This window comes from Carassius auratus, unplaced genomic scaffold (genome assembly GCF_003368295.1).
Source record: "Carassius auratus strain Wakin unplaced genomic scaffold, ASM336829v1 scaf_tig00217546, whole genome shotgun sequence".
NCBI lineage: Eukaryota > Metazoa > Chordata > Actinopteri > Cypriniformes > Cyprinidae > Carassius > Carassius auratus.
In genome coordinates, this window is record NW_020529118.1 from 1 (window position 1) to 72,089 (window position 72,089).

Consider the following 72,089-nt stretch of genomic DNA (forward strand, 5'->3'; position numbering starts at 1 on the left):
CAATGTAAAATGATTATAAGTCTGAAATACATTGTCATTATTAACTGTTCTCAAACGGAATATATTAATGAAATAGGTCTGTTTGTGAAGGGAGGAGCTACTGGAGGAGTTATTCACACTCACTGCAGAGTTTCTCTACAGAACAACAGCTGCATTCAATATTTCAAGAGTGTCAGGACCTGATCATTGTAATATTTCTGCTGTGTAACTGTTAGGAGATCTGCTGAAAAAAATGTTATTTTCTACTTTTTGTTCTCATGGAGTCTGGCTGGTAAATATGGCATCAGTTCTCCTTATATTATCTTTCGTCTACATACAGATCATTTTGTTCTTTATAGTTGCCATCATTCATTTTGCCTTTAATATTTTAATGTATTTTATCAGACTAAACATACTTAAATACTTCTGTGAAGAATGAAGATAGTTTTAAAATGACAAAAACTACAAATCTTGTACATAATCTCAAATACTGAGTAATTCTGTTTTTTCATCAGGTGTGTTTGGAGTTGATTCAGTGAAGTCCGTGTCAGTGATGGAGGAGAATCAGTGAGTCTAAATCTTACTGAAATACAGAGAGACGAGGAGTTGCTTTACTAACATGTCATCAATATAAAATCAGAAACTCATAAATTCAAAAAGGACTGAAATAACAGATTAGATCAATTTAAGAAAGGAGCCCCAACTAAACAAAATAATGTAAAATTATTATTTTATTTTTATTTTTTAAGAAACCCAATGTAAAATGATTATAAGTCTGAAATACATTGTCATTATTAACTGTTCTCAACGGAAATAATTAATGAAATAGGTCTGTTTGTGAAGGGAGGAGCTACTGGAGGAGTTTATTCACACTCACTGCAGAGTTTCTCTACAGAACAACAGCTGCATTCAATATTTCAAGAGTGTCAGGACCTGATCATTGTAATATTTCTGCTGTGTAACTGTTAGGAGATCTGCTGAAAAAAATGTTTATTTTCTACTTTTTGTTCTCATGGAGTCTGGCTGGTAAATATGGCATCAGTTCTCCTTATATTATCTTTCGTCTACATACAGATCATTTTGTTCTTTATAGTTGCCATCATTCATTTTGCCTTTAATATTTTAATGTATTTTATCAGACTAAACATACTTAAATACTTCTGTGAAGAATGAAGATAGTTTTAAAATGACAAAAACTACAAATCTTGTACATAATCTCAAAATACTGAGTAATTCTGTTTTTTTCATCAGGTGTGTTTGGAGTTGATTCAGTGAAGTCCGTGTCAGTGGACGGAGGAGAATCAGTGAGTCTAAAATCTTACTGAAATACAGAGAGACAAAGGAGATAACGTGGAAATTTAACACCATTATGATAGCTAAAACCTACGGGAAGGACAGTAAGAGCAGGTTTTATGAAGGTAGTGCTGATGGGAGATTCAGAGACAGACTGAAGCTGGATCAGACTGGATCTCTGCATCATCACAAACACCAGAACCACAGACTCTGGAGAATATACAGTATTCAACAGAACATCAGAGACTCCATTCAACATCTTCAGTCTCGCTGTCTACGGTGAGTAGGATATATTCTGTTTGTTGCTATGAGTGTTTCTGCAAGAAAATAAGTATTTTAATCAATTTTTAATCTGTATGACTTGTCTTATTAAGGCTAATTACATAAGCTAGCATTTATGCAACCCCTCTCTTTATGTTTGGATTTAGCTACATACTCAATAGTTACAGTTGTCTCCTTCTTAAACAAGTATAGGGGAGAACCGGGGCGAAAGTAACACGGGACGAAAGTAACAAAGCGATTTTCTCCGAGCCTCTTTCTGCATTTGCATTCCCAGCTATGACAGCATGTTCAGCATGCAATCCTTGATGGAGCTGAGAAATATCATGTGATTTCCTCATCGTTTCCGGAAGTTAGGTCCGTAAAACTGTTTTCGAGTACAAAAGTAAATTGTTGAAGCGGTAATTTTTTTTATTAGTCGTGTTGTTTTTCTTGTTTCATGTGTCAAAGTAATGATCAATCTATACTAATATATATACTAGGTTTAAACGTCAGGAGTTCCTGTTGCGACGAAAGTAACAGTTGTTACTTTTGTCCCGCTACAGTCACAGAAAGTGTTTATTTTGTTCCGGTACATGCTATTCTGTAATTTCTGTGTCTTGCATCATTTCTTACAAATGTTAATGTCATATTATACCAAAAGAATATGTTTTAGTGAGGGTCAGAAAGACAGACAGAGGTCTGGTTTTATCCAGATGTTTTTGAGAGGGTGTTTCAGGACATACAGGAACATCTCTCTCTGGGCAGCTGCTACATCACATTTATATTTAGGTTTTAGCCATATCTTAGCCTTTACACCTCCACCTGTGAATTTGCAGTGTTTCCAGATGTTTTAATGCACATTTTCAATTCATGCATAAAAACAACTGGATGGAAACATAAATAGGCCTAGTTACATTATGTTTAGAGGTTTTTTTATTATGCTACTGTAATTACAATTTTATATTGTGCATTCTGTAGAATTTTTTTATTATTATATAAAAATACATTGAAATTTACAATAAAAAAATACAGTCAAGTTTTTAGACATCTGATGAAACTTAAACTTAAATTTAAAATGAAAATATGAAAATGTAATTTAATAATTTTTTTGCAAAGATAAAGGACAAAATCTGTTTGCAGTTATTTATTAACAAGGTCACAATCATGTATACTTAAGAAAAATAAGACTAACAGAAAAAAATCTAGCTTATATTGTTGTGTTACTTTTGACCCACCTGTGTGTTACTTTTGTACCAACCGATGGGGTTGAAAGTAACAATGTGCAACTTGTGTTCAAAGTGAAATTATACTGAAGTCTTTCTGCATTTCTACAAAATACCACCTGGTATTGTTAGACCACACTTCTGAGTTACTGACCACAGCAGAAATATATCTCTGTATACAACATTATCTTTTAAAATTATGTTTTTCTGAAAAATGGTACTTTCGCCCCTGCTCTCCCTACAATACTTTCAATATCAGATTTTCAAATGCTCTATTTTTGATCAGTCCTGGTCCCTCATATGTCATACCCATTATCTATATTCTCTCATGTTTTCCAGCTAATCTGCCTGTTACCGTCATCAGCAGAGACTGTTCATCCTCATCATCATCTTCATCACAGCAGAATTGTTTACTGTTGTGTTCAGTGGTGAATGTGAGTGATGTGACTCTCTCCTGGTACAAAGGAAACAGTTTATTGTCCAGCATCAGTGAGTCTAATATCAGTATCAGTCTCTCTCTACCTCTGGAGGTGGAATATCAGGAGAAAAACAACTACAGCTGTGTGATCAACAATCCCATCAGAAACCAGACCACACATCTCAACATCACTCAACTCTGTCAACCATGTTTAGGTTTGTCAGCGGCATTACATTTTTCTACATAGTATATTAATCAAATGTCTTTGTTTTATGACGGTAATTTTTCCTCTTATAAGATTGTTTCCACTGTGGTTCTACTGAAGCTGTGATCCGATTGGCTGTCTCTGCTCTGGTGGGCGTGGCTGCTGTTGCTGTGCTGGTTTATGACATCAGATCCAGAAGTCTTCAACAGAAGAGAGAACAGACTTCACCATCAGACGATTGATCAGATTCTCAGAAAAAGTAGAGATGATTTGAACCAATGGAGATATTATTTCACAATCCTTTGGGTAAAAATAATTTATGAGAAAATATGCTTTAATTAATTATTCTTTAATTTTATCAAATTAAAATGCTTTTAATTAAATAAAGTATACATTTTAGTTTTCCTCTTTTTTTTCTTTTTACTTCTGTTGTGTTTGTATATACATTTTTTTACAGTGCAAATCATTCTGCTTTACAAATATTATGTATTGCAAACCTACTGTAATGAATCAGGTAATATAATGCTTTTTTTTATTCTATTAGGCTATTGTAAAGTGATTGCAGATTCCTGCTCACTGAGAAAATGATTTCTACACCTGTAAATTTTGGGATAAACTTGTTTCTTAAGTTTACTTCACTATATTACAATTAAATCCTGATGTAATCATGACAAACTAGATATCATTGGAAAGGTATCAGACTCCTAAATAGATTTATGACATGAGTGCATCAATATGAAAATGTACATCATAACAGGAGTTCTGACCTTTGTCACAAAAAGTCTTTATTGCATTGCCTTTTTCATGTCATGTTTTAGTCATCATCATAAGTTATATACCATTTGAAAGCTTAAAATATCAAAATGTATTCAGTGAAAAACCATTTTGTAATTGGAACACTGACACAAAACTTCAAAATCAAAAAGACAGACTAACGTCTCAAATTATTGCCCAACCATGTCTTTTGAATGTAAATGCCTCAAAATGTGCTCTTAGCTCTTGCAATTCTTGAGAGCGTGCTTTTTCAATTTCTTTGATGCTTGTTATTGTGCATTTGTTTTCGGCTGTCTCGAGGTCATTTTTTACGAAGAAGGTAGATGATGGCAGTCAGGATTTTTATATATTTTGATTTAGATGCCAATTTTTTTCCCTCTGCCAAAAACTAGGCTATAATATTGTTGTTTTTCCATTTAATATTGAATCCTTTATTGTTTAAACTAAGAAGTGTGTCTTTTATTTGTAATGCTTGAATTTCCATGATCTCCTGATCTACACTGTCACCGTATTGTCCCTGAAAAGCCATGTTTCCCGGTTAATTCTCCCCCCACCAGATTTCTACGGTCTCCGGTCTAACAATGGGTGTGTCGACCCTTTCTAAAAAATGGGTCTATATGTGAAATGCAAAAAGCTTTCCCTCAACACTTCTAATAAGAAAAAGGATTGAACTTGTAAGGTCCAGGAACTCGGCCCAAGGAAGGTATCCGGTGCTGGATGAAGGTTTCCTGCGTGTTCTGTCTTTCAGCGCGTAAAGTTATTCAGTTTAGGTTAAACTGAAATCTGACTCCATTTTATAATTTAATCTGACTCCATTTTCTTAGGACCTCGAATTTAGGTTGAAATGCAAATTGGTTGTATGCCTGTTCAATTAATATTCTTCTGACATTTGATTATTCTAGTTAACTCTTTATTTTTATATTAACTTGTTCAGTCGGGTGCTCATGTTGCTAACAAGGATACAACATAATCTACTAGTCAATAATTACAGAGTAAGACAGAATAGAATCAAAAATGTAACAATTTATTAACAGTCAGGTAGATATGTATTTTGCCAATTACGTATCCAATTGAAACACATCAAATCATATCTGTAACAGACTTTCTGTGAGTTTAAATGGGTTTAAGAAATGCATTATCTGTCTTACTAAAGAGGGACTTTTATTTTGACGGGTGTTGTAGTCTACAGGGAAGGAAAGGGAGAGCACGCAGTTCAAGTTCATCAGAGTTGTGTCGCAGATAACGTTTGCAACTTTAAGCACCCCCCGAAAATGCATAAGGTCTGTATATATTTGATAACTGTTTGTTGTAATGACTGTTTTGTGTAATTCACTGTATGCTAATGATAGAGGTTTGAACTAGTCTGTAATTCGCGCTTCTTGTACTTTGTTGGTTTAGCTCTTACGGTGATTCTTGGAGTCTTACGGTGATTTTTGAGTGAAAACGGACTCAATAAACTTCATTAACATCAGTAAAGCTTGGGCCATCATTCGGGCGGGGTCTGCTACAGTAAGAGCTTTACCTTCGCTGGTTAAGATCCTCGATGCACGTGCATGCTCACGATGGCAATGTGACGGATTGCTGCACGTCGGAATCAGCGTGATGGTCTACGGAGCAGAGTCGCTGTAGTCAACGAGTTCACTATGGAAATGGATACGGACGAACCGGATTCTGAAAGCCTGCTTCAGACGGATATTGAAGGTGAAAAGGATAAAAATGAAGCAGTTAAAAATAAGGATAAAGATAAACCTGAATCTCAGTGTCAAAAGCAAGACAGTAAAGAACTCACTCGACGTTCAGAACGTCCGCATATGCCCACGGAGAAAATGCTTGCTTATCAGAAAGATGAATGCTGTAAGAAAGAAAAAAGATTAAACACTTTGTATGAGCAATGGAAGATAGAAGCTCGTAAAGCAAGACAGAGCTTAAAAACTGACATAACTGATAAACAGCTGGCTGAAATGGCTGACTCTATTGAGGACAAAAAAAATAATATTTTGAAACTCTTCAGTGACATAAGGGAACATGTTACACCTACTGCAGATTTAAGACGAAAAATTGATGCATGTGAAGCTGTGACCAATGACATAATCAAAATAGTGCTTGAAAGAATGGCAATTGTAGATGGCGAATTTGATGCAGAAAGAGAAAGGGGCAGGCTGCGTGAACTTTTAGCACATAGTTATGCTCGCTCTATATATGGTTCCAGTGCTTCAAAAACAAGTGTCAGTAGCCATTCCAGATCCTCTAGTGCAACAAGCAAACGTGCAGATGCTGCAGCAGAACTGGCTGCAAAAGAGGCTGAATATAAGATGATGCAAACAGAAAGGCAACAAAAGGAAAAAATAAGAACTTTAGAAGAGCAACTCAGAAGAGAGTTAGAAACTCAAAAGTTTGAACTGGAACGGCTGCAGGTAGAAAAGGATATAGAGGTTGCTCGAGCCAGAATAAAATCCTATGATGAAGAAATAAAACAAGAGACAAGAAGTCAGTCAATACCGAATGATCATCAAGGGCAGAGAAATGAAATGTTACATCATTGCAGTGTTGTTCAGTCAACACCTCTCAGTGAAGTGTCCCATCTTGCTCAGGCAGTTCAGGACAGCATAGCCATCAACAGGTTACCCATACCCGAGCCTTCAGTGTTCAATGGAGACCCAATTCAGTTTGTGGACTGGAAAGCCTCATTTATGTCACTTATAGATAGAAAAGGCATCTCTGCAGCTGATAAACTCTATTATTTGAAAAAGTATGTCAGTGGCTCAGCACACAAATATCTTGAAGGCACCTTTTATCGTAATGATGAAGAAGCGTACAAAGATGCTTGGAACAAGCTTAACCAAAGATACGGGCAGCCATTTGTCATTCAAAGAGCATTCCGTGAAAAGCTGTCAAAGTGGCCAAGAATATCATCCAAAGATGCAGAAGGCCTGAGAACATTTTCAGACTTCTTAAATGCCTGCCTGCAAGCCATACCTCATGTTAAAGGCCTGGAAATATTAAACGACTGTGAAGAGAATCAAAAGCTGGTACAGAAACTTCCTGACTGGGCAGCCTCCAGGTGGAACCGCCAAGTCACAACATCACTTATGGATGGCAAGGAATTTCCAAGCTTTCAAGACTTTGTAAAATTCATGTCAACTGAAGCAGAAATAGTGTGTAATCCTATCACTTCTCTACATGCTCTTCATTCATGCGAGTCACCTCATGAGAGAAGAATCTTAAATGAAACCAAAAGAAACAAGGCGATTGTCTTCAAAACACAAACAACAGAAAACAGTGACAAACAGACAATGGCTAAAGGACAGTTAAAAACACCATGCATGTTGTGTCAAGATGACAGCCATCCACTCTGTAAGTGCCCAGAATTCATGGTAAAGTCTCTGAAAGACAGAAGGTCCTATGTCAAAGACAACAAACTCTGTTTTGGGTGTATGAAACCAGGTCACTGTGCTAAGGATTGTCGGCATCGCCACACATGTGATGTATGCAAACTGCGACATCCCACATGTCTTCATGACTACAACTATGAGAATAACGGAAACAGAAAGCAACCAACGGTTAGCATGGAGCATGCACGTGAGAGTGAGATTACAGATGCCATATCACTTAATAACACAAGACAAGGTCGTTCAGTCATTACATCCATGATTGTACCTGTGTGGGTGTCGTCCATCAAAAATCCATCCAATGAACAGCTTGTCTATGCTTTGTTAGACACTCAGAGTGACACCACTTTCATTGATGAAGAAGTGAGTAATACACTGCAAGTGGATTCTCAGCCAATAAAACTCAAACTTACCACCATGATGGGAGATAGTATGATAATTAAAAGTAAAAGAGTGTCTGATCTTCGTGTGAGAGGGTACAATTCATCAGTACATATCAATTTGCCTCCAGTATACACCAAGGAGTGTATTCCTGTAAATCGTGATCACATACCAACACAGGAAACGGCAAAGAACTGGAGTCACTTGAAGGTAATCACAGACGAAATGTCACCTCTTCTCAGCTGTGAAGTAGGTTTACTTATTGGCTACAACTGCCACAGAGTGCTAGCTCCCAGGCAAGTTATACTAGGAAAAGATGATGAACCTTATGCTATTCTAACTGACTTAGGATGGAGTGTTGTGGGCTGCTCCACACCAGGTATCAACGGATCAACATCAGTCAGTCTGTGTCACAGAATAGCCACAAAGGAGATTCCAGCTTTGACACCTATGGATGCCATCCGTGTACTCGAGTCGGACTTTAAGGATGTCACAGCAGATGAAAAGACAATTTCTCAGGATGATATTGTGTTCCTAGACAAACTCAAAGAAGGTATAAAAAAAAATGCTCAAGGACATTATGAAATGCCTCTTCCGTTCAAACAACGGCCATACTTACCTGATAACAGAGAGCTTGCCAAGGTCAGACTCAATCATTTGAACAAGAAATTCTGTAGAAACTAGAAATATAAGACAGACTACATTGCTTACATGAATGACATCATTGAAAGAGGTGATGTAGAAACAGTGAATGATGATGGAACTGTTGGCGAAAAGTGGTACATACCTCATCATGGCATCTACCATCCAAAAAAGCCAGACAAGCTACGTGTCGTTTTTGATTGTTCCGCAAAATTCAAAGGCACAAGTCTCAACGAACATTTGTTACCAGGACCAGACATGATAAACAATCTCACCGGAGTCCTTGTTAGGTTCAGAAGGCATCCTATAGCTGTAATATGTGACATCGAAAAAATTTTTCACCAGTTTCATGTCCAGGAAAATGACCGAGATTACCTGCGCTTCTTATGGTGGAAAAACGGAGACACAAATTCAGCGCTTCAAGATTATCGGATGAAAGTGCATCTTTTCGGCGCGGTTTCTTCGCCTGGTTGCGCAAACTATGGACTAAGATATCTAGCCAGTGAGCATAGTCAATCATACCCATTAGCCGCTCAGTTCATCTTAAGAGACTTCTATGTTGATGATGGAGTCACAAGTGTAGAGACGGTGGAAAAGGCCATTCAGCTGGCAAAGGAAGCACGGGAGTTGTGCATAAAGGGAAGTCTTCGACTTCACAAGTTTGTGTCAAATGACAACACTGTTCTGCAGAGCATACCAGCATCAGAACGTGCTGTAAACTTTGAAACAAAGGATCTTACCTTCAATGACATGCCACTTGAAAGAGCGCTGGGAATTCATTGGAACATACAGAGTGATAGCTTCCAATTCCATATCCCACTAAAAGGTCAACCTACAACACGTCGTGGCATATTGTCAACGGTTGCCTCCATATATGATCCTTTGCGCTTTGTAGCTCCCTATGTTCTCAATGGTAAGAGGATCCTACAAGAAATGTGTCACCAGGGTACAGGCTGGGATGATCCACTTTCCCTTGCTCTTAGCCCATGGTGGGAGAAATGGCAGAATGACTTTGTCAATCTGGAAAAGGTGGACATATCACGATGCTATGTGCCTGCTGATTTCGGTAAAATTGTAAAAACGGAAATACATCATTTCTCTGATGCAAGTACCTGTGGTTATGGTCAGTGTTCTTATCTGAGAGTAATCAATGAGAAGGATGAGATTCATTGCACTTTCCTCATTGGCAAAGCCCGGGTTACTCCTGTAAAGATTACTACAATTCCAAGGTTAGAGTTGACGGCAGCAGTGGTATCAGTCCAAATGAGCAATATGCTCAGAGAAGAGCTTGACCTCACCAATGTCAATGAATTCTTTTGGACTGACTCAAAGGTGGTCTTGGGTTACATCAATAACGACGCCTGTCGTTTTCATACGTTTGTATCCAACAGAGTCCAAAAAATACGCCAAAGCACAGCACCCAAACAATGGCTATACGTCCCAACAGATGATAACCCAGCAGACAATGCTTCAAGAGGAAGAACAATAAATGAATTGCTCTCGTCCAACTGGTTCTCAGGTCCTTCATTCCTGTGGAAGAAAGAAATAGAGACCTCAAATGTTGTACCGGAGCTTCCAATAGGAGATCCAGAAGTTAAAAAGATCCAGACGTTTCAAACAGAAACCACAGAAAGTAAACATCTTGTAGACCATTTGTCAAAGTTCTCATCTTGGTCTAATGCTGTGAAAGCTATTGCACGCCTTGTGAGACGGATTAAGAAGGATAAAACTAATGCGCCAGCTTCTGTAGGTGAACAGGAACATGCAAAAGGCTTGATTCTAAAAGGAGTTCAAAAACAAGCATATCAGAAAGAAATGGATGTCCTGAGTCAAGGAAAACAACTTCCAGGTTATAATAAACTTCATCACCTGGACGCCTTCATAGACCTTCATGGTATGATCAAGGTGGGAGGAAGACTTATCCACTCATCATGCACTCACTTTTTCAAGCACCCACTGATCCTTCCTAAAGATCATCATGTAACAAAGTTGATTATTGCACACTATCATGAAAGTGTAAAGCATCAAGGAAAGGGTTTCACAATTAATGCAATCAGATCTTCCGGCTATTGGATACCTGGAATAAACAGAGCTGTCACATCTTACATTCGCAACTGTGTACCTTGTAGAAGGTTGAGAAAACCTGTGGAAGGCCAGCGGATGAGTGATCTTCCCACAGAACGTGTAGAGCCTTCCCCACCGTTTGTGTATTGTGGTATGGATTGCTTTGGTCCATTCATGACTAAAGAAGGAAGAAAACAGCACAAAAGGTATGGTCTGCTTCTAACTTGCTTTTGTTCAAGAGCCATTCATATAGAAATGTTAGAAGATATGTCCACAGATGCTTTCATCAACAGTTTGCGATGCTTTATTGCAATTCGAGGCACAGTACGGCAGATCAGATGTGACCAAGGTACCAATTTCGTTGGCGCAAAAAACGAACTGAACTCAGCATTACAGCAGCTTGACCCAGAAAGGCTCACCGCTTTCCTTGCAGATAAACAGTGTGATTTTGTAATGAATCCCCCTCATTCCAGTCATGCAGGTGGTGTATGGGAGCGTCAAATCAAAACTGTACGGAGTGTTCTTAATGCTACAGTTTCCCTCTCATCAGGCAGGCTTAATGATGCTTCACTGCGCACTTTATTTTATGAAGCCATGGCGATAGTCAACAGTCGCCCCCTTACAGTGGATAACCTGAACAACCCCAAGAGCTTAGAACCACTCACACCTAACCATCTGATTACCATGAAAGCCACCACGGTCCTACCACCACCAGGAAAGTTCATAAGAGAAGACATCTACGGGAGAAAGAGATGGAGACAGGTGCAGTACCTTACTGAACAGTTTTGGAGTAGATGGAAAAAAGAGTATCTCCACAACATTACGGCTAGACAATGCTGGCATGCTCCAAAAAGGAATTTGCAGATTGGTGATGTGGTCATGGATACAGATGAGAACCTTCCAAGAAATGAGTGGAGACTAGGACGTGTCATAGACACTGTAACTAGCCAAGATGGACTAGTAAGGAGAGTCACAATAGCACTCGGTGACAAAAAACTAAACAAAAAAGGAGAACGGGTAAACAAGGTCTCAGTCGTAGAGAGACCAGCTCAGAAGTTGGTCTTATTATTGGAAGCGGAGTGAACAAATCTTCAAAAGGACTTTGCTTTACACACATGCACACAAAATGGTTATTATAAGTTAAAATTACTTATGTTTGAAAATTATGCATGTCAAAATAACATTTATAATTTGGTGGGAGTGTAACAGACTTTCTGTGAGTTTAAATGGGTTTAAGAAATGCATTATCTGTCTTACTAAAGAGGGACTTTTATTTTGACGGGTGTTGTAGTCTACAGGGAAGGAAAGGGAGAGCACGCAGTTCAAGTTCATCAGAGTTGTGTCGCAGATAACGTTTGCAACTTTAAGCACCCCCCGAAAATGCATAAGGTCTGTATATATTTGATAACTGTTTGTTGTAATGACTGTTTTGTGTAATTCACTGTATGTTAATGATAGAGGTTTGAACTAGTCTGTAATTCGCGCTTCTTGTACTTTGTTGGTTTAGCTCTTACGGTGATTCTTGGAGTCTTACGGTGATTTTTGAGTGAAAACGGACTCAATAAACTTCATTAACATCAGTAAAGCTTGGGCCATCATTTGGGCGGGGTCTGCTACAATATCAATACAAAACATCAAATTCTCAAGGATGAATCTACAAGTAAAATATGCATACCTGACCTTAGAAAATACATAGTATGAAGTGAAGAGACACACAACACACTACGGGCTTTCTAGTTAATGTACACCTTGAGTGAGTCTTAAGTTTAAAATGGTTCTGACATGTACATATATATTTGTCTTAAATCCCTTAAAAAACAAATAATTTGTAATATCCCACGATTATCAATTGTGTGAGGTGTGACCTCTTGAAATTTGAAAATGCACATTATTCATGTTTACAACAGTAATATTGTGGAAGAGGATCATATTTACTCATCAGAATTCCATCGTCTCTTGAGCACTTTTGTATTTTATTTATTCATTTATTTATTTTTTTGCAAAACAGCACAAACTCAGATGATGGTTTAGATCTTAAAGCACTAATTATATATCAAGAACATATTTCTATAATCTTCAAAAAGGTTTAAGAAAGGGGCCCTCATGAGCAGGATTGCTTTACACTTTCTTCTCTCTCACTTCACAAATAATAAATAAATAAATCAAGTTTTGTTCATATAAAAGCAAGAGAAAGCATGGGGAAGTGACTTTACTGCATGAGGCATGTGTCACAAATGCGGTTTAACAGACATTCAAACATGTTAAAATAGTGGTGATGAGACAGAGATTATAAGAAGAGAGTGGATTACAAACTGACAAATGTTCACGCATCTATTTTTGAAACTGTGCGAGAGTGCTGAATTCATTTTTCTTCTTAGTTTTTAATTTTACACTTAACATTTATTTTCCATTACAGCGATCAAATTTGCAGGAACAGCGTATTTTCAACAGAAGCAGCAAACATGAAGAGATTAATGTTTCTCATTTTTGAAAAATGAGGTTTTATTAACAAGGTTCGGGAGGAGCATGATCAGATAATCATCTAATTTGGCACAGGTGCATCTCGTTTGGTGTGGTGTGGTGTGGTGTGGTGTGGTGTGGGCGCAGTGGATAAGATACATGCCTTTGGTGTGAGAGACCCGGGTTCGAATCCACTGTGAGACGCCAATGTGTCCCTGAGCAAGACACTTATCCCCTAGTTGCTCCAGAGGCGTGTGACCTCTGAAATATATAGCAATTGTAAGTCACTTTGGATAAAAGTGTCAGCTAAATGAACAAATGTTTAGCTAACCATCTTAACTAGCACAAAAAGCGTGTATATATATGCAGTCTTCCTACCTTCTGTCCTACGACAGTTTTTCGGCTTCCCTCCTCCACCTCAACTCCTCACTTCTAATCTGTTTATCCCAAATTAGGGATGGGGAGTTATTTGGGTTTGGGCTATGCTCCGGGCCCAGACCCCTCCCCCAGGACAGCGCGTCAAAATATGCCTACTATTCGCCTTCAGATTGATTGACGGATTCGGTTTGGATATTTATTGGTTAGTCAGTTTTTTCATATAGTTGTATCAAAGTAATATGTGTTTTTCATATGTGTATTTTCGTATATAATCACAATTAATGGCATAGTAGAGTCTAATATTTTCTGGATAAAAGTGTCTATTGTAAGAACAAACAGAATCCAAAACTTTAAATGGTGTATACAGAAAGATACAATTTTTTATTTAGAATTTACTACAAAACATAGCCAAACAAGTACAATAAACTACAACAAGAGGCATAAAGCTCAATACAAAAAAAAATAATAATAATAAATAAAAGATATTTAACAAAACCTTGACCATTTTGAACTATATATTGTATAAGTATATAACACTATATAATATCACAATGAAAGAGAGCTGGTTTATCTGTATACCAACACAGGACTGTCTGTACAAAATTACTACAGTAACATGACTGAATCTGAAACCAATATAAATATACACAAAACAAAGTACAAATCCCCAAAACAAAATCCTTCAATTTCCATTAAATACTACATTAACATTCATAAAATTCTTTAATTTTTTTTTACTTGAGGATTATGTTTATTAAATATTATTTTGTGAATGAACACCATTAGAGATATTCAAGGGTCTGTATGTGACTGTTTGACATAAACTATATCATCAAACACATTAAACACACTAATACAGTGGTGCTAAAATGTTTGCAGCCCTTTAACAGAATCACAGATCGATTAATGTCTCATGGCGACTCCTGCATACACCACATCCTCCTGCACTTGATCTCTCTGAAAGAAAACAAGCACGTCACATCACAGATATAGATAATAAGAGCATTACTGACCATTTATCAGAACTCATACACACAAATACACAGCTAGATCTTACTTACTGCTCAAATAATGCAGAGAAAAAAAGAAAGAAAGAAAGAAAGAAAGAAAGAAAAGAAAAGAAAAGAAAAAAAAAGAAAGAGAACGTTTCTTACGGATTTCTGTGCTTTTCTTTTGCAGAATGTTGGATCAGAATATATTATTTCTTCACCACGCTGAACTGTTCCAACAAAAATGACTATATGAGAATAATTGCATTTTTCTGCAATACTGTCTTTCATTATTTTTATATTATACTACATGGCTGTTAAAGTCTTGATTCTGATTGGTTTGACAAACAATCTGTGCAATTATTTTCCAGTAAACACACAGCTAGTTCCAGGCAGGTCTCATATCACTTTGTCTCTGGAATGCCTTCATTGAAAATTGCATGACAAATTACAATGTTGGTTGGTATGTGTGTGACAACTGATTTCCATCCCATTCAGACCTCATTGTCCTGACGTATACAGCATGAGACTGTTTCTAATGTGCGATGTTGTTACGGCATACACTTTCAATGGTCTACCATATCAGCGGTGCACAGGCTCGGGATTCTAGACTATACCAAGACCTAGGGTGCCGTATAATAATGATAGCCTAATAGAAATAGAAATAATGCACATCTGAGGTCTAAGCAGTCTGTGGCAGCACTGTAACCTCATTACAAGTGTGCATTGTTTTTCTACCTATTCAATGCCCCCAAGTCAATTATTCCTTCCTTAAAAACATGTATTTTTACACATATATCCACAATAAGTAATACTTGCCTATTTGGTCAGTTTTCCTGCAGATGCAGAAGATCCAGACTGCAGCAATAATCAACAGAGATCCAGCAACAGCAACAGCAGCAGAGATCAGCCCAATGTGCAACGACGACAGGTCTTTATTTATAATGGACAAAATTAAGCTTTAATATGAATGAATCTTTCTGATCTGATCAACCACAAATACTATATCAGTACGCAATAACTAGTTTATAGAGATTAGTTTAGTAAACATATATTAGCACTGACATACCTGAACATGTCTGACAGAGTTGAGTGATGTTGAGATGTGTGGTCTGGTTTCTGATGGGATTGTTGATCACACAGCTGTAGCTGTTTTTCTCCTGATATTCCACCTCCAGAGGAAGAGAGAGACTTCTGCTGAGATCAGACTCACTGATGCTGGACAATAAACTGTTTCCTTTGTACCAGGAGAGAGTCACAGCACTCACATTCACCACTGAACACAACAGTAAACAATTCTGCTGTGATGAAGATGATGATGATGATGAACAGTCTCTGCTGATGACGGGAACAGGCAGATTAGCTGGAAAACATGAGAGAATATAGATAATGGGTATGACATATGAGGGACCAGGACTGATCAAAAATAGCGCATTTGAAAATCTGATATTGAAAGTATTGTATACTTGTTTAAGAAGGAGACAACTGTAACTATTGAGTATGTAGCTAAATCCAAACATAAAGAGAGGGGTTGCATAAATGCTAGCTTATGTTATTAGCCTTAATAAGACAAGTCATACAGATTTAAAAATTGATTAAAATACTTATTTTCTTGCAGAAACACTCATAGCAACAAACAGAATAATATCCTACTCACCGTAGACAGTGAGTCTGAAGATGTTGAATGGAGTCTCTGATGTTCTGTTGAATACTGTATATTCTCCAGAGTCTGTGGTTCTGGTGTTTGTGATGATCAGAGATCCAGTCTGATCCAGCTTCAGTCTGTCTCTGAATCTCCCATCAGCACTACCTTCATAAAACCTGCTCTTACTGTCCTTCCCGTAGGTTTTAGCTATCATAATGGTGTTAAATTTCCACGTTATCTCCTCGTCTCTCTGTATTTCAGTAAGATTTAGACTCACTGATTCTCCCTCCGTCACTGACACGGACTTCACTGAATCAACTCCAGACACACCTGATGAAAAAACACAGAATTACTCAGTATTTGGAGATTTACCAGAGTTTTTGTCAGTTTTAAACTATTTCCAAATTGTCAGTGTACAATAATTCTTTACTTCACTAATTTCAGTGTACAGTTCAATATTTTGCAGTAATTTTAACCATTTGATGAGATCAATTTGATGAGATGAAAATAGGCCTATAACAAATATTGTGAATAAATATATTTGTCTATAGTCTAATAAAATGTAATGTATAATAGAGAATGGGTTTATATGTGGACAAACATAAAGTCATAAAGATACTTACCACTCAGACTCCATAAGCACAAACAAGAGATTATAAACATGCCATATATTTTCTTCTGCATTTTGCTTCACGGTTTTAAATAAAAACAGTTCCTAATTTTGAAAATGAAGTCACAACAGAAATCTTATAATAAATATGTGAACACTGAAAGCGACAGAGGAGCTGTAGAGGACAGTGCTGTGAAGAGGTTTGGTGAAACTCTACAGTCAGCGTGAAGAAACTCCTCTAGAGAGCACCTCCCTTCACAGACTGTAGGCTATATGACCTGTTACATATGTTTTTCACATACAATATATCAATTATTTTAGTAATGAATTGTATTATTAACCAGTTCTGCAACAGCTTAAGGTTACCTAGAACACCTCGGGACGTGATAAATCAAAGTCTATTTGTCTGTAGTGTCAGAATTTACACAAGCACTTTGAACATATCTGAAATAAAACAGGGATCAGCTTACTGTCGATAAGTTTTATGTTGCATTGCTTTTTATCTAGTATGTACAAAATTAAAGATCATAATGGGGTATAATGGTCGATGTACATGTTTAATAAGAATTGCTGACTGATCTTCTCACTCCCTCCAGTTCAGTATTTTAAATGGTTGATTTGTAAGATTTTGTGAATGATTTCATATTATGAAATTGTCAAATTATTGACATCCAATTCTAGGCTGATGAGTTGTCCTCATTAACAATATTTCAGTGGTTAGCATTTTAGACTGCTAGATTTACATAGAAAGAATTTGAAAAAATGTATGTTTTGAAAAATGTTTTATTAACAACAAGAAGAAAAGGAGAAAGCAAACTTTCACATTTTATATAATAAAGATAAACTCTAGGGCAGTGGTTCTTAATGGTCAGGGTCTGATTCTAATGATATTTTCTTTAACAACAACAACAACTGTCTTTATCTATGTGATTTTAAAAATAAGCTCAATACATTTACAAAAATATGTTTTATATTTGAACCACACCACACTTTCCATAGGTAAGTTTTATGTGGACTTTATACATGACTTAAAAACCTATAATGTATTAAAGAAAAAAAAAAAGGCACCAGTGTCGGGTTGTGCTTAACTGTCTTGGGCAAAATAACACATAATGAAACTATATATGATGCTGTTTATATTTCTTCTGGGTTCAATTCTTCTATCATCCCTTATTATTTCAAGTAATTGCTAAATTAAAGACACATGCCAATCCCTGAAACACTTTTGAGTTATTTATTGTTTTATTTCATAAGAAGGAAGCACAGTCATCTTTAAAATGTATGCCTGACCCACACTAGAAAATATAAATGTCTACTAACTTAAAACTAAATATTCTAACAAATATAAGCAATACTTTGTCTAGTCAAATTACATGATTTCTATTTAAGCCATGATTAATGTCATGTATATGTAATTTTGTGCTTTTTAGTAAATGTATATTATCGTGAATGTTTTGTCCTGTTGAATTTCTTTTCTCTCTTTTATGCATTGTTTCTCTTTAATTTCCAATGTGGTGATGCTTTTAGTGTGAACAGAAAATACTTTAAACAATAGCATCCCATAATTCTGTTGTCTTAAATATAACAGTGAGTAATAAAATTGAGATATGAATATCATTATATATTTCATACTCTAATAAACTAATAAAAGAGGAAGGAGTTTAAAAACTGTAAGCTACATCTTGTAAAACCCAACAATTTGTCAACAAGCACAAGCTTTTATTCAGAAAACTAGCGATGTACAGATCACTTTCTCACTGAGCGAGAATCTATGAGCCTGCAGTTATCTTACAACAACAACAACAATTATTATTATTGATTATCTTATTAATCACAGTGTATGTTGTAAGGCATATTCTTTGAAAAGCTGTTTTAGAAAGACTTGTATTGTGAAAAGTGATATAGACAACTGACAAAAAAATGGGAGTATAAAATCTAAAAATATATACATTTTTGTGTTAAAATATTTACAGTAAATATAAGTATTCAAGAACATATCCACCTCCCTGATCTTTTTATTTAGTTTGACAGTGATGTCTGCTCTTGTTGAAGACTTTGGGATCTGATGTCATAAACCAGAACAGCGACAGAAGCCACGCCCACCAGAGCAGAGAGAGCCAATCGGATCACAGCTTCAGTAAAACCACAACAGTGGATGAAGTCTTTTGAGAGAAGAAACAGACAGCATTAGAACAACAGAAATATGATTTATTTAGTTTGTTTGTGTGTGCCACTGAAGTACCTGAACATGTCTGACAGAGTTGAGTGTTGAGATGTGTGGTGTGGTTTCTGATGGGATTGTTGATCACACAGCTGTAGAAATCATCCAGACACTCCAGATGTAAAGAAAGACTTCTGCTGAGATCAGACACACTGATGCTGGACAATAAACTGTTTCCTTTGTACCAGGAGAGAGTTACATCACTCACATTCACAGCTGAACACAGAAATGAACAAGATGATGATGAAGATGATGATGATGAAGATGATGATGAATTTTGAGAAGAGTCTCTGCTGATGACAGGAACAGACAGAGGAGCTGAAAACATGAGGGGATAAATACAATTCAGTATAATAAAATAATGGGATAATTGTCAGTCATTTGATATTTCAGATGTAAATAAAGTTAAGATATCTATAAATATATCAAATGCACATGAATATTAATCTATCATCACAGGATTGTCTATTGTTTGACAATATTCGTAATAATTCTGAAAGAGATTATTGTCAGAAGATGTGTCTAAAGTAATTCTGTACTCACCGTAGACAGCGAGACTGAAGATGTTGAATGGAGTCTCTGATGTTCTGTTGAATACTGTATATTCTCCAGAGTCTGTGGTTCTGGTGTTTGTGATGATCAGAGATCCAGTCTGATCCAGCTTCAGTCTGTCTCTGAATCTCCCATCAGCACTACCTTCATAAAACCTGCTCTTACTGTCCTTCCCGTAGGTTTTAGCTATCATAATGTTGTTAAATTTCCACGTCATCTCCTCGTCTCTCTGTATTTCAGTAAGATTTAGACTCACTGATTCTCCCTCCGTCACTGACACGGACTTCACTGAATCAACACCAAACACACCTGATGAAAATAATAATAATAATAATAATAATAATAATAATGATAATAATTACTGAGGATTTTTAGTTTTTAGTTTTAATTGAAAAACGCTTCTTCAAATTTCAATGCATAATTCAATGATATGCCATGAATTACGAACTTTAAAATGGCTGAGAAAAACATTGATATTATTATTATATTATTATATTATTTATTTATATATTAAGTCTTCTAAAACATTAAAATGAATGATGGAAATAATAACTAAATTATAAATGGACCAATGATAATACAAATTGAAAGGAAACCTTAAAGATAGGCTACTTACCACTCAGACTCCATAAACGTAAACAGAAAACAAACATACAATATATATTTTTAGGCATTTTGCTGAACGTTTTCAAAGAAAAGGTTACTATTTTGTAAAGTCTACATTTAATCAAAAAACAAAACGCAAAACAAAGCATATGCTAACTGTCATAATAAACCTTGGACGTTTCGTAATCAAATGCCAGAAGAGCTGGTCTGTTGTGAAGTGGCTTGGTAAAACGCTGCAGTTATGGAACCAGTTGCTGACAGTGCCGAACCCCTGCCAGATTATTCACCTACTAGCATTGGTAGGTTTAGGAGTAGGTGGGGAGGAGTTAGGATTGGGGGGTGGGGTTTGAATTAGGCTACCATAGGCAAATTCAAACTCAAGCCGGTGTGCACTGTATTGCTACGGTTTCCGGTTTGAACGACACGTTTCCTGGAAACGGTGTGCAACGGGGTTAGAGATGCGTTTTCTGGTTTGGTGAGTGTGTCACACATGTCAGCCCAATCAGCAGCAACATATATATATATACATACATACATACATATATATATACATACATACATACATATATATATATAGTATATATTAGTATTAAAGAGACAGCCGCACACTGTTATTAACATCAAAATAAATTCACAAGAGTAAGTATATAGTTTTCATGTTTATTTGAATTAAAGGCAATAGGCTATAACTGAAATAATGAGAGCACAAGTATATATCTGGAACTTCTTTAAGTCTGTCTAAATATAATTTAGTAATTGCAATGTCTTCTGGTCCATATTCTTCTCCTTAGGAAGGTGTGCTTAACACTGATTAATGTAACAAACATACTATACATGTTTATATATTTTGCTATTGTATTGTGGAGGCACTTTCATAGAATTTTCTATAGGGCTACCCCCAATTATATTAAATTCAATTAAATTCAAGTTTATTTGTAGAGCGCTTTTTACAATAAAATCTTTACAAAGCAACTTCTACAATATTTAGTAATAGCTTATAAGTGGTGGCTGTAAGTTTGTGTTTGACAGGATTTTTCAGAAAAATTAATACAAAATGTAGTCAGCCAGACGAACATTATTAACAGCAATTATTATATGATTCAGTCACACTTGTAGCAATATTTGTTAGTTCTGTTTGTTAATTCAGGGTTAGCATCATCTGGGGTCATCTGAGGGTCAGCATCATCTCTTCTCAGGTGTTCTGGATCCAGACTGGAGTTTGTGGAAATCCTAGTCATCCTGTGGCAAAACAGAAACAAATAGACATCATTAGCATAGCTGCTTTTCCAACAAAGTAAAATTAATTAGTTTAACCCAAGCTAAAGAATAAGAATGTGCATTTGATCCAATACAACTGCAGTCACAATTTAAGAGATACATTATTCAAATGCTTGGTGAAAGAGATTTTAATGTAGATTTAAACAAAGAGAGTGTGTCTGAACCATAGACTGTATAAAGGTCTGAACCCCCTCTATATATAATGGTAGGCCTAAATATTACAACAACAGTGATCAACAATAATGATAATACTCACAATTAAAATAATAAGGTAATATAGATCATAACAGTCTCGGAGGTAAGAAGTGAAGAAATCCTTTACCCAGTCTTTTGAAATGTTGGATCACAATCATTAGGAACCACAGTTTCCCCAAACCCTTCATTGGGATTGGGATGTTCTCTTTTATTCTGGAGGGCAAGGGCAAGGGCAGTGACTGTAACATCGAGCGTATTTTGCAGTAGGCTATTAAACGTGTATTTATACTGATTTCATAAGGCTCCGAAAATTCTTCAAAAAGAACACAACGAATAGCTTTTTTTATTATTATTATTTATTTTAAACAGTTAGAACACAACAATAATTTTCAATTAACAAAAATAGAGACAGAGAACACTTCAACAACATAATACAAAAAAAGTGTTTAAAATAAATAAATAAATAACATTACCAAAAAAAAAAAAAAGAAGGATACAGAAAGAGGGCATTACTCACATGAAAGAAAATCTAAACATTTAACAAGGCAAAGAGTCCATAAGTCGTGCAAATTTTACAAGTTCTGATCGCTTTTGGGTTAAGAGATGACAAGATTGTATTTAAATACTGTTTTATCTCATGCAAAAATACCAAATGAATTGGTTTACAGTTTGAGAATTTACATTTATGAATATAAAATCTGCACAGGAAAATAATTAAGTTTATTATAAAGCAGGCATTAGAATCCGCTTCAAAAAATCCAAATATAACAATTTGGGGATTCATAGAAAAATTTTGCCAGATATTTCTTGAGATAAACCAACTAACATCTTTCCAAAGTTTCCGAGTGTAACTGCACGACCAAAACAAGTGAAGAAGTGTTTCAGTGTCATTCTGACAGAAAGAGCAATTAGTTTCAAAACCAGATCTGAATTTTTTCTGAAGGAAATTTTTGACTGGGTAAATATTAAGAACTAATTTAAAAGATATTTCTTTTACTTTGTTTGTCAGGAAAAATTTATGCTGTATGGACCATATATTTTTCCAATTTAGATTATCAAAAAGCCTATTCCAATATGAGATTGCAGGAGGGGCAGAAATAATGTTTTCAAGGAATAAAACTCTTACTTTATAATTTCTTCCTTTTTTCAGTGAAACATATCTTGCCAATAGGTGTATTGACAAGCTCAGGATGAGACAACGGACCCAAAGAGAGAGTATTGTTTTTAAAAAGCATAAGTAACCCAGAAGGAATAGCACCCATTACTGTGGCAAATTCTTTGGGAGTTACCGGTATATTATATTCTGAAAGAAACTCTGCATACCTAAAAAGCAGACCTTCGTTATTAAAGAGCTGTCTAACATGATATATTCCATTATTGAACCAGTTATTATAGAACAAAGATTTATTCTTAAATAAAATATGCCTATTGTTCCATATATAACATCGGTGAGGAGAAAAGTTATGTTTGTAGATGAGATTCCACGGCAGAAGGACTTGTTGGTGAAAGTTAGATAGCTTGACAGGGAGTTTATAAATATCATAATTACACATTAAAGCAAATTTTGCACCACCAAGTTGTGAGAAAGCATGCTGAGGGAAAACATTCCAAAAAGAGGTGGGATTTTTAAGGAATCGATTAAGCCAATTTATTTTTATTATGTTATTTAGTGAACTAAAATCAATGAAGTTTAAGCCGCCCTTTTGTTGAGTATTTAGTATCACTGACTTTTTCAAATAGTGGGGTTTATTTTTCCATAAAAAATTAACTAAGATTCCATCGATAAGTTTACAAGTGTATTTATCAATGAACAGTGACTGAGCAGCATAAGTAAGGCGAGACAGACCCTCCGCTTTGACAAGCAAACCTCTGCCTTTCAAAGAAAGGTCTCTCTGCAGCCAGCAGTTAAACCGTTTCATTGTATTTATAACAATTGGGTCCAAATTAGCAGAACATCTAGAGTTATCTTTGGTTATTTTTATACCCAAGTAACACAGTTTTTAATTGCAATACCATCAAATGAAGAGATCATACTGTCTTTTAACGGAAGTAATTCACATTTATTAATATTGAGACGTAGGCCAGAGGCTTTAGAGAAGAGATGAAGAGTACATAAGGCTGCAGGTATTTGCGTAGAGTCTTCTAAGAACAGAACAGTATCATCCGCTAATTGATTAATAATTAACTCTGTATTGCCAATAATGATGCCTTTTAGATGGCTTGCTTTGATGTGTGAACTAAGAAATTGTGTAGCAATTAAAAAAAGATAAGGACATACTGGACATCCTTGTCTAAATCCACGGTTCAAGAAGAATCTGGGAGAGGTACAAAAGTTGTTACTCAACTTAATGGAGCTGCTACTGTTCATATACAGCATTTTGACCATATTACAGAACGAGTCACCGAAACCAATTCTATTTAGTGCTTGAAACAAAAATCCATGTTCTAATGTGTCAAATGCTTTGTAGTAGTCTAAAAATAAAATAAAACTTTCTTTTGGGAGTAAATATGAATAGTCCAATAGATCTAATATTAAGCGTATGTTGTTTGAAATATGTCTGTTTGGCAGAAATCCTGACTGTTTCATCAATAAAAGAATTTAGGACACATTTTAATCTTTTGGCCAGAACTAGAGCTATTATTTTGTAGTCGTTATTCAATAAAGTAATTGGGCGCCAATTATCAATAAGAAGGGGATCTTTATTTGGCTTCGGAATTAGAGTTATTATTCCTTGACATAGGGTTGGAGGAAGAAATGTTTTCTCTATGCTTTCTCTAAAAACCTGTAATAGAAATGGGGTTATATTTTTACTAAATAATTTATAGAATTCTGAGGTGAGCCCATCAGTGCCAGGAGATTTTCCATTTTTTAATGAATTAATTGCTTCTACAATCTCATTTGTGGTAATAGGAGCATCACAAAAATCTTTATCTACCATATTTAATTGTTGTATGTTCTGATGAGACTCGAAGAAATCAGTTGCATCTTGGTGGCAAAATTTAGATCTGTATAAATCCGTGTAAAATTTAGAACAGAATTTTCCAATTACTTTTTGATCTTCATTTAATACTCCATCAATCATGAGTTTCCTTATTGTATTTGTTTTAGCTTGTTGTTTTTCTAAACGAAAAAAATAAGCAGAGCTTTGCTCGCCTTCCTCTAGCCACTTTCTGCGTGATCGGACGTAAGCTCCTTCAGCTTTATATTTGTATATTTTATCTAATTGTTGTTGCTGTGCGGCAAGTTCAGCTTTATCAAAATCAGTCATATCTTCCACATTTTTGGCCAAAAGACTAGCAATTTTACAGATAACACTACTCTCATTAGACTTCCTCTTTTTAGCCAAGTCACTACTGAATTTTCGAAAATATTTACCAATTTCATATTTAGCTAACTCCCAATTACTGCAGTAGTTATCTTCTAAATTTGCTTTGTTCCAAAAATTTGTAATAATGTCATCAATTTTAATTCTAACTTCATTATAGGTAAGAATTGAGTTATTGAGCTTCCAATAAGAGGGAGTACTATATGAATTAACATTAGATGAAATGAGGATGCGAATAGAAATGCTTTTATGGTCAGATAAAGGTGAAGGAATAATATCAGTTGAAATATTATTCAGCTCTTTAGAAGCAAGCCATAGATCAATGTGAGATTGGTACGAAAAAGATTTATTATTCCATGTGAATACTTTTAAAGATGGATGAGTTTCCCTCCAGCTATCAACCAAAGAAAATCTTTGCATGAACATCTTTAAGTAGAAATTAGAATTATTAGATTTTGGGGGCCATCTATCAATATTATTATCCAGAACCACATTAAAGTCTCCTCCAAAAACCAAATAAGAGTTGGGGTAATTATTTAACAATGAAAGTATACGTTCTCCCATTCTATAAAGGAAATCTTCATTTTCTTTTTGTTGATTAGGCCCATACAGATTGGTAATAATAAACATTATGTCTGAGACTTCAAGTAGGAGGCAAATATACCGACCACCTGGATCACAGTCAGAAAACATAATTTTCCCCTTAAAGCGATGAAGTAAGATGCAGACCCCAGCTGAACTTGATGTTCCATGGGACATCCATAGGTCCAATCCCCATTCTGACCTCCAAAATTTAAAGTCGTCTTTGACTGAATGACATTCTTGTAAAAAATAAAAATCTGAATTAAACTGTCTAAGGTATAGAAATATAGCTTTACGTTTAGTAGAATCTCTTAGCCCTCTCACATTAAGTGAGTGAATAGAACCATAAAGGAAAATAAGGAAATAAAAAAATTAAAATAATAAGCTAATACAATTAACTTGTTGAGATCGGACTAAAGAAATATGCATAAAAATGAGCACAGCAAACAACAGTAAAAACTATATACTGATGTAGTGCAGTAGCCTACAAAATAGGTGTAGAGAGTATTATCTTTAAGACGGTAAGAACCCATAACAAACGTGTATCAAATAAACAAATAGCATTCAAGCGCCTGGTTTTCTATTAAGCTAAACTCAGTGCCACTTTTTAATAAAGTGCAACGTTAAACATTATTATCAGGGTTAGAGCTTAAAAGTAACAAAGTATTTGACTTGAGAACATTAACGTGGATATGCACTCTAACTTATTAACATAGAACTCCACAATCGGCAAAAGTGCATCTCGAAAGAGTGACGCAAATAAGCAATCAGAGGGGACACTCAGGTTGGTGGAAAAATTTCAGTGCCATCCACAAACGCTCTTCCTCCAACAAAGTATGCCCGCTTGTTGTCCCGACGTGCTTTGTCCACAAGAGGCCATAGTTTGTTCCTCTTTTCTCTATCTGTTGGGGAAAGATCCTCAGACAGCTTTAAGTTGTTATTCCTGAGAAAAGGAGAGTCTTTCGCTGCCCGCCAAATGGCATCACGGTAAAAGCGCGAGGTAAACTGAAAGATGATCCCTCTAGGTTTGTCGCTGCTCGTTTGCTTACGCCCAAGTCGATGTACAGTATCTACGGTGTAAGGAAGTTTATCCTTTGCTTCTGGTAAGAGCTGCTGACAGACCTGGATAACCCTGTCCCGAACATCCTCCGTCTCCTTTTTCAGGGATCCCGTAGATTCTCAGATTCCAACGCCGTGTGTATCCTTCGAGATGGGATAAACTTTGTTCATGCTCAGATGATTTCGCCTCGACTTTCTTCACTTTTGTCTCCATCAGACCGATCTGGCTTTTGACGTCATTAACTTCGGCACATACAAACTAAACAGCTGTCTTTACGTCGGCTATCTGTTTGGTGTTTTCGTTAACAGTCTCTTTCATACTCGCGATCGCTCGAGCATTCTCCGCCACCATACGTTCCAGGCCATCAGATCGATTGTTAATTAGAATCGAGTTGTGAAAAGATATTAGCAGCATCAAGGCTCTCTATCTTTCGCTGTTTAATAACAGGAGACTTACATGGGGAGAGGAGGGATAACTACCTCAGGAGGCATAATATCTGCACAATCCATTTCTGACTCGAGGTAATCATGCAGATTGTCACTCAAAAGTTTGTTCGAAACTTGCTGTTTTGTCGAGGCAGCTTTAGCAGAATTGGCATTGGCTTGACACACGTTCTTGTTTTTTCTTTTTTCAGATTTTCCCATTTTCAATCATTATAGTCGTAATGGAAGCCTTTTATGGTTCAAAAGAAAGATTAATCGTTTTTCCTTACCGCACTACAAATCAAGTAGTTTGAGTTTGCGGAGCTCTTTAAAGCGTGTATAGTCAGACCGCCATCTTGGCGGAACCCCCCAACAAATAGCTTTCTCAGCTGCCATAGTTGCAACTCTTGCGTCATCAGAACAGCTGTGTTCGAAATCGCTCACTCGTTCACTCATTCACTAATCTCTGTATAGTGTATGGCAGTTGAGTGCACTATATAAGTTAGGAGTGAACAAATAAGTGAACGGATTGGGACGTATGCACTGCGCGTGAGAATTGGAGCTGGTGCAAAAACATTGTCATATGCTCTTTTATATTACTTGTACCTTATTTTAGAAGATAATATTAATAGCAATAATATTCAAAATGACTTTATATTGCAATTATAGATACCTCCCCGTCAGCTTTGTGGTTTCATATGTGGAATAGTATTAATTTATTTTGTAATGCTTTTATGTTCATAATCATTACATACTTTTAAAATACCGAGAACCAAAATAAACACACGTTAACACGTTTATAATTGTATGTATGTATTATTTTTAGCATCTTGACACTCGCTCAAGCAGCGTTCGGAAGATGGTTGTAGAGCGCCCTCAGGCGACCGTTAATTTTACATCAGAATGAATGCACTAGTGCAGTGGTTCCCAAACTGGGGTGCGTGCACCCCTAGTGGTGCGCAGACTGACCACCAGGGGTGCGCAAGAGAATGTTTGTAATGGCGGGGAAAAAGATCGCTCTTTATTATTTTTATGTATTTAACTGAGGTAAACTTTACATGCAAAGGTTTTATTAAGAAATAAAATTTCACATTTCACATTACACACTACATTACTGTATAAATTACAATTGATTTAATTTCATCTTACAAGCATGTTTGTGTCACAATAGCCCCGCCCTGTTCTTTTAGTCCATATTAGGTGCTAACCATAGACAGTAAAAGAAATCAGTCATCGCTGTCCCTTCAGAAAACTTGTGCACATCTCTAGTCCTCCTATGTATTATATGTAGCTGTTGCTGTAATGTTCAAATATAACAATTAATTTCAAATAACCCAATAAATTAATTAAATAATTATTATTATTTGGATTTAAGAAAAGTCTGGGGCTTTCCTAGAAGATTATCTTCAACAATCTTAAGAAAAGATAAGAATATTCTTAAGATGAATTTTTTTGGGAATACAAAATATCCTTAAGTTTTTTCTAAAATTAAAAAATAAGAAGAAAATGGAAGGTGAGAAGAAATTTCTTCTTAAGAATGTTTCGTGAATCCAGGTTAAAAACGGGCACTTTAAAGAAATTAAATATTTATATGTATATATCATATATATTTAATGTATATGATCTGTGTGCAAACATGCAGGCCCATCCATCTCACAAAAAAGGAAGTGATCTTTTATTATTATTATGTTTTCTAATTTACAGTGAATATTTGTATTTAGTTATTGCAATTAAAAATGTGAAATCTAACCAGAGTAAGGTGTTGGGGGGTGCTTGACAGGTGCCAAACACTAGAAAGGGGTGCATGCTGAAAAAAGTTTGGGAACCACTGCACTAGTGTGATTAACGAACATTTTAAAATTATCATCATTTTTGTAAATTAACAGCGATGTCACCTCAGTAAATTGGTAAAATATTAAACTGAGTTATTGCCTACATAACATATTTCAATATAAATAATGTATGAATAAACGTTAAAACGGAAATGATGTAAACGTCATCTCTCATTCGAACTCTCTCGCTTCCAGCTCGACGCTGCTCTGCGTTGGATTGGGGTTGGCCCACCATGAGACTTGTACTTTTTTTTTTCCTTTTTTTTTTTGATGGGGGTTAGTCTCGCAATACGCTATTTGAATACACAATATATTTGATCATAATATGAATAACTATATACCATTTCATTAAAAAACAGGCGTAAATAAAAGAGCAGGCTTTTGTGTTGATAAAGAATAATCAGTCCAATGTTGTATAACAAAGAGAGTTATGCTATTCTTCTTTTAAATGGCTTACTCCAAGTAATACTGGATTTAGAGGGTGACAAAACAGCAGACCGAAAAGGACAACTATAAAGTAATAAGTAAATTTACTTAATTTTTATTTGGCAAGTTTTTGCACAAGCATTTTTCAAGTAAATTTAACACATTTGGAAAATTAAGTAAATCTACTCAAGTCAACTCATTTATCCATAACAGCTCTCAAGGTGATTTCAGGAAACAGTGGGTGAAGATATGAACCAATGTTGAAAACAGTTGTGAACAAATTTATTTCAGATTTCTTTGAGTAGAAAGTAAAAAAAAAAAAAAAAAAAAAAAATATATATATATATATATATATATATATATATATATATATATATATATATATATATATATATATATATATATATATATCAATGTTGTTGTCAATGAAGCAGCAGAGCAGGTACGAAAGAGTTGATAGTACCAAATAGTCAGAATTAGAAATTATTTGAGCTGACTCAAAAAGTTAATAGGGTTTTCATCATAATTGTGAAATGTAAAGTAAAGCACCAGCTCAAAACTTTTGAAAAGACGTTGATTCCCTAAAGTTTAGACTATGAGTGAATGGTACAGTATATAGAGTGGCAGCAGCCAAGAGTGTGTTGGAAAAACTAGACTGAATACAGAGCTCTTAGGCTTAGTATCGGTGCTATTAAAATAACTACTAATGCGCTACTGGTAGAAACTAAAGAATTACCACTATACTTAAGATGGATAAAGTTGTCACTGACATAATGGGTTAAGTTAAAAAGGATCTGGGTAGCGTTGTCAAAAGACCTTCAGTACCAAGTCAGTACTGTTGTGTTCTTGTATTACTGATTTACCAGAAGAGGGCACTATGGGTTACTAGTTGGTATCTATAAAAGCGTAGAAGAACAATTCAATGGGAGCAACCATGTGGCATGCAGGCTGTGTTTTTGTTTTGTTTTGTTTGTTTGTTTGTTTTTTTATTATTATTTAACAAATTGCACAGGGGATACAGAATCAAACACAAAAAATAAAATAAAAAATAATACAATACACTCAGAGTAAAGCAGGGCAGTAGATAAGGGATAGTCTATGGTAAAAAAAATTAACAAAAGATTCATAGACATTACAAATACAAAAGAAGAATAAAAGTAAATAGAAATAAATAACATTGGAAATACAAAAATAAATAATAAATCTTCAGAAATTCAGGAAGTAACTTATAATGAAACCATAATTTCTTTAAGCAGCAAAGAAGTTTTAGCAGCTTTCTTATTAGCTGATAAACAAAGAGAGTCATAAAATAATTTAAGATCAACACAAAAAAAGATTAAAATTGGGCTTTGAAAAAGTTACTTTACACTTATGAAGATGAAACGCACCACATAAAGTAAGCAATTTTAATCTGTCATCCATCTCCTTTGACCCGGTGTCCCAAATCAAAAACAGCACATTCACAACCTCAAATGTAAAGAGTTTGTAATAAGCAGAAAATATAAGCCAGGCTACTTTTTTCCAGAACTCTTTTGCATAATCGCATTCAAAAAACAGATGTGGTATTGTTTCAAGATTAGAATTACAGAATGTGCAGTGAGAAGATATGTCGAAGCTAAATTTAGAAAGGAGAGAGTTACAGGGATAGTAATTATGTAGAATTTTAAAGTGAAGCTCTTTCCACTTGTTAGGTAACAGAAACTTATTAATGCCAGTCCTTATATTAATTGTAGAAAGAGAAGGATAATTCAATTTCCATTTTAAAAAAGCTTTGGGATGACAACTAGACTTCCTAATAAGACATTTTCTAATCCAAAAGTTATTACATTTGACATTGGAAAGCTCCAAACCTCCAATAGACAATTGGGGCTTTTCACAAACGGATATTCTGTAGCTACAGAATGACCTTACCATATGCAAAAGTTTAGGTGAAATAGAATTATTTATAAATTTTAGGTGATGAATTTACTCCAAAAAGGTTGATAAATTCATTGTAGGAATAAAAGTTACCATCCTTATTCAATACAATATTTGGGGAAGTCGTGGCCTAATGGTTAGAGGGTTGGACTCCCAATCTAAGGGTTGTGGGTTCTAGTCTCGGGCCGGATGGAATTGTGGGTGGGGGTAGTTCTCTCTCCACCTTCAATAACACGACTTAGGTGTCCTTGAGCAAGGCATCGAACCCCCAACTGCTCCCCGGGCGCCACAGCATAAATGGCTGCCCACTGCTCCGGGTGTGTGCTCACAGTGTGTGTGTGTGTGTGTGTTCACTGCTCTGTGTGTGTGTGCATTTTGGATGGGTTAAATGCAGAGCACAAATTCTGAGTATGGGTCACCATACTTGGCTGAATGTCACTTCACTTATCACTTTAATACAAAATAAAAATAACACCTTTGTCAACCCAATCCTTAATAAAGATAGATTTTTTTTCCGCGCAGCACATTCTGATTGTTCCATATAATATGGGGGGGGGGGGGAGAATTGTGGCAAAAGGCAAGCTTACAGGCCTCCAAGGCTTGCTCAGGCTGTGTTTGTTGTTGGCCTATGATGCTAATAAATCTTTTAATATGTAATTTCTAGAATCTGAATCTTCATGCTTAACTGGACTTGAAACAATACAAAATTAGCGACGAGGATTTTACCTTTATGAATGAAACCATTTCTGCAGAGGTGGAGAGTCCAGGGGTCAGAAAGTAAAAGTCCTGCCACATTTTTGCTCCACCCATGAACTCAGCAGCTGATTTCACCAGAGGAGGAACCAAGTCATTCCTTCCAAGTCACAAACTAGTCTCAACTCAAATCCCAAGTCCTCAAAGAGTTAAAGTCAATGAGATAATTAAGAGACTAATTAAATGATGATTGTGCATTGGTGATGAACACCTGCTGTTATTGGGCGTTACAGAGGATCAGATGCTGATGTTTTATTGGTTAAAATTATGCCACCATCATGGAGATCAGTGTTTGCTTCAGTTGGGCTCTTGACCCTTTACATAATTCAAAGTAATTTGCTTTTTAAACACTTGCGGTTGTGTTATGTAGTAAACATTAACACATTGCTGAATTAAAAGCTTGAAGTAGAAAATTTAATTGCCCTTTTTTCATCTAAAACATTTTAATTAACTTCATGAAGGTGTCTCTCTTTGGTTTGTTAAATTATGTTCAGCAATTTCTGAACTACAAGAAAAGTCCTATTAAACAAATATTATTGTAATGCTTAAATATTGGGGGAAAAAATTGTACAGGCTCGGGATTTTAGACATGAGCACTTATCATATGATCCTCAACAGTGGTTACAATAATTATTCATGCTACAGTGCATAATCAGAGTTTTTACTATGGTGTTACCCAGCATGCACTTCAGCTTGAAGCGTTTTGTTGATTGTCACCATTGTTGAGATTCATATGCTGGGTCATGATGTCTGTGCGTCTTATTAGGAAAAGATTTTGAAAAATGTATATTTATTACATACATTAGGAAATGTATTCATTATAGTGATTAAACCAACGGTTCCACAAGATAGGTTATTTAAAAACTGAACATTTGTTAATAATAAATACATAAAATCGTTTTGGAAATAAACAGGCTGATGCCTAATAATTACTTCATCATGTAAAACCGTCTAGTAATGGTTTTCTGCACAGCACTGATCGCACTGTTTTATAACAGCACATGTACTTTTACAGAGAAATATCTAACATAAGAAACCAAAGGTCAAGAGCCCAACTGAAGCAAACACTGATCTCCATGATGGTGGCATAATTTTAACCAATAAAACATCAGCATCTGATCCTCTGTAACGCCCAATAACAGCAGGTGTTCATCACCAATGCACAATCATCATTTAATTAGTCTCTTAATTATCTCATTGACTTTAACTCTTTGAGGACTTGGGATTTGAGTTGAGACTAGTTTGTGACTTGGAAGGAATGACTTGTTTCCTCCTCTGGTGAAATCAGCTGCTGAGTTCATGGGTGGAGCAAAAATGTGGCAGGACTTTTACTTTCTGACCCCTGGACTCTCCACCTCTGCATTTCTGCCATGTCCTGGTGAGCCTTCGATACCCTTTGATGTTTGGCTAAAGATGTTCAGGAATTATTTATTGGTCGTTAATGCATCTGGAGGTGAATGGCCTGTTGCACGAAAGAAAGCTCTGTTTCTTCATTGTTTGGGCTCGGAAAGTCAGAGATTATTTTTACTTTGCCAAATCAAGGAGAGACGATGGAGGAAGCTATTGAGGTTTTACAAGCATACTTTGTTCCTCGACGGAATGTAATTGCAGAACGGCATGCTTTTAGAAAATGAGCTCAAGTACCTGCACAGCAAAATCTCCAGCAGAGGTGGAGAGTCCAGGGGTCAGAAAGTAAAAGTCCTGCCACATTTTTGCTCCACCCATGAACTCAGCAGCTGATTTCACCAGAGGAGGAAACAAGTCATTCCTTCCAAGTCACAAACTAGTCTCAACTCAAATCCCAAGTCCTCAAAGAGTTAAAGTCAATGAGATAATTAAGAGACTAATTAAATGATGATTGTGCATTGGTGATGAACACCTGCTGTTATTGGGCGTTACAGAGGATCAGATGCTGATGTTTTATTGGTTAAAATTATGCCACCATCATAGAGATCAGTGTTTGCTTCAGTTGGGCTCTTGACCTTTGGTTTCTTATGTTAGATATTTCTCTGTAAAAGTACATGTGCTGTTATAAAACAGTGCAATCAGTGCTGTGCAGAAAACCGTTACTAGACGGTTTTACATAGGGGTGCTCCGATCACGATCGGCCGATCGTTAATGCGCATCTCGTCAGTAAAGCCGGTTCTCTAATCAGCTGTTAATTCCATCAGGTGCGTGATTTCACATAGAGCCGCTGTTACTACACAGAGCCGTTGTTAATAGAGAAAATGCGCCAAAAAACCCTGAAAATGAAGTGGATTTGCGCATCTTCTCTATTAACAACGGCTCTGTGTAGTAACAGCTGCTCTATGTGAAATCTAGGGATGTTCCGATACTAGTCTGGACAAATTCCAAATGGAAGTGATCATCCCTATCCCCTTGAAGTGAGGACTTTGGAGTGAGTGGGGCATGTGCGTGCCATTAAGTAGTCGTTAGGAAAGCACTTTGCTAAGGGAGCGACAAAATGTCCTCATTATCTTCAGCTGGGATGTTCCTGTGACAGCGCAGCATGTGTCCGTCAGCAGATGTCGCTGTTTTACTTTTATAAATGTTTATTTTTTTTATTTTATTTTTATTGTTGTTAGCATAACCGTTGCAAATAAGCATACATTTAATATTTAAATACGTTTTAAAAATATGCTACACTGTAAAACCCGACCAGTAAACTTAACTCAAACCGTTGGAGTAAACAGATTGCCTTGATTTAAACCATGTAAGTTTAAAAACTTTGCATTCAAGTAATTAAGTGATTAACTAAGTGCTGATTGAGAATTAGTGATGAACAGCTGCTGTTAACAAACAGAATCACTGAAGAAAAGAGAAACACAAGAACTACTACAACTGACTTCAGACACAGACTTAGATGAAATCAACTGAAATAAAATACATGAAATCTCTCAAGATCTGATTAAACAACCCCACAAACAGCATCACCAGCTCCACTTATTAATAACCAGACTGACTTTATTTCTGTCAGACGTCTACAGAAGATATTATTGAGAATGAACTAAGGTTTAGATGTTGATTTATTGTTTCATTTGAAGTAACCATGTTAGAGATCAGTGTTTGTATTAGTTGGGCTCTTGACCCTTGATTTCTGTCTTTATGTTTCTCCGGCTGTGTAGTGGAGCCTTCCGAACATCATCTATCCCAGCACTGCAAGTAGAAGCAGGGGAGATGCCTTTAAATCTTAGGAGGTGAAAACTTTCCCTAGCATATTGGGTAAACTTACAAGGGCATGAAAATACACATCCTACAAAACTGGTGTTAGAAAAATGCTGGGAATATGGCTGCTTTGTGAACAGTAGTTTTAGATGGAACAACAATTAAGCGGCAGCTGACATGGGAATCAGTATTATACCTTGCAGCAAAACTTTTAAAATGAGCACAATTCCACCTTGGTTTTTCTGCTATCCTGTAGTTAATTTAGACTATAATCAAGACGGGATTGTATCAAAGTGTACAGCAATACATAGAAGTAATGTATGATGACACAGTACAAATATTTACAGATGCATCCAAAGAACCAGCAGGTAAAACAGGTGTGACGGTATACATTCCTAAATATAAAGTTATAATACAAAAAAGAACCTCAAACCACCTCTCAATCTTCTCTGCAGAGATGATGGCCATCATAATGGCACTACAGTGGGTAGAAGAAGTGAAGCCATATAAATCTGTTATTTGCTCAGACTCTATGTCCTCCCTAACTAGCATCCAGACTGAATAGTCATAGTTGATACACTGCAGATTCAGACTGGGAAATCTGCATGCAGACAGGATCTTTTAGATGAAGTTCATCAGATGATGTTCGGGATAACTCAACAGAAGCTAATATTACAGTTCACTTGGGTTCCAGCGCACACAGGTATTGAGGGCAAATGAGAGGGCAGACAAGTTGGCAAAAGAAGCACTTAAAGCAGAACAAGTAGAAGGACAGGTTCCACTCAGCAAAACAGAATTAAAAACAATAATTAAAGATAGTATTCATAAACTCTGGCAAGATAAATGGGATAAGGGGGAAAAAGGTAGGCATTTATATAGTATTGAACAGAATGTAACAGTTAAAATGATCAGCTAATTTTCACGACAGGAGGAAACCTGAGGTTAGGACATACAGGACTGAACAGCGGCTTACACACAATAGGGAAACATGAGACAGGAATGTGTCCGTAGGCAGTACTCTGAAAAAAGAGAAATATTTAAGAGGGTAACAAAGAACTCTATTACTTTGAGCAACCTGTTGAGTCTACCTGGAACACAGTCTACAACCAAAGCAGTGATAGAGTTTATAAAAGAAACACAATTAGCAAGAAGACTTTAGCCCAATTTTTTTTTTTTTTTTTTTTTTTTTTTTCGGGGGTTTGAGCTGAAGTTGAAGCTGGAGGAGCTGAACACGAAGCGCTAGCTGAAGCTTGTGCTCTGATATCCTTTTTTTTTTTTTTTTTTTTTTTTTTTCATTTATTTATGACTTCCCAATGTGATCACACCTCAATCCAGTAGATGGCGGTAATGCACAAAGATTGCAAACTGCCAATAAAATTCACTGAAGAAGAAGAAGAAGAAGAAGAGAACCGTTAGAGTGTCAGCCATTACAGTATTCTGCGTTTGGCAACAGTCTTTCGGATTTGGAAATGCAGACGTTCTTATTCTTCTTTAGTAGCGTAAACCATTATTAATCAATCAATCTATCACAATCGGTATACCTCTCTTGTTGGAATTTAGATGGTTTTGTTCAGTCGTCGCTGTCTGTCGAGTGGATGGGTGTGGTTCAGAAACGGTCAACCAGAATAATAGTCATCGAAATCTAATTTTGCCGGAATCTTCAACATTATGAAGACCTTATTATTTTTTCTTCAGATTTTTCTTCTAATGTGCGGTAAGTGTGTGATTTCATGTTTTAAAATCAGTTTCAGTTTTACATTTACGTCGAAAATAGTTGTGTTCAGTAAAGATGTTCTTACGTTCTTAAACTTCATTACATTACTAACAAATGTCACATGCGTCCAGACGAATTTGGACATGTTTTCTTACATTATTTGTAATTAGGGGAGAGAATGGGCGGAAGTACCATTTTTCAGATTAAAAAAAAAAAAAGATCAACCATGAGGTTTTTTTTTTTTTTCAGGGTGTCCGCGGGGTCTTAAAACGTATTAAAAGTTGATAAATCAATTTTGAGAAAATTAAGGCCCTTAAAAAGTATTAAAAAGTCGTAAAGCCATTTCCAAGGTATTAAATTTGTAACATCTTTTCATTATGTGTATTTGTGTGAATAGTAGGGTTCTGTGTGGTTTAGAGACGTCATCTGTTATGGCGTTCACTGACTGACTGCACTGCGTGATAGCGCGCTCCCGCTCCGCTGAATTTCTGACGATTATACCGTCCGCTCCCGCTAATATTGTATATAATTTTTCACTCATCAGGGAGCCGCTATCAATATGTGGGATATTTACATCGCTATGAGCGCTGGCAGTCGCAGTTCACTTTCACTTTCGATTGCGCCGTCTGTTCAATGTGGGTTTCATTGTTTTTCCCTTCGGGTTAAAGGTTTTTACATGTGATAAAACTGTGCTAAATGATTTGTGAAGGAGGGCTACTAGAAGGAAGCCTTTGAGCTGTGTTTAGGCTCAATGTGCATAACAGTGACTGTAAAATATATATTTTAGGGATGGAAGTGACATTTTGATTTTTGGTACATGGTCATTGTGCTACTTTGGGCTGTTTTTAAACTGGCACGGGATGCACAGTTAAAATGATGTAATAGTTGTCAAATCATGAAATCATTATTTTACTTTTCATGATCATTCAGAGATTTCAGACAGGATCAGGTACAGTATTGCCAACACACTGTCAAGTCTGTACTAAATCAAGTATCAAGTCATTTTCCCTCCTCAATAAGTTTTGTCAGGTCGTTTTGTTTATTGGTCTAATTCTTCTTTCTTGGGTTGTACTGGGTTAGTCACCCAGTTAATTATCTTGTGCTTTGTTCCCCCCTTCTGAATTATGTTGTACTGATAAGGAGTTATCACAAGGTAAGTCTGTTTGGTTGTGCTATCTTACAAACAGTATGGTAAATGTAAATTAAAGTGTCGCTAATGTAACCAGTTAAAACTTGGAGTGGAGATGAGGTCTTAAAATGTATGGAAAGAGTCTTAAAGAGCCAGTAAGATGAAATTTCTAAGCTTCCTATCACTGTTTATAAGTCCTGTACAACAGGTTTAAATCCATTCAAGGTTAAAAAACATTGTCATTTTGTCAAAATATAATTTTAAAATTACCTAAATTCTCAGAGATCCCCAAACAGTTTGCGTGAAGCTGTTCAAAAGATTTCCTTAAACCCCACCTTTCGGTAGCATACGGTGTTCTGATTGGTCAACTGACATAGTCAGTTTTGATTGGTTATTCCGCACACAACTTCACGGTAAACAATGCGTTAGCATCTTTTTGGGGTGAATTATGTCTTATTCCTCTCATCGCGAAGCAAACAGTAAAATAAAAAACTTGAACAGTCTCGCTGCTTTTTCTTCTGTGTGGGTGTATTCAAGCCGCGCGCTTCAGTTTGAATCTGAATAGCGCGTTCAGCGCGGGGGCGTGGTCACATTAGATATAATGAAGGGAGACATGAAAAACGGACATCGCGTTGTTTTCATATGGATTACTTTATCACAGAATATTTTCGGCAGCACTTGTTTAGTTTTAAAGTAGACATGTCAAGCTTTCTATAGATATCTCTCTCATGTATCTTCGTTGAGTATTCACGGAGTTACACTTCATTTTAATGATGTGTTTGTAAATTAGGATCAGCACAGACAAGGGCTGCAGACAGCACACATACTGATAAGACGCTCGGGAGAAAACAAACGCATATAATCATACTTACAAGTTGTGATTCGGAGATGCTTGTTGGTCCAAATAAAGTTGGTAATAAATGAACCCTCTTTTATGGCCAAACGCTTTGAAAATCCCGCCTTGCAGTCATCAGTGAAATGTTGTGAACACAACAAACGGGATTTGTTGTACTGCTCTGGTATTGTGGTAAAAATTAATTTTAGCCATTGAATCTTCTGATCTTCATTCTTTGGCAGTGAAAATAAAACAAACTTGCCTTTACAATTAAAAACACACTGTCTCCTCGACATGATGCTATCACACCAACCAGAGCGTCTTTGTGGGGGTGGGGCAGGTCAGAGTTCCGTTTCTCCCAAGACGGTAGGCGGAGATTATTATGCAAAGTGTTCCTAGTGACGTACATAGAGATGGGCAAAAGATTTGAAATCTATAACGACTCGTTTCAGCGATTCAGAGTCGACTCCTTACTTTAGAAGCCAATAACTTTATAAATCGTGTACTTATCAGGTTTAATTACTTTGCACATTGTTTACACTGATGGACAGCTACATCATACACTGTAATACAGGTAATTTTTGATTTCCCATCTGTGTGGCTCTTTAAAAAAGGGCTTAAAATGTATTACATTTAACTCCATGATTTCTCTATATACCCTGATGTAGAATGACTACAGTATAGTTTCACTTTGTTCATAGGTTGCACATTGTTTCTTTACTCTGTCTGCCTTTCTGACCCTTACTCCTGACATATTCTGTTGGTTTCATATGACCAGTGGCGGAAATGGCCAGTGGGGGACTTAGGTTGGAAGGGGTGGAGGCAAGAGGGTGATTATATAAGCATTAGGCCTGGGACGGTATTGAATTTTTCTTACCGCGGTTGAAAAGCAATAAATTCACGCGGTATTGCGGTAAACCGCAACCCGCAAACCCCCCACCCCCCACCGCACCCCACCACCGTGATCGATGGACTTTCACTTTCGCACAAACATGGGAGACAATTGAATATAAGGAACAGGTTTATTTCACTTTTTTTTTTCATTTAGAACATGAACATTTAGAACAGAAATGGAATGATGTCTGAAATAAAAATTCTGCAAAACGAAATAATAGGCGAGGTTACCCTAGCCTTCATATTTTTTGGGGGCGATATCAGATCTGATCGCAATTCACAACAGGGATCTGAAGATAAAGCATCATAAAGACAAACAAACACATTTTTATTTATCGTATTGATCAGTAATAGATATTAATTTGCATGTTTATTTTCCATATTTTTACTTTCAGATTAGGCTACAGTCATCGTCATCAAACAATCACTTAAACTATAACGACTTTTGCGCACACAGTGGCTAAGGCAATTGAGCATAAGGAACACGTTTATTTAACATTTATTATTTCACATTTAGAATAAGAACATTTAGAACAGAAATTATGTCTGAAAAAAAAGTGCTGGCAAAACGAAAGGCACTATGGTTTACATCCCAGCCTTCATATTTTTTGCTAGAAAAACTAGCATGTTCACTTTGTCAGGTTTAAGGGAGGCCCTGAAAGACGTAACAACGGCACAGCACTGAACACACAATCTGAGGGAATGCTTGTAGCGCAAATGGTCATATATTTCGGGCTACTTTGGAAAGCAGAGGGAATCGGACACTATTGTCCCGCCACCAGACAAGAGGGTCCAGGGCTTCCTCCTGCAAATACCTTCTGATCTCTGTGTCTACACGAATTCTCTTGGGGGTCGGAGTAGATGTTTTTTCTTTTTTTTTCCCCAAGTAAGTCAGCCAGATTTGTTTTTTTGGGAGGGTTGGGTGCACTTGCTCCCTTTCCATCACCGTCATCACGCTGCTCTTCGGGGATATTCATCATCTCCTCCATGAGCTCATCCTTCACCTCGTCAGAAATGTCAATGTCCTTAAACCTAGGGTCGACAAACGCGGTCTTTGCCAATAGCTGTTGAGTTGAGGGTGCACTGTATTTTTCCATCAAAACGGCAGACATTTTTTCTTTCAGGTTGCGCGTCAATTGGGTGTCCTCCTCAGTGGGGAGCAGCAGATCCTCGGTGACTAGCTGCAGAACCGGCAACATTTTTCAGGGCTGCATTCACCGATTCCATGACCTCCATGTCCTGCCACGTCGGAATTAGGTGTTGTGTGCGCCGGTCATCCAAAACCCTCCAAATGGCAGGGCCTTGTTCAAGAATGCGCGCAATCATTTTTGCTTTGTTCCCCACCTGGTGGGGCAATCCTGTGAACAAATTAAAACACATTTAGGATAGACTTTGCTTTAACATTATTTAAATTTACATATTTTTATATTACTTATATTGTATAATATACTAATTATATTTAATGATTTATATTTTATATTACATATTTGTACATGTTTAGCTATATTAATATTCATATAGATATTACGTGTGCGCTTTTTTGTCTCAGTGGTTAATGAAGGCTATTTAACGAAGGCATATAGAGTAATATAAATATGTAGACATATAGGCTAAATTAATATAAATATTTAAAAATCTATAATATATATAAATATTATTTATATTATATATTTTTACATATTTATATTTATTTAGCCTATATCTCGTGTGCGCTTTGGTCTCAGTGTGGTTCAAGGCTATAATTTAACGAATGCTATTTGTGTCGCTGCTGCTCACAATATTGTGGTTGTTTTTTACTTATAAATAAGATAAATATAAATAATATTTATAAATAAGATAAATATAAATAATATTTATAAGTTTAAAAAAAACAATGATGGTATTGTGAGCAGCGACACTTTGTTAAATTAAATAGCATTCGTTAAATTATAGCCTTGAACCACACTGAGACCAAAGCGCACACGGGATATAGGCTAAGTTAATATAAATATGTAAAAATATATAATATAAATAATATTTATATATATTATAGATTTTTACATTTATTAATTTATAGGCCTATGTCTCGTGTGCGCTTTGGTCTCAGTGTGGTACAAGGCTATAATTTAACGAATGCTATTTAATTTAACAAAGTGTCACACACTGCCGTGATTGTAAGCCTGGATATCTTTTTCGATGGCCTTTTAATGAAAAGGGAATTTCAGAATCACATACTTAAATGTTTAATTGCCTACAATAGATTATTTATTGATTATATTGAATTAAATCTCGCAGGCCTAGCCTATTTGTAGTCAATCTTTCCCAAAACAGAGTTGGAAGAGAGTTCAAACTTACCAGTACTAAGGAGTGCTGAAGCAGGTCCAGCTCAGTTTGTTCTTTCTGAAGCCGTTGTTTCTTTTGCCAGCTATGGGAGAAAGCGTTCACAAGCATTCGACACAAACCCATGGCCCGGGCAGTGCGTTCTTTTTCTGCGCTCATGGAGTTAGTGACGGCTAAATGGAGGTTGTGGCCAAAGCTTGGTAGCCAGCCCATCCAAGTTTTCTCACCGCAGCCACAGTGTTTGCTCCGTTATCACTAGTGACACAAGCCAACCTCTTCTCATCCAGAGACCATTCTTTAAGAGCTGATCGCAGAGCCTCGGAGAGGTTATCACTTGTGTGACTTTCTGGCATGAAGGATGTCTCCAAACACCTTGACTCCAGCTCCCAGTTGGTGTTCAGGTAATGAATTGTCATGCTCATATAGGGCATCATATTAACGCTTGACCACATATCTGTTGTGATAGAAAAATGGTCAGCGTCCTTTAACTCGCGTGTCAAACTGTCCTTCATTTTCATATACTTCTCTGGTACTGCCTTTTTTGAAAAGTATTTTCTGTCAGGGGGGACATATTGTTTGTCGAAGGCCTGTAGCATCGCCTTAAAGGCTGGCTTCTCGACTAAGTTAAATGGCAACTTTTCCTCCACTAGGAGGCGAGTCACACTATCCGTCAGGGTTCGCCACTGATGGCTGTCACGTTTGTACTTAGTCCCTTTAGCAAACGAGTCAGCGATGCCCAGCTGTCGTCCCTGGCCTGAGGTTGCGGGCCGATCTTCAGACGAAGCACTTGTGGTGCTCCCAAGGGCATTGATGATGGATGATGGGATGATGGATTCGAAGATGCGTCCTCAGGTTGGACGTATTTGAACGTGATACCGGAATCTTTTTGTAGCAAATTCTACAAATGGGCTCATTAAAATTGCCTGGAAGTCCTTTTTCATCAGGTTCAAAGCCAAAATGTGCCCATATTGGCGACGTGACATTTGGCTTTGCCACCAAGTTAGCCCTCTCTGCCATGTTTCGATGGAATAGCAGCTTAAATGCGCAATTGTCGGCTGCGCAACCACGTGAGAGATTTGTGTTAAGCAGAATAAGCACGTGCAATTAAAAACTGAGGTCCTGCTTTTTTGGCTGTCTCATGAGTCATCCGCCTGTATTTTATGCTTTAGTAAAATGAAATGAAATTCAATATATAGGCTACGAGACATTACACAGGTACTCTAGGCCTAATAGTCAATACAAATGGAATGCTATTAGCCTATTAGAGGTGCATAGATACATTTTTTTAATCTAGATTAATCTCACTGTAATCTTGGAATGAATCTAGATTAAAATGGCTCGTTTGACTTCTGCTGAAGGCATTCAGATGTGCAGGCCAATGTTTTTTTTTTATATATATATATATATATATATTTTTTTTTTTTTTGTGCGGTGATGACGGTTACAGGTTTAGACCCGCGGTAGGCATCACGTGACTGCGGTAATGCGGTAACCGTCCCAGGCCTACCCAGAAGCGCTAAACACTCCTGCAGTGTGTGTGTGTGTGTGTGTGTGTTTCATTCATCCTCGTAGCCGGAGCGCGCTCTCGCGCAGAAAGTCATATCAGGAAACTCCTAATATGGGCAACAGCGTCCAGCTATCGCTGTATGAAAACAGTTGTTTTGACAGAAGAACTGAAACTTTTGGAAACACGAAGACATTAATATACGATTGCGACAATATGGTTTTTCAAGTAATCTCCAGCAGGTGATAAATACAGTATGAACAAAACAGTGCTAATTGACATAGATTTATTACAGTATAGAAACTATTCTGCCTTATTATGTGATAAGTGTTTGTAGTGTATATATATATATATATATATATATATATATATATATATATATATATACATATAAAAAATATTATTATTTGTTATTGTCAAGCAGTTATAGATTTCTAAACCAATTAAAAGCTAGAAATTAGAGAATAATTAAAGTTGCCTATAATATCCACTACCAGTCAGGTCTCTTCTGTTCACCAAGCCTGCATTTATTTGATCCAAAGTACAGCAAAACAGTAAACTGAAATATTTTTACTAGACTATTTAAAATAACTGTTTTCTATTTGAATATATTTCAAAATGTTATTTATTGAGATTTTAAAGGGACTGTAAGTAGGAATTACTCCCATCTAGGGGTGAAATTGTATTTTGCATTCAAACTAATTTTGCTCTCCAGCGCCTCGCTTTTTCAAATGCGCGTTGCATCTACGGTAGGCGATATGTACCAAAAAGCTTTAACAGGATGTCTTCTAATAGCACTTCGTCGAGTTTTCCTTCAGGTGAACAGGTGTGTTATTTCAAAGAAACTGCAACATGAAAACTAACAAACGAATGTTACAGTATGAATTACTGACTGTGGAAAACATGAAATATTGTAATTAGTAGTTATGTCTTCTTTATTCGTTATATTTTCTGAATTATGTGCATTGTTAGATATCATCATCAGATGATTCAACAATAGGGAGAGGAAGAGGTAGAGGTAGAGGTAGAGGGAGAGGACAGAGAGGCAGTGGATCAGTGGGATCTAGGTGAGGAGGTGGACGAGGAAGAGGAGGAGAGCGAGAGTCAATACCACGACGACAAAGATGCCCGGCAGCTACGAGAGACGATCTTGATAGAATTGAAAGTTTACAAAGGCAGAGAAGAGAAGCAACCGAGGTTTGTACAATTTATGTCTAGCAATAGCAATGAATTTTCATTGTCTGTACAGTTAATGTTCGTCTATCTATATAATAACAACCAAGCAAAGAAAAAATATTATAATATAGATTGTAACACTGACTTACCTGTCGAGAAGAAAACAGGCCACTTCAGCGTCTCTTTCGAAATCTTTATCCAGCATTAGCTCTTTCCACCTAGAAAAAGCTTCCCCGACATTAACTCTTGTTTTTCTGTAATCTACGGTCACGTTTCCTTTTACGTTCTATTTTTGACTGTTTTGGCGACGATGTTTTCTTCTCCTGTGGCGCGGCATATGTATGGTCCATAATAAGAATGTAATCCAGACTTTTAAACTTGCCGGTGCAGTTTCAAGCGCCTCTCACTGCTCTGCACCTGCGTTTCTGGCTCTGACCGAAAACGCGTTGTGGAAACGCGTTGGCTTAGTACTTTTTGTCCCTCTCTGCTAGGGCTGGGCGATATATCGAACGATATGATCATGCGCATCTAATCAGTAAAGCTGCTTCCGTGATCACCGCTAAAATCTCCATCACCTGCTTATAATTGGAGTGGCGTTTAATAGACAGAGCCGTAGATCGCTGACAAGCCACGCCATATCGCGTTCATTATCGCAGGCGATAATGAACGCGATATGGCGTGGCTTGTCAGCGATCTACGGCTCTGTCTATCAGAGGTGGGACTTTCAAGTCACAAGCAAGTCTTCAAGTCATATTCAAGTCCTCAAAGGGTTAAAGCTAAAGAGATAATTAAGTGACTAATTAAATGATGATTGTGCATTAGTGATGAACACCTGCTGTCAACAATCAACATCACTGAAATAAAGAGAAACACAAGAACTACAACTGAATTTAGCCACAGCCTTCAACTGAAAAAAAAGTAAACGAAAAAAAACAAACACTATGTCACCATAATTGTGGTCAAGGTTTGCTTTAAGTAGTCTTGACCCTTTTACTAATTCAAACCAATTTGATTCAAAACAATGGCAATATTGTTTTCGCAACAAACATGTATGCATTGCTGAGTCGAACCTTGCAGTAACAGATGATCTTATGTGTTTTCTGATTATAACTCACGATGACTGAACATCATGAAATGGTGTTTATCTTTGGATAGTAGACTGACACTCAGCTATTACTGAACTGAAGTAAAAAAAAAAAATCTAAATGTGAAAAGACACAAAAGGAGACAATCAGTTCAGGTTTTTAGACAAACACACTTATCACACGATCCTCAACAGGGGTGACAATTTTTCATACTGCAGTGCATGACGGGAGTTTTTACTAAGGTTTTACCCAGCATGCAACATTTTGTTGATTGTCACCACTGTTGAGAGTCATATGCTGGTTCTTGATGTCTGTGTGTGTCTACAGAGTATAGTTTTTCAAATTCTGTATGCACTTAGTAGAGTGTAGTTTTACTGGTTTGATTATGCTAAACTTAAATAGAGCTAATGTTAACTTGATTGTAATCTGACCACCTATCACATACAGATTAATTTCTTCTCGCTGCTTTACAGCACCACATGCAATGCTACATAAAGAGATCTAACATGACAGTCAAGGGTCAAGAGCCCCACTAAAGCAAACACTGATCTCCATTATGGTTGCATCACTTTAACCAATAAAACATCAACATCTGATCCTCTGTAATTCTCAAGAACAACAGGTGTTCATCATTAATGCACAATCATCATTTAATTAGTCACTTAATTATCTCATTAACTTTAACCCTTTGAGGACTTGGGATATGACTTGAAGACTTGCTTGTGACTTGAAAGTCCCACCTCTGGTAAAAGCTGAATGTCAGTCAACAATCCAAAGAAGACTATCTCATGATGTCCAAGTCAACATGAGTTATAAGCAGAAAAAGCATAAGATCATCTGTCACTACAAGGTTAGATTCAGCAATGCATACATGTTTGTTGCAAAAACAATGTTGAAGTTGTTTTGAATCAAATTGCTTTGAATTAGTAAAAGGGTCAAGAGACTACCTAAAGCAAACCCTAACCACAATTATGGTGGCATAGTGTTTTTTTTTTTTTTTTTTTTCAGTTGAAGGCTGTGGCTAAATGCAGTTGTAGTTCTTGTGTTTCTCTTTACTTCAGTGATGTTGATTGTTAACAGCAGAAGTTCATCACTAATGCACAATCATCATTTAATTAGTCACTTAATTATCTCATTAACTTTAACCCTTTGAGGATTTGGATATGACTTGAAGACTTGCTTGTGACTTGAAAGTCCCACCTCTGCTGTCTATTAAATGCCACTCCAATTATAAGCAGGTGATGGAGATTTTAGCGGTGATCACGGGAGCAGCTTTACTGATTAGATGCGCATGATCATATCGTTAGATATATCGCCCAGCCCTACTCTCTGCTATTATAGTTTTGCAAGATGGCGGAACTACATGGAAGCCTCCGTCGACCTACCCGTCCCATGTATATAAAGATAATAAATTCTTCATTTACGAGGATTAGTTTAAACATTGGCATAGGTATTTGTACACCATTGAGGGCATATTTATGAATAAAAATATTGATTTTAGATAATAAAATACCTAAAAAGTTACTTATTGTCCCTTTAAAGCTTGCTAAATAAAAGTATTAATTTCTATAATTTCTTTTCCAAAAAATATTTTTGAATGATATACTGTATAAAGTTGCAAAGGCTTTTTATTTCACATAAATGCTGATCTTTGGATCCTTCTATTCATCAAAGAATGCTGAATTTTTTTTACTCATGTTTTAAATAATGATAATCATCAAATCAGCATATTAGAATGATTTGATTTCTTAAGGATGTGACACTGGAGTAATGATGCTGAACATTCACCTTTGATCACAGGAATAAATTCAATTTTAAAATATTTTCAAATAGAAAATAGTTATTTTAAATAGTAAAAACTTTAAAAACTTTTGTTGTATTTTGGATCAAATAAATGCAGGCTTGGTGAGCAGAAGAGACTTCTTTAAAAACATTAAAAATCTTACTCTTCAAAAACTGTTGACTGGTAGACTATAGATTACAGAAATGTTCTATTGTAATGTTTTATATTATATTGTAGTGTGTGTGTATGTATGTATGTATGTATATATATATATATATATATATATATATATATATATATATATATATATATACACACACACAGGGCTCCAAACAAAAAAATCGAGTAAGGAGCTATTGGCTCCTATAAGAAAAGAACTTAGGTGCCAAATGATTTTTTTAGGTGCCACAGAATAAACATGTTTTATGTGTTTTATTTAAATTATTTATTTTAAATTTTAGCTTTTTAATCATACTGATGTGTTTATGTCTCATCTTTTCTTGACTTTATCAGCATTTTAATCCATCTTGTAGATGACCTTGGAATGAAGGTTCACTTAAAGTGGGAGCTAAATGTCTTTTCCAACTTGAAATATACAGTCATGCGTTGTTTATTACACAAAATCTGTACCAATATCATGGACCATAAGCATCACTTGGCCTCTGAGTATAGTTTGGGGTCCTCCTCAATGCATCCTGTAAATGTTGTCATACTCTCTTAAAAATAAAGGTGCTTCATGATACCATAGAAGAACCTTTTTTAAATGGTTTCATAAATAACCTTTAACATTTGAAGACAATAACAGATTATGAAAAGGTCAGAAAGAGATTGTTCTTCAAAGAGCCTTTGACTGAATGGTTCATTGTGGAACCAAAATTGTTCTGTGAAGAACCTTTTAAGCTCCTTTATTTTTAAGAGTGCATGTCTTTCACACTTTCAGTCTGTTTTTCTTAATTAGTAAAATTAAATTTTATAGGAGGAGTTGAATCATGTAGACAACAGGTTAAGTAAAAATATAAAAATTCAATAGCTCATAAATATAGCAAAATGCTCCTCTTTATAGTTATTTTTCTAGCTGACTGATGAGCTTATGGACACCGAAAGGTTACTGAGGTTAATATTACGTTGCAATGTTTACAAGCTTTACATGTTTTCTGCAGTTTGAAAGTGTTGTACTGTAGAATCTCTTATAAAATAGCCTACCTTTTGATGTTAATTCATGTTCATTATGTACTCTAGTAGTAATGAGCAAGGTATGATAGGTTCACGTGCGGCTTGAACTGAGGCACTACTCGCGATCACGCCTGTCTTTTGTGCGCTCCAGTTCGTTATTTCAAATGTAGGCGCGCGGAATGCGTGCGTGCTCATAATGGAAGCGACGCGCTCGTTTTTTTCCAGGCGCGCCCGCACCGCATCGAGTTAAAAACATCTCAACTTTTCAGAATCCTGCATGCGCACCGCAGGTCATGTGACAAGAACCAACCAATCAGCTTCATCCTTTCCAGTACCAACGTTGAAAGCTCAGCCAAGATGAAGGAACAGCTGATCATAGCTGTATATGGATAGCCAGTTTTAAATAAATTTAGTAACAGAGCTACTGCAGGCGATTTTTAGTGCTGCAAATCCATTTATCCTTTGTTGAAATTTACGCGTCTTCATGGAGAGAGCAGGTCATGGTTGCTTAGCAATGGCAGACGTCTCAGGAGCGCAAGAGCCCGAAGGCTTTTGGAAAAAAATCAGAAAGCGGCGCGACTAGCGTTTTCCATGCGTTTTTAGGCGCGATATGTGAACGGCCCCGTAAAGAGCACCAAAACTGTATTTATTGTTTGAATTTTGTTATGAATTTGGAATAATTTTAAAGCTGATACTTTGTAAATTAAAAAGTAACAAAGCACAAAGCTTTTTGCGATTACTGGACGGCAAGTGCACTTCATATAATGAAGTTCATGCATTAACAGAACACAGCATGGACTAAGATCTTGTTAAGAAGAAGCCTTATGATTATAAACGAGAACTGTTAACGATATTGCCAATATCCACACAGATGACAGCTTTACCTGTTGTAGTTTGTTCAAGTAATGAACGAAATAGACGCTGTTTTTCTGCACTTTCTCTTCAAGTCTCCATCATTTCTCTCTCGCGCGCGTTTATCAGGTGTGTTTCAGCGCTGCTGCGCGGCAGATGAGGGCTGTTTAAAACTCTTTTTCCCCACTAAAACTTCTATGCGCATTCTCTAAATGCGTGAACATAACAAAAGATATGAATGCAAAACAATCAGGAAAAAAGGCATTACATGCAATTTTTTAAGAGATAACATGTAAATACATATGCCTAGTCGCCAGTGGCGACCTCAGCAAAAACTTCACTCGCATTTTAATATTTAAAATATTTCGCAGTTTGGAGCCCTGTATATATATCATTTCTGTCCCCCTCACTTCTGAAAAGATGGCTACGCCCCTGATTAAATCTTTTGTATAATTACAAAAAAAAAAAAATTGTAATAAAAAAGCCATCCATCATGCAAATAATTCTTAAACATTTCCCTCAAATTCACAGATTTTTCTGTAATTTTGAAATTGACAGAATTTACAGTAATTGAGAAAAAAAATCCTGAATCTGATCTGGGGCTGTTTATTTTTTAGTAACCTAAGCTACCCACGTATAAGAGGTGACAAAAAGAAATAATGAATATAGAATAAAGTTACGTTTTTTTGTATAAAAGCAGTGTTTCTGCTTTTACATTATATTTGTTCCGTCATATTATATTCATAAAAGAAAATATCTGTGAGCATCAAAGTTGGGAAAGACTTTAAAAATATTTTTATTAACAATGAAATGCATATAAACCATATTACAATTATTAGCCAGATATCACCATTCAGAAACACTTAACATCCTTGATTACAGAATCAGACGATCCAGTAAGCTTTATGTACTTTCTGTGATGTTGGTACTGCACTTCAAACAGCATACGGTCAATGTTTTGCTTCAAAACAAAAAGAGACAAGTTTAAAAAAGCATTTTTATATTAAACTGGGCATATAAATTAAAAAAGATGTGGAACCCTGTCTTTGTATCAGAAACTGATGATTAATGCTTAGGGGTGTAACGGTACACAAAATTCATGGTTCGTTTTGTACCTCTGTTTTTAAGTGACAGTTCAGTGCAATTTCAGACAGTTAGGGGAAAATTTTAAAGTGTAAAATGTATTTTCTTTTAAAATTTAAATTAATAAAAATTAAGAGTTCACATATATTCAATATGAGACAGTATAAACCATCATTTTATTTATCAAAACAAACATAAACAGGATTGTAAGTCTTACCTGTGGCTTTATCTTGCTCTGATTTGAGAAAAGACCATAACTGTGTTTCAAGTGCGGTGTTTCAAATGGCCAACAACATGACGACTGAAGTGTCCCATAAGTAAAATAGAACAGACCACTATCCTCCCACCATTCCTTTTAATAAGTACATTTGATTTAATATTAGACAAGACTACCCTCAGTTGCTATTTGTTTGCTAACATTATCAGCAGTGTTATTGAGTTTAGTCTCTGAGAAACTGTTTCTGTTTGTTCTTCAGGTGTGTTTGGTGCAGATGAAGTGAAGACTGTGTCAGTGATGGAGGGAGAATCTGTCACTCTGAACCCTGATCTCACTCAAATACAGGGAGTTAATGAGATACTGTGGAGGTTTGGAGGTTCCACCATCGCTAAAAAAGATGGAAATGATATCGTATATGAAGATGTTAAGGGATTCAAAGACAGACTTCAGCTGGATAATCAGACTGGATCTCTCACCATCACAAACGTCAGAATCAATCACTCTGGACTTTATAAAGCAGAAATCAGGCACAACAGTGGAACTTTATATCCGAAATTCAGTCTAACTGTCTATGGTGAGGATATTATTATTTTTGAATAAGATGTTTTGAAGTTTCTTGTTGTTTGACTAAATTGATACTTAAAGTGCAGCCAGCAAATATATATAGAAGTATTATAAAATTGTAGTTTCACAGCTGTGATTGGTCCACAGGTGATCACATGACTGATATTCAGCATGATGTGGAGTGTGATACTGTTTGAATACTAGAGTTTTAGAAATAAATTCACATTGAGTGATATTTTACTCATAATTGTCACCTACCGATTGAAGCAGGGATGAGGTAAATTATATAAGTGCAAATTATATAAGTGTGTTTTTATTAAACACAGAGCCAAAAAACACTCATGGTGCAAGAAAAGAGCAAATAGGGTAATGCAAGGAGAGCAGACCACGAACTGACAGAAACACAGAGCTTTAATACTCAACCAATCCAATAACTGAAATGAGACACAGATCACACAACTCTATTAATCAGAGCAAAATCTTATAAAACACTGAAACAGACAGAGGAAACTGATCTAGAAACAGTGGAAACAAAATCACAATCAAACACAAACACAGAAGACAAGTTCATACAAACACATGGCCAGATATTTTTAGTTTCCACTGGTATTAATATTGAAATTATTCAAAGCAGGATCAATTATTGTATAGAATTAAAAATAGTAATTCTATCTGATGAACACAGATAAGTGCAGTGATTCATAGTGAAATGTTCCTGTGCTGTTACATGAAATAAGACGATTCATTAAAATAACTTGTTCATCTCAAACAGAATACTTTTATTAATCTACATATGCCTTGTTTTGGCAAACCTTCATCTACAGTGAAGACAGACAGCAGCTTTGTTTAACTCAAGTAATCACTGAATGTTAATGCTTCTTTCTGAAGTCTGTTTTCATCAAAACTGGCAAAATAATCTGTGACAATATAAGTCCATCAGTTTGAGTGTGTGAGCGCGTCAGTAAGTGTTTCTGCTTCCTGCCATCAATCTTAGTATTGGTCTGTGCTGATCATTAACTTTATTGTGCACTTGTGTATTTGCCCCTCTTTAACCTGTATAGGGAGAAAACTGAATCAACAAACGCGTGTGTGTGTGTATATGTTTTAAATAATTAATAAATAAATAAAAAAATTATTCATTTAAGAGAAAATTAAATACAGTACTTAAATTAGATTTATACCATAAACAATGTAATATATGGCTCATGAATGCCTTGTGTAGTAACATAATATGTAACTGGCTGTAAAACATCATATTTTAGTTCCAGTAACACTGTTTCAAGTTTAATCTCTGTCTCTGAATATATACCCTACAGAGTCTCCATCTGTTATTGCTCAGACTGAAGCTGAATTGAAGAGTGTGTCAGTGACGGAGGGAGATCCTGTCACTCTTGATGTTCCTCAAATACAAGGAGATGAGCTGATAGTGTGGAGGTTTGGGGATGAAGGAAAACTCATAGCTAAAGCTGATATAGAGGCCAAGAGTTTATCATTATATGATGAAACTGATGAGAGATTCAGAGACAGACTGAAACTGGATCAGACTGGATCTCTGACCATCACAAACACCAGAATCACAGACACTGGAGAATATAAAGTGAAGATCAGCAGCAACAAACAGACTTCATACAAGAGATTCATTGTTACTGTCAGTGAGTAACTCAAGACTGAATTTAATGATTATTTATCAGATGTCCGTAAATAATTGTGTTAGCTAAAACTGTTTCTCTCTTACATTACTGACACCTGAATATATCTGTATAAATCCTGATTATTGTTAGGCTTATAATGACATTGTTAACATTTAATTAGTTGAATCTTCATCATTGTTTAAATGTTTATATGTAATTATCACAATCAGTAACATTAAGATCTGCTAACCAAATTTACACTCTGGTTAGATAGTGCTGATGTTTGTAGTGTTAGTTATATATCAGACACACATTCACACTAATGTCTGTCTCTCTTTATCATTACAGTACCTGGTCTCTCTGATGGTGCTAAAGCATTGATTGTTATTGGTGTTCTTCTGCTGCTGGCTGCAGCTGCTGCTGGTGTGATTTACTACTACCGTCGCCCCATTAACACTAATCTACCAAGCCAAACATGTAAGTATTACAGTTGATACAGCAAGAGAGAAAACATTGAGATTTATTGTGGTTCAGTAGAGTTTAAATATATAAGATGATTTTTCAGTCAACATTTCTGATTTTTTCAAATTCTTGTATCTGCTTGTAATTGATGCTGTAATTAATGTAGTGTGTGATTGAGCAGAATTACATAAATATACTAATTACTGAATCAGTCTCTTTAAAATGCTGAATTTAAGATGTTTTTGATGATCTGTTTTGTGGTTCAATAGAGTTTAAATGTATAATATGATTTTTCAGTCAACATTTCTACTCGAACTACCCGTCTCATTAATATTCACGTTAAGTTTTAGATGGAAATCTCAAAATCTAAAATCCACAGATCTATTAGTTTTGTAATGTACTAGTTTTGTTTCATGTGTAAAATCCCAGTATTTCAGTGATATTGGACATTAAGGGGAACATTCTTTTCAGCATTTTATTGTTACCATAGTTACAACCATAGACTTCCTATACCCACCACCTCAGTTTTAAACTAATGGCTCTTTGGAATGGCATTAAGTGGGACCTAGGCTGTTACAGTATGTTTAATTGCAGTTTTTTTTCCACATGTGCAGTTTGTTGTTCATATTAAGCTGCAACTCATTTCACATTTACTTTTTCAAATTAAATAAAAATTAATATAATAATTTCTGATCATATCATTGCATTTGTGTTTGAATAATTAGTTTTTGACTTGAAACTGTTGCATATTAAACTTAAATGTAGCTTATCCTTCCTATGTTGTTGGTTTTTGGGGGCGTGTTAGAGTGGGATTCTGTTAGGTGGTCCTCAGAAAAGAATTGGAAGATAAAGTGGTCCTTGGGCTGAAAAAGTTTGAGAAACACTGCTTTAAAGGGATAGTTTACTCTAAAATATAAATTATGTCATTATTTACCCACTTCTATGTCAATGCAAATGCGTATGACATTCTTCTGTCAAATACAAAATAAGATATTTGGATAAACATTATGGAGCTCTTTTTCTATACAACAGTAGTTTTTAGAGATCATGTCGGTCAAACTATTTTAAAGCAGCAGTCCCTAAATTTTTCTGGTTAAGAATTATCCGAAATCAATATTTGTGCAAGAAGTACATAACTAGACAGGGTTCAAAACTATTGCCTTACTTTAGCCTCTTTTTACAGCAGTTATCTTATATTAATGTTTTCTAATCTGATTGGTAAGGGTAGGTTTTCGGGGGAAATTTGTCACGTCTGTAAACATGAAGTTGTCCCTGCTTCTAGGCTATCACATGTGAAGATCCTGCAGGTCACGGATCATTTATAGTCTTTTCTCACAGCAGCTGAAATAAATACATGTATCATTTTAAAGACAACCAGTTCGAAGGGAGCTTAGGTTGCTGTATGGGATCAAATAATTTCTTAAAATGAAATTCAAGTTGTATGACAATTAGATTAGACTGTGCAGAAATTGAAATCTACAATCGAATACACACTATACTCAAAGTCTGATGTTGTTAACATTAATAATTTGAGACTAAAGTATAACAATAATGATAATTTGCATGGTTTGATGTAATACGAGCTAACAAATCGTTACACTTAATCACCATTGGTAGCGTGATTTATTTTGATGCATTTTTCCTCAGCTGGACAGCACAAATGTGGCAGACTTTTTACTCGTTCAGATGAAAATATATGGTGAAAAGTCTTATATGGGTCATATATTGCAAAACGTAGTCTAAAATCTGTGATCACTAAGCACAAGATTCACATCTGTGTGATGATTGACTCCCACACACATATACTTCTCAAAATATTATATACAAGAAAGATAATTCTGCAAACAGCTGCTATTACAGGATTTCAAACAGAGGCAGAACTTACAGACTGAAGCTTTAACTATTATTACGAGTCATCTGTCATAAAAGTATCATATGATTCGTTTACTATATTCAGAGTCTTCTCAGGTCATGTGATGGTTTGTGTGTGAACAGATAGAAATCTGAGTAATTATTCACTGATCATCTTCCTGTTCACTAGAGCTCTTAAATTCAACACAAAAGGTATTTGGGCTACAAACATAACAGGGGGAATAAGTTGACTGAATGTTGAACTTGACACACGTGTTTGAGAATGAAAAATAATATTTGAGAATTACAGCAGAGAGTTTCAGGAAACAAACACTTAAACTGCACATAAAGCTGTTGTGTGAGTTCAGATGATTTACAGAATATGAACTCATTTTCTGGTGTCTTTAATATCATTTGTGAAGGTCATTATAAACTCTCATTACATGGAAAAGAGCTGCTTGAAGATTCTTCAACATCTGCTCATTCATTAGATGAACGAGGGCGAGTAAATAACAGATTGTGTCTGAACTCGTTCACTCGTTCACTAATCCCTATATAGTGTATGGCAGTTGAGTTCACTATATCAGTTAGGAGTGAACAAATAAGTGAACGATTCGGACGTTGACGTATGCACTGCGCGTGAGACTCGGAGCTGGTGCAAAAACATCGTCATATGTTCTTTTATATTACATGTACCTTATCTTAGAAAATAATATTAATAGCAATAACACTCAAAATGACTTTATATTGCAGTTATACATACCTCCTCGTCAGCTTTGGGGTTTTATCGATGGTATATAATAATTTTTTTTGTAATGCTTTTATGTTCATAATCATTAAATGCTATTAAAATACTGAGCACAAAAATAAACACATAAACACGTTCATAATTATGTATTTATTTTTAGTAACTTGACACTCGCTCGAGCAGTGTTTTGAGCTCAGATGGTTGTAGAGTGTCCTCAGGCGACTGTTAATTTGACATCAGAATGAATACACTACTGTGATTAACGAACATTTTTAAATTATCATAAAATTATCATCATTTTTGTAAGTTAACAACGATGCCACCTCAGTAAATTAGTCAAATATTAAACTGAGTTATTGCCTACATAACATATTTTAATATAAATAATGTATGAAAAAAACGTTAAAACAGAAATAATAAAGATGTAAAAGTCATCTCTCATTCTCGCTCTTGCTTCCAGCTACAAACACTACAAAATGGCTGACACCCAATCTAGTGCACTATAAAGTGGATAGGGAACGGTTTTGGACACAGCAAATGTTATATTTAGTTATATGATAATGAAAAATATGTATATTAATATTTTCCCGAATGAACAGTTTAAAAAACAAGTTTGTTCCTTTGACTAAAACCTGATTTTTTTCAGTGGAAAATATTTTATTAACCAGTTAATACATGTAAACACATGCAACATTATTGCAAATTGTTACAGATCTTTAGTAAAAGTCGTCCTGAAGATGAAGGGATTATTAGAAGCACATCTGAAGAATCACACAGTATCCTCTCAGTCATTAAATGATACTGACATGTTCATCTGCAAACTCAATAATAATCTCCTCTTGTCTGTGTCTCTGTGTGCTGCTGTCAGTGTCAGTGCCGCCGTTCGATAATATCACCCTAAACCCTGATACTGAAATACAGAGAGGAGATGAGATACAGTGGCTGTTTGGAGCTGGAGAGACTCTCATCGCTGAAATCAAAGGAAAGAACAGAGAGATGAAGACATATAAAGGTCCTGATGAGATATTCATGAACAAACTGAAGCAGGGCGAGACGACTGGATCACTGACCATCAAGAACATCTTCACTGAACACACTGGACGCTACACTCTGAAGATCAGAAGAGGCAGAGAAACCTTAAAGAAAAGATTCATTGTTTCTGTCAGCGGTGAGTCACTCCATCAGTGTAATAATGATCTCATTCTTCCTCATTCATTCATTTATTCCTGAAGTGAATTCAGCTCAAACTGCTTAATGTTTCGACTCCTTTTAAAGTTTCTTCGGATCACTTCAGTCTTCATTGTGTTTCTGTCTTTGGTTTTTATAAAGTGTTTTTAAAAATCACTCCATGGGCCTGTTATTGTCATATAACAACATACTGTGACAAAGGGACAAAAGCCCCCCAAAATGAAATTACAAATGAAATTTCTGACTCTGATGTTCACATGCACACATACTGGATCTAATGACATCTGTGTGTTTCTGTCTTTCTGTCCACTGTTTCACACATGAAGAGAGGATGAGAAGATCAGTGATGGAGGGAGATCCTGTCACTCTAGAGTCTGATACTATTATACAGAAAGATGATGAGATTCAGTGGCTGTTTGGAGATGAAGAGCAGACTGTCCTGACTGAAATCAAGAACACAAAGGTGACTGGATATGCTGGACCTGATTGGAGATTCAGAGACAGACTGAAGCTGGACGAGGACACAGGCAAACTGATCATCACAAACACCAGAACTGCACACACTGGATACTACACTCTGAAGATCACAAGAGGCAAAGAAAAAATATACAAAAGATTCTACATTTCTGTCAGAGGTGAGTCACTTCAGTCAGTGTAATAATGATCTCATTCTTCCTCATTCATTCATTTTTATTTCTGAAGTGAATTAATCTCCAACTGCTTAATGTTTAGAGAGTGATGTCAGTGAGAGCTGTATTTAATGTGTTTTTATACAGAACTTCATTTTCAGCTCACACTCTTCACACAGCAGTGTAAAGATCATTACTGATAAAACAGCGTCTGCATGATCTGTGTGTAGAAATGTCAAACTCTATGTTCACATGCACACACACTTGATCTAATCACATCTTTGTGTTTCTGTCCTTCTATGAACTGTTCTCACACATGAAGATAGGGGGATAACAGGGATGGAGGGAGAACCTGTTACACTAAAACCTGTTTATGAAATAAAGAAAGATGATGTGATTCGGTGGCTGTTTGGAGATAGAGAGCAGCAGACTCTCATAGCTGAATTCAAAGGAAAGAGCGGAGAGATCTCACCATATGCTGATGTTGCTGATGGGAGATTCAGAGACCGACTGGAGCTGAACATGACGACTGGATCTCTGACCATCAAGAACACCACAACTGAACACGCTGGAGTCTATAAACTAGAGATCAGATCCAGCAGAGGTGTTTCAGAACAGATATTTACTGTCACTGTCTGCGGTGAGTAGCTCAAGTCAGTATAATCATGATCACAGATCTTCACCAGCAGTTATTCCTCATAATTGTGTTCCTCTGCAGATAATTCAGCTCCAACTGTTTAATGTTCAGACTTCATTCAGTGTTTGTTCGGTAGATTATTTCATTCAGTTTTAAAATCTCCCGTTAAACTACACTGAAACACTGTTCTGCTGCTGCCACAAAAACTACTTCCTTAAGCTTTTATTCATATCAGTACTCTGTATAAAGTTCTCTTGGATTTATGGTTTTGTCTTTGAGTTATCAAATCTGAAGCTGAAACAGTAATATAAAGTTTCTGTTTAAGAAAACGGCAAACTGTCTTGATTTTAGACTCATAAAACAGCGCCTGAATGATCATGATCTAGACATTTCAAATTCTGATATTCACATGAACACACTTGATCTAAAGACACATTTGTCTTTGTTTTTCTCTGTTTCTGTTTCTGTGTGCTGCTGTGACAGATAATGTGGAGGAGATATTTCTGCAAGGAGGAGATTCTGTCACACTGAAGCCTGATACTGTAATACAGAGCAATGATCAGATCCTGTGGATGTTTGGAGATCAAGACAAGCTCATCGCTCAGATCAGAGGAGGAACAGTAGATGATGATGTTAATAAGAGATTCAGAGGCAGACTGAAGCTGGACGAGAAGACTGGATCACTGACCATCACAAAGATTAAAGCTGAACACACTGGACCATATAAACTACAGATCATCAGCAATAGCGGAGAGATCTTGTGCAAGAAATTCAAGGTTTCATTACCACGTAAGTAAATGTTTTTAAGTTTATTTTGTAAATTGTACACAACTGTAAGAGTGATGAACTGAATGAACACTGAACTTAACAATCAAAGGTGCTCATTATAGTGTGTGACTGTAATTTGACATTCATTTAGTATTTTTCTCAATTTATCCAATCTGTTCAAAATTATGACTTCATGCAGATCAATAATACACCAGTTAAGAGTATATTATATATTGAATATTTCTCTTATGTCATTATTGTAATGCTGAGAGTGCATTAACATAAGAGCACATGCAGGTAATGTGTGAGTGCAGTTCTCTCATATATACAGCGTGTGTGTGTGTGTGTGTGTGTGTGTGTTATTAATTACCTCGGCTCTCGCTCTGATATTGTGTGTGCTCAAACATTATCCTTTGCAATATATTGTTGTTATAATCTGTCAACCATCAGACTTTGATTTACCAGTGAAATAACATAGTGTACCTTTTAATGGAAAATAAATTAAGATTAGATTAGATTAGATTCAACTTCATTGTCACTGCACATGTAAGGTACAAGGCAACGAAATGCAGTTAGCATCTAACCAGAAGTGCAATAAGCAGTAAGTACAGAATATACAAGGTCTATAATATGTACAATAAATTTACAGATAAGTATTATGGACATAATTTACAGATTTTAAATACTAACAGCATGATATACAGGTAGGTGTACTATGAACATACTATACAGATGGATTATGTAATAAGTGTATGTACACTATAGGCAGAACTATGAACATCATTTACACTAGTGCAATGGACAGTAAAGTGCATAGAAAATATTACAGTGTGCAAATGGATTACTCAGTGTTTCTGGATGAACAGACAGTAGTGCAAGTAATAAGTTTACTGTTTTTTGCTTGTTGTAAATAAATAAATCGGTCAGATGTAGTGATGAAGTGGGGGAGGAGTCTGTGTGTATGGTGTGGGAATCTGCTGGTCCTTGTCCGGAGGCTCCTGAAGCACCTCCCGGAGGTCCGGAGGTTTAACAGTCTGTGGTCAGGGTGAGAGGAGTCCTTAAGATTGCTGCGAGCTCGACGTAGACAGCGTTTCCTCTGGATGTCCTCAAGAGCAGGAAGTGGTGTCCTACATTATCGTATGTCAGATATACAAATTTCATGATAGGAACTTCAATCTTATTCAGCCAGTTTTGTAGGTATTTTTACTATTTAATAGTTATTATTTGAGTTAAGTGCTTATATAGTTCTACAATAAAAGTTTATCAGTGTATGTTGCATCTTTTGTGAGCGATGTGTCTTATTGTGCCTTGGGCACCAAATAAGCCAGAGCCATTACTACATTTACATGTATACACACACACACACACACACACAAACACACACCCTTAATGAAACTATATTATAATCTCCTCGTTTCTCTGTTTCTATGTGCTGCTGTGACATGAAGCGAGGATTGTGGAAGTGACTGTGGGAGAACCTGTCCATCTAAAGACTGATCTTACTGAAATACAGACAGATGAGGAGGTAGAGTGGAGGTTTGGAAAAGAAAACTCTCTCATCGCTGAAATCAAAGGAGGAACTGTAGAGACACATGATGTTCCTGATGAGAGATTCAGAGACAGACTGGAGCTGAACAAGAAGACTGGAGATCTGATCATCAAGAACTCTACATATGAACATACTGGACGTTATACACTGAAGATCAGCAGCAGTAAAGGAAACACAAACAGGACATACAATGTTACTATCACAGGTGAGTCTCTCCAGTCAGTGTAATAATAATCACAGTTCTTCTTCATAGATTCAGATATTTTTCTGCAGGTAATTCAGATCAAACTGATTAATGTTCAAACTTCATTCAGAGTTTGTTCTGTAGTTCATTCTTAAAAATCTATTATTAAAGATTAAAAATGATTAAAGTTGCTGCTTCACCTCAATGAGTATTTCATTCAGCTTTTATTGCTTGGCGCTATATCGGTATGAAAGTTATTATATTACCGTGGATACCTTTATATATTCATGAATTCAAATTTTGCATTTATATAGTTTGGTTCAATTTGTTAGGCTTTGCAAATTTTAACACAAGTGACGATAAAGAGTCGAGGCTGAACAGTTTTGTCTCCTGTGTCCAAGGCATTAGTAATCAAACACAGAGCATCGTAACAGACCAAACTAATAGAGCGAAAATCACCTGCTCCAGTGATTCCCAAACTGAGGGATCGTGTACAGTCAGCAGATCATTTTTGCAAAAGAAATCTCTGCAGGTGATAAAGACTACACTGTATAACGGTCCCAATTATCACGCGGCCACTTGCCTGATAAATAAATAATTGAATGCAAAATATTAATTTGACACATTTTAATTAGCTCAACATGACTCACGGTTCATGCTTGAGCGCTCGGTTATCAGTTGTGGTTATAACAGACCACTAGATGGATTGAAGAATCAGAGTTATATTGAGTTAAATAACACTGACACAAAAGACCATTTTAATATTCATAAGAGAATCGTGAAAAATAGTTCGCTCAAAAATATCAAGCAGAACAACTGTTTACAACATTGATAATAATTGATAATCTGAAAATATTACTGAGCAGCAAATCATATTAGACTGATTTCTGAAGATCATGTGACACTGAAGACTGGAGAAATGATGCTGAAAATACAGCTTTGATCACAGAAATACAGTAGCCGGTGTGTTAAAACAATCATAGATCATTTAAACTGACAATATTTCACAATATTACAGTGTTTACTGTATTTTAATAAATAAATGTAGCCTTGGTGAGCATATAATCAACAATTCCTGACAGCTGCACAATGGCCAAAAAACAATGACACAATAAAAATACTTTACATGTCTCTGTCCAATCCCTTAATTTTTCTAGTTATATGAGGTTAAAATATTTTGACTGTAATTTTTTTCTTGTATTGCAATATAATATTGATATCGCCTGGACAGTGTAAAATATTGTGATATGAATTGTAGCTCATATCACCCACCCATAGCACTCTGTAAATAACAGAAATGTGTATTAGATTCTTCTCCTCTGAAACACAGCAAACTGTCTTTGTTTTGAACTGATGAAACGGCATCTGAATTATGTTTCTGTATCATTCTGATCTCTGTTGTTCACATGAACACACTTGATGTAATGGATGTCTTTGTGTTTCTCTGTTTCTATCTGCTGCTGTGACATGAAGAGAGGAAGGTGACAGTGACTGCGGGAGAACCTGTCCATCTACACACTGATCTTACTGAAATACAGAGAGATGATGAGATACAGTGGAGGTTTGGAGATGAAAAGTCTCTCATCGCTGAAATCAAAGGAGGAACTGTAGAGACACGTGATGTTCCTGATAAGAGATTCAGAGACAGACTGGAGCTGAACGAGAAGACTGGAGATCTGACCATCAAGAACTCTACAGATGAACATGCTGGAGATTATACACTGAAGATCCGCAGCAGTAAAGGAAACACATACTGGACATACTTTGTTAAAATCAGAGGTGAGTCTCTCCAGTCAGTGTAATAATAATCACAGTTCTTCCTCATAGATTCAGATATTTTTCTGCAGGTAATTCAGATCAAACTGATTAATGTTCAGACTTCATTCAGAGTTTGTTCTGTAGTTCATTCTTAAAAATCTATTATTAAAGATTAAAACTGATAAAAGTTGCTGCTTCACCTCAATGAGTAGGCTATTTCATTCAGCTTTTATTTCTATCAACCCTTTGTAAATAACACAGAAATGTGTATTAGATTCTTCTCTGAAACACAGCAAACTGTCTTTGTTTTGAACTGATGAAACAGCATCTAAATCATGTTTCTGTATCATTTTGATCTCTGTTGTTCACATGAAGACACTTGATCTAATGGATATCTTTGTATTTCTCTGATCTAGATGCTGCTGTCACAAATGAAGCAAGGACAGAATCATTGATGAAGGAAAAGACTGGTGAGAATCTGCTGTTTGCACTGAACTTTAACTTCACAACACTATCATGATCTGATGTGTGATTTGGCTTCATGCGGTTTATTCAGATTTCAAGCAAATGACTGTAAGTGAATTAAAGAGTGATTGTCCTGAGAGAAATGACCTTCTGTTTAATCTTTTCATGCTACAAACATCCGAGATGCAGAAGTTTAAATGAACCAAAGTAAACTTTTACATTTCAGATTGCATATTCTAGTAGATGCACGAATTCACAAATATAATAATGTTCATTTGTGAGAAAAGTGCTTAAACTAAATTTAACTCATCAAACGAGCTAAATATGCTTCTGACAATCTGTGTTACATGATTTCTTAAATTGTAAATCTTTGAAGTTAGTTTTGATGTCTCATGAAGAAATCCAGATCAGTGCATCTTCTGTTTTTAATTCATCATTGTCTCTGTATTTTCTTTCAGATTCCAGAAGAAACCGAGTGAATGAATCAGTGACTGTAGAGATGGAGAAGAAACCGCTGTTGAATAGAGATGATCTGAATGTTGTGAATGAGGAGGAGAGGACGAGTTCACTTTAAGAACATAAGACCCGCCCACAAGTGTCAATCACTCTGACATCATCAACATTCAGCTCCAGCTTCAACACAAACATGTTTCTGTTTTTATGATCCTCTAGAATCCGTCCAGTGAAAGTCAGATATAAAACTGTGTTGAGCTGGTAAACTTGCATGTGAAGAGCTTCTTTAGTTTTAGATGAACCAAGAAACATGTTTGTCATTTTAATATTACACTTCATTCTTTTACTCTATTTAGCCTGATACTAGTTTGACTCACAGCTTTGATTTTGTGTGATTGTAGACAGTGAGTTTATTCTGTTTTAAATAATAAACACAGTGAGTGTCAGAAAGTGTCATTTGTTTTTTTATAAGATATTTTTACCACAGCAGTATCTCTTATCATTTTATTTTCTGTTTTTATATGATAAACACCAGTTCCAGATTAATGTTCATGTTCAGCGTTGATTACAGTCTGTTTCCAAAGCTGAGATCACAAAATCTTCTTGTTCTTCATGTTCATAGTGCCTTTGTATTCACGCTGAAGCATTTGAAATGAGCCTTTTGCGCTTGTACCAAAAAAAAAGATGCCACTGATCTTATACCCAATCTTTTCTGTCCTTCAGTGGACAAACACTGATACTGCTTTTGCCTCCTAACAACTGTTACTATATATATACATATATATATGTTTGAATATGAGTGTTACAATATTAATAAATAATTAAAGGGCAAAATTGTGTGAAATGTGTGTTTCTTCATACTGTATGTAATACACAATCAAATCTTATACAGTTGAGAAAAAAAATGACTGTAAAAGTAAATAGTATCCTCTTGTGTTGATCGTAAAAACAAACACACAGGAAAATCAGATGAACACTAACTGAACATGATAATGGACCCCACATTTATATACTTTTGTATTAAAGGCCACATTGTTTTTCTAAATTGTGACTAAAATGCTTCTGATTTAAACACTGTTTGTACTGTAACACTGTAATGAGAAAAGCTACAAAATAAATCAGAGTAAATCTTGAAGTTTTTATCAAATGAGATGATTAAAAAAGATTCATATCAGTGTTTACATTTAATAAACTTGTAACTGCAAATTTGAAAACCATAAAGGGTCTCAAGTAAATATGTGCAGTTTCACATGATTAGTTCAAACAGTCACATGACCAGAGCAGTTTATTTCCTGTTTGCATCTTGAGAAGATAAAGACTGCAGCAAAGCTCCAAAACTAAAGGCTAGTAAAGTATGTTAACATAAAGATATGACTAAGATTTTTGCTACACATGGTACACATAAACTTTTAAGTTACAGGCCATTCATAACTTCTACTAGCAAAAAAAAAAAAAAAAAACACTCAAATAAACCAACAGCTTGAGGCTGTCTACACTGAACGTGATAAAGCGACCGTTGCAAATCATTTTGTGTCAGAACTAGGGGTGTACGATATTGACAAAAAATAATATCTCAAAATTTTATTGATAAAGATAATTATCTAATATTTTGCTAAGTGTGTTATTGCACTGATATCTTAAGGCCGTGTACACCTGACTCCTGAAGTTTTTGATATATTTCATATTCTGTGTGGACAGTTTACAGCAATGATAGAAATTAATCTTTTAAATTCATTTTTACCTTTTATGTGCATTATTAACTGTATAAAGCCAGTGTGCATCATCTTTTGAATCAAATTCTTACATTTAATCAGTCAATTATAATAATAAAAAATACATTTAGGCTGTTATTAAACAAATTAAATCAGTATCAACAAAATTAATAATCGCAGAAGTTGAAGTGGCATTCAGATGTAGACTATTTACATAAATGTAGTTTAGAGTGACATGGAATGATTTAACCCGCAGTTACAAATGCATAAATAATGTTTTGCTATTTTAAACTTGAAATGTTGAATACTGATATTTGAAATCGTTTTTAAAATGAAAAGATACATTAAATGCCTAATTAAAACCGCCAGTAGGTGACAGCGAATCACTGTTAATAAGTGACTCATTGAGACTGAACCGAGTCATTTAAACGATTGATTCATTCAGGAATGAACTCCGTCATGTTGCTCAGAAACACAAAACAGCGTTCTGTGGCTGTGTTTGAAATGATTTCTGTTGGAGAAATAGAGCAAAAACAGGCAATATGGTGTCTAAAACGTCTCTTGATATTAACTTATTGTTTATTGAACGGTTGTATAAATGTAACGGAGGCCAGCGAGTAATGCTGTGCAGGTAAACCTCACTCCCCGATCTCAAGAGAAGCACTAGCGACAGACGTTAGTGGCTGTAGCCATTTGGCCTTCTTGTTAGTGCGTCCGCCTCCCATGCACTGTAAAACCCGACAAGTTAACTTAACTCAAATCGTTTGAGTAAACCGATTGCCTTGACTGTAATACCCGACAAGTAAACTTAACTCAAACGGTTTGAGTAAACAGATATCCTTAAGTTATGTTAACTCAAACCATTTGAGGAAACCGATTGCCTTAAACCATTTAAGTAGAAAAAACTAACAGTTATGAGTACTCTGAACTTAATTCAGTTGAGTTCACTGAAAGAAGATATACATTGCAATTAAGTGATTAAGTGATTAACTGAGTGATAATTGTGAATTAGTGATGAACAGCTGCTGTTAACAAACAGAATTACTGAAGAAAAGAGAAACACAAGAACTACTACAACTGACTTCAGACACAGCCTTAGATGAAATCAACTGAAATAAAATACATGAAATCTCTCAAGATCTGATTAAACAACCCACAAACAGCATCAGCAGCTCCACTTATTAATAACCAGACTGACTTTATTTCTGTCAGACGTCTACAGAAGATCTTATTGAGAATGAACTAAGGTTTAGATGTTGATTTATTGTTTCATTTGAAGTAACCATGTTAGAGATCAGTGTTTGCTTTAGTTGAGCTCTTGACCCATGACTTCTGTCTTAGTCTTTTCTCTGGCTGTTATAACCGTGTGTTTCTAAAACATATTTGTTGTAACTCAATAGCCCAGAAGAAATGCCATCAGGTGTTAACCTGTACCTAGGTGTAGGTTTTTATACTTTATATAGGTGATGATAGTCATCAATTATTGAACTGGTTTTACAGTGTACAGTATGTGGCACTGAGAGGCAAACAAATGTAATAATAAATGTACATTTTACATGTTCAGAAGAAGTGAGCTGCACTGTCTTGTGGAAATACAAACAGGTTGTGTATTGTTAGTAAAATGCTCAGTGCAAAGAAAGAGAAGTAATAGTAACATGTTTTTTTTCATGTGTCTAATAGACTTGAACAAGTTCTTTGAAAAACATCTCTGACCTATGAAACATGACTACTCTTCATGCTCTGTTAACTATGGTTTCACTTATAATAAAAATATATTACATAAAGCATCCATATTTGTCTATGCCCATGTTGATTAGATTAAAAAATTGAAGGCCTGGTTATCTTAAGCCAGGACTAGGCCTTAGTTAATTTAAGCAACTTTTTATTTAAGCAACTTTAAGATATTAAGCAACTTTAAGATATTTAAGCAACTTTTACAAAAATGCCTTCGAAGAAAATGTTACAGGTTTGCATCTTGACACAGAACAATGACACTGACATATTTTAAAATATGTCACAGCAAGATATTTTCAGTTGAGACCACTCAAAGATGTATTTTAGTCTGGGACTAGCTTAAGCCTTGTCTGTGAAACCGGGGGGAAAGTATTAATTTAAGGTACATTTAGAACGGATAAAAATGTGTGATTAAATTGCGATTATTCACGAGTTAACTCATGATAATCATGCAATAAATTTTATATAGATTTTAATTGTTTGACAGCTTTGAGTTAAAATGACTAAAATTTATGCTGGTAACTCATCAGTGGACTTTCCTCGTCAATATAGGCTATATTTTTTCACACTTTTCTCATTCTTACTAATTCAAGTTTTTATATGAATGAACTTCTGAAGGGAACTGGGCATAAAATAAAATTATTTTCTAGTTGTGTTAGTTGAAATCATAAACACCCGGGGAGCTATTAAATCGGATTTTGTTTTATTATTCACCAAATGAAATTGTGGCATAATAATAATAATAATAATAATAATAATAATAATGGTTGAAATATGACATTTGAAATATGACATTTGAAATTATATTTATAATATTTATTGTTTATAAATTTTACAGTTTAAATGTATCATCTAAACAGGCTTTTATTGCAATTTAAGAATTCAAGTGCAGCCATGAAAAGATTTTTAAATGCACTTCATCTTTTCAGCACATGATGGCAGTAGAAGAAAATAGAAATATGAAATATGATCCCTTTCTTGCATTTTATTGTACAAACTGTGCAATAAAATTATTAAAAACAAAAAACACTTTACGTTTACAATTAATAAACACTGCTATTTTGAATAATGCACATTTCTATTTTAAAAAATGCATTCTACTCTAAACTTTCAAAACATCATGTTCAAACATAAAAAAACCTCCACATAATTTTAGATTTTCAGTGAAGAATAAGGATGAGGAAGAGGGTCATTTTGCCAAAATGCAAACAATACAAGAAATCAACATGATTGTCAATCAGAATAAAAATGATCAAAGAAGTAAAGTGATAAATAACAAATTTTCCACATATCTGAAAAATCAGAGTGAGGAGCGATTTTCATATTCAGTCACAAGAGGGAGCTAGACCAGCTTCATCAGAAGAGTGAAAATGAAAGTGAAAGTTGTAACATATTGAGTATATTATACATATATATGAGGTTATGAGGACATCTAGTGGTCATCTGATATAATGACATCCAGAGTCACGTGTGTATGCTTTGTTACTGAAGTCAGTTGAATAAAGTTATGTGATGGCGAAGCAGCTCGTGTTCGTCTGTCTGTCTAAAGAACAGAACATGGTGTCAGAATAAAACTGATATAAATGCAGAAAAAGAGGATGGCACAGTTACAGCCACCACCGCCGTTGATTCTGCAAGGAAATCTCTCGGAAAATTTGAAGAACTGGATACAGAGTTTCGAACATTTCTCGCTAGCTAGCGGAGTAGCATAGAAGTCTGAGACGGTGCAGTGTGCTACAGTTCTGCACGTGGCGGGGGAAGAGGCCATAAAATATGTAATACATCTGAGTTCTCAGAAGAAGAGAGAAATAAAATACAAGTACTAAAAGACAAGTTAAAAAATTACTGCGAGCCTCGAAAAAACCTACCGTACATCAGACACGTGTTTTTCACGAGATCGCAAGGGCCTGCAGAAACAATCGACATGTAAGTCACTGATCTGAAAAGCAAAGCAAAAGACTGTGAGTTTGGTGATCTACACGATTCATTAATTCGTGATAGGATTGTATGTGGCATAAGAGAGGATCAACTAAAAGGAAGACTTCTAAGAGAAACGGATCTCACATTGGAAAAGGCCACAGACATTTGCAGGGCCAGCGAGATCACGTCGAGTCAGATGAAAGCACTCAATGATGAAGTAAATGTACACAAAGTTGAATCCATAAAGCCAAAGAAAAGAGACACCAAATCAGAGCAGACGTCAGTGATGAGAAAGGAATGCAGCAGATGCGGCAGCAAGCGCGAGTACAGAAAATGTCCAGCCTACGGGAAAACATGTCAGTCTTGTCAGAAGAAAAATCATTTTGCAAAGATGTGTAATACCAAAGACCTGCAGAGTCAGAGTAAAAGAATGCAAGTGATTGAACGAGATGGCAACATTTTTATTGGTACAGTAACAGTGGAAAAAGAAAGAAATGTAATGTCCATTAACTCAAGTAAGGAGGAGGAACAATGGGTTGAGACAATCCAGATAAACAATAATGATGTTAAAGTGACACTGGATTCAGGAGCTGAATGTAATATCATGTCAGGAAGAGTGTAGAAGTTGCTAAACATAGCAGGGAGACTGTAGAGGTCAAGCTGCAATCTTGTTACATATTCTGGACACAAGATGGCACCATTGGGCAAGAAAGCACTGAATTGTGTGTCCAAAGGACAGAAACACAAAATCCTGTTTGAAATAATGAAGCATGATGCACCTGCCATTCTAGGGCGATCTGCATGTCAAAAAATGGGCACGATTAAAAGACTGTATGAAATTGAAAAGAACAGTGACATTCTCAAGGATTTTGACGATCTATTTGAAGGGTTAGGCGGTTTATCAGGAGAACACCACATACAAATTGATCCAAATATCAGACCAGTTGTGCATGCACCAAGAAGGATACCTGTAGCTCTGCGAGAGAAAGTTGTTAAGAACTACAAAGAATGGAGCAGATGGGGGTCATCGCAGAGCAAACTGTGTCAACTAAATAGGTCAACAGCATGGTAACTGTAGTTACATCGAAGAAAATGTGCATTTCTATGGATCCTAAAGATCTCAATCTGGCAATAAAAAGAGTGTTATCCAATGCTGACAGTAGAAGATGTGGTCTCAAGAATGCTGAATGCAAAGTACTTTTGTGTGCTAGACGCAAATCAAGGGTTTTGGCAGATAAAGCTGGATCATGAAAGTTCAAAGCTTTGCACATTGAACATGACAATTGGGCGATACCGTTTTCTTAGGTTACCTTTCGGTATATCGTCAGCATCAGAAGTCTTTCAGAGATCCATTGAACAAATGATAGAAGGACTGGAAGGTGTGGTAAATATCATCGATGGCTTGCTGGTGTGGGGAGACTCCATTCAAGAGCATGATGAAAGGCTAATAAAGCTGCTGGAATGTGCAAGAAAAAACAATTTAAAACTTAACAGGAACAAGTGCAAAATAAGAATGACATACTGAGTGCTCAAGGAGTTAAGCCAGATGAAGAAAAGGTAAGGGCAGTGACTGAAATTCCACCACCACAAAGCAAGCAAGAACTGCAAAGATTTTTTGGAGTAGTCCAATATCTGGCAAAGTTCATTCCCAATATTTCTGACATAAGTGCACCTTTGAGGAAATCACTGGAGAAAGAGACAGATTGGCACTGGGAGGATGCTCAACAGCAAAGTTTTGAAAAAGTCCTACTTTGAAATTCGTTGACGTGAGCAAACCGGTCACATTGTCAGTAGATTCCAGCTCAGAATGAATAGGAGCTGTGATTCTGCAAGAAGGAAGGCCAGTGGCTTACGGCTCGAGAGCTCTGAACGACTGTCCCATGATCCATAGTTTATGGATGTGAGAAATTTCACCAGTATGTGTACGGAAGGGAAATCACGATTGAAAGTGATCACAAGCCATTAGAGAGTATATTTAAGAAGCCGCTGCATCAGGCTCCTATGAGATTACAAAGAATGCTTCTACGACTACAGAGATACAATCTGAAGGTGATGTACAAACCTGGTAAGGAACTATACATAGCAGATGCTCTAAGTTGTGCTTATCTACATGAACAGAAGGAAAATCTGCTGGAAGAGGATCTAGCAGTGAACTGGATTACGTCACAGCTTCCTATTTCAGAACAGAAACTGGATGCTTTCAAAAAAGCAACAGCAGAGGATGCAGAGATGCAAATGTTAAAAAAGGCAGTGCTGAATAGATGGGCGAAAGAACGATCTATGATGCCAAGATCAATACAGCAATACTGGACATTTCGAGAGGAAATCAGTTATGAAGATGGTCTGTTATTTAAAGCAAATAAGCTCATTTTTCCAAATCAGCTAAGACAGGACAGACATTTGGTTTGTTAGTGAAGTAAGTTGAATAAATCCACAATCCATAAACAAATAAATCCATCCACACACACACACATTCACTCTCTCTCTCTCTCTCTCTCTCTCTCTCACACACACACACAGGGGCGGATTTAGACATTTTGGGGCCCAAGGCAAACACAGACATGGGGCCCTCTACATCTCTTGTTTCCCTCCTTTTGTCAATCCTTATTTAAAAAAAAAAAGCCCTACTTGTTACTTCTCTTCAGCAGTCTTCACACAGCAATGATGTATAGACATCTGGAGTTGTATCTGTAAGAAAAAAGAAGAAAAATAAAAAACACAGAACCACATTCTGTTTAACAGATGTAGCCTCTGTAAAATTGTATTTACATAAAATTTTCTCTGTACAATAATATGTATTGTCTATTTACACAGGGAAGAGCCGTCATTGGTTGTCATTTACCTTGGTTGTTCTGATAGTATCTTCTATATGGATCTGCTTGCTGCTACATGTTGTTTTTGGAATTCTGTCTTGTGTTACTAAAGTGAGAAGAAACACACAAGACAATAAGTGATCAATTATGGAGACATCATTTTAGTAAAAATAACTTACCTTTTACCTTTTTTTTTTCACTGACTTTCTCCTG

General features: G+C 35.9%; 3 protein-coding genes and 4 long non-coding RNA genes across 7 annotated transcripts; 5 read left to right on the forward strand and 2 right to left on the reverse strand.

Moving 5' to 3' along the window:
* Positions 1–552: 552 nt before the first annotated feature.
* LOC113101117 (uncharacterized) lies at positions 553–1,268 on the forward strand. Its single transcript, XR_003289927.1, has 3 exons — positions 553–696; positions 823–1,005; positions 1,231–1,268. It is a non-coding gene; the product is annotated as an uncharacterized LOC113101117 (long non-coding RNA).
* Positions 1,269–5,190: 3,922 nt separating this feature from the next.
* LOC113101115 (uncharacterized) lies at positions 5,191–8,607 on the forward strand. Its single transcript, XM_026265583.1, has 2 exons — positions 5,191–5,433; positions 5,552–8,607. The coding sequence occupies exon 2, from the start codon at positions 5,797–5,799 to the stop codon at positions 8,605–8,607; it is 2,811 nt and encodes a 936-aa protein (XP_026121368.1). The 5' UTR covers positions 5,191–5,433; positions 5,552–5,796.
* LOC113101120 (uncharacterized) lies at positions 8,491–12,208 on the forward strand. The gene is made up of 2 exons (XM_026265584.1): positions 8,491–11,719; positions 11,767–12,208. Exon 1 carries the CDS (start codon positions 8,635–8,637, stop codon positions 11,710–11,712), a length of 3,078 nt encoding a protein of 1,025 aa, XP_026121369.1. The 5' UTR covers positions 8,491–8,634; the 3' UTR covers positions 11,713–11,719; positions 11,767–12,208.
* Positions 12,209–16,117: 3,909 nt separating this feature from the next.
* On the reverse strand, positions 16,118–19,008 carry LOC113101128 (uncharacterized). The gene is made up of 3 exons (XR_003289935.1): positions 18,954–19,008; positions 16,725–18,873; positions 16,118–16,431 (listed from the first exon to the last, which is right to left on the reverse strand). It is a non-coding gene; the product is annotated as an uncharacterized LOC113101128 (long non-coding RNA).
* Positions 19,009–36,435: 17,427 nt separating this feature from the next.
* Positions 36,436–53,658, forward strand: LOC113101121 (uncharacterized). Its single transcript, XM_026265585.1, has 4 exons — positions 36,436–36,760; positions 51,070–51,384; positions 52,691–53,026; positions 53,354–53,658. Exons 1-4 carry the CDS (start codon positions 36,715–36,717, stop codon positions 53,497–53,499), a joined length of 843 nt encoding a protein of 280 aa, XP_026121370.1. The 5' UTR covers positions 36,436–36,714; the 3' UTR covers positions 53,500–53,658.
* Positions 53,659–63,112: 9,454 nt separating this feature from the next.
* Positions 63,113–64,313, forward strand: LOC113101123 (uncharacterized). Its single transcript, XR_003289932.1, has 2 exons — positions 63,113–63,249; positions 63,703–64,313. It is a non-coding gene; the product is annotated as an uncharacterized LOC113101123 (long non-coding RNA).
* A 7,367-nt stretch (positions 64,314–71,680) lies between these two features.
* Positions 71,681–72,010, reverse strand: LOC113101118 (uncharacterized). The gene is made up of 2 exons (XR_003289928.1): positions 71,906–72,010; positions 71,681–71,751 (listed from the first exon to the last, which is right to left on the reverse strand). It is a non-coding gene; the product is annotated as an uncharacterized LOC113101118 (long non-coding RNA).
* Between the last annotated feature and the right edge of the window lie 79 nt (positions 72,011–72,089).

Coding starts and splice junctions, on each gene's coding strand:
- LOC113101115 (XM_026265583.1), top strand. CDS start 5,797: ATGGAAATGGATACGGACGAACCGGATTCTGAAAGCCTGCTTCAGACG.
- LOC113101120 (XM_026265584.1), top strand. CDS start 8,635: ATGAATGACATCATTGAAAGAGGTGATGTAGAAACAGTGAATGATGAT.
- LOC113101121 (XM_026265585.1), top strand. CDS start 36,715: ATGAAGACCTTATTATTTTTTCTTCAGATTTTTCTTCTAATGTGCG. Junction 36,761..51,069: donor GATTTTTCTTCTAATGTGCG/GTAAGTGTGTGA, acceptor TTTGTTCTTCAG/GTGTGTTTGGTGCAGATGAA. Junction 53,027..53,353: donor GAGATTCATTGTTACTGTCA/GTGAGTAACTCA, acceptor TTATCATTACAG/TACCTGGTCTCTCTGATGGT.